Source organism: Pseudophryne corroboree, chromosome 2 (assembly GCF_028390025.1).
Source record: "Pseudophryne corroboree isolate aPseCor3 chromosome 2, aPseCor3.hap2, whole genome shotgun sequence".
NCBI classification, from domain to species: domain Eukaryota; kingdom Metazoa; phylum Chordata; class Amphibia; order Anura; family Myobatrachidae; genus Pseudophryne; species Pseudophryne corroboree.
In genome coordinates this window covers 688,165,393-688,237,481 of record NC_086445.1, presented here as the reverse complement: position 1 = coordinate 688,237,481, position 72,089 = coordinate 688,165,393, and positions in this window count along the sequence as shown.

Sequence of the window (72,089 nt, the reverse complement as noted above, 5' to 3'; positions counted from 1 at the left end):
ATTCACCTTTACAGGATAGGAGGGGACAGAACAAGGTTACAAGGTGGTGTTTAGTATCCAGCTGTAGGGTATTTTAAGGGAAACATTCCGGTGTTGGTTTGAGGAAGATCGCATGATCCTGTGGATAGTTATGTGCAGGAGCAGAATATAGATATAAACTGTATTTACTGTACATTATGTATGCGGCGGGAATCCAGAGGAGACCACCCACAAGAGTAGTGAAAATAGACATCGCCCACCTATTCAAACAGACCTATGACCTCTCCTGTACTGTAAATGACCATCCCTGTGTCCAATAGACAAAGAGATTACAGTATCCATTGTGTTATATTTTGGATGAAGTGAATAAAGAGAGCCTGCAGCAGGCTTAGTCAGACAGAAGGCTCACAACGCGATCTATCAGATGGCGGAGGACCGGACCGGGTAGCGCAAGTGAATCCACTCACGTATGTACATTGACTGTAGCCATTATTCTGTTATATTGTTTTGTATTGTAGTGTATAATTTGTATTGTAAACCCCCTTTCAGAAATAATCCACTGTGGTGTCAGAACCCAGCGGTAAAATCACAATTGGTGTCGTGTCCTCATTGCCCTGCATAAGGTTTAAAGTGTAATAGCATCACACTGCATTGCTGCATAAGGTTAAAAGTGTAATATCATTGCATTGCATTACTGTAAAGGTTTAAAGTGTATTTAAGGTGTGTTTAAGGTATAGCTTTCATTCCTGTAAAGATAGTCAGCTTTATCAATTGGGGGCTCGTCCGGGATATCACGTTCTTAATGATGCACTGTACATTACAAACGCGGCTGTAATTGACCAGCTCCAATGGACGCATTGAGAAGCTGATGAAAATAACTTCCACGTTAATGTAATTTTGTGGTATCAGTAAGCCGCTGGTATGAAATTCAAGGGACAATGCGTTTCTCATAATATTTAAGATGCTAAAATTTATTTTTATTGTTGCAAAACAAGGTTCAAATAAGTCATATTGTGTTTGATTCAGATTGGATTGTTTATCTGTTTAAGTAGGTTTAAAAGTATATTTAAAAGTTGTTGCATAACCTTGATATAGTGTTTTTTTTTAACTCAGGCCTAAAATAACTTCAGGTGCTTGTATGATGTGTGATTTCTTTGTGACAAAGGAAGCCGCATGGTCTGTCCTCCATTTTGGACTAACCACATGGCCTGTCCACCATTTTGTGTAACCCTCATGGATGTGGAAGGGGGAGGAGCACCGGCCATTTTGGGAAGGTCATTTTTTCTAAATGGCTGATTTTCAGTCTGCTCAAGAATAATCAGCTCTCCCTGGTCACATCAATCACCATTTATGAGTTACCAATGCATTTATTTAACCCATGCCATAGTCAATTACAAATACTTTCAGCTGGGCCTAGTGAAAGTTAATAGTAAGATGAATACTTGATGTAAGAACGACACACAGATATAAACAAAGTTTTTTTCCTTTACCTATAGGATTTAGTTAGAATCTGCTTGCTATAAGATAGCCATTGAAATGCAAATTAACCTGTGTAACTGCTTTTTCTTAGCAGTGGAAACCCCCCACCCCCCCAAAAAAACACTTTTACAGACAGCCAAAAGCACATAGCATTCATATGCAAATTAGAAGCACTGAATGGTTAAAAGAGTCTCAGGAGACCAGTGAATGGTATATATATATAATTATTATAATTATGTGTATATTTATATCAGTGTATATTCTGCAAGATAGCTATCCAATCTGAATCATATCATTTAAATTATTGATTATTGCTAGAGTCATTATAGATCTGTGTGAAATAGGATACATTTGTTGCTATATAGGTAAATATATAGGTACATTTGAAATAACAGTATTTTAAGGAAGTAAACGTAAAACACAAACACAGTCTGGCCTAGTTAAAAAGGTTTATACAGAAAGACACTGTGTTGTGTTAAGTGAGCGATTATAGGTAATATCGCTTACATTTATAGAAGTGTGGGATTTGTACTATTGCGGACGTACAGTTTTTGTACACGTGTCTCGGACAAAGTACGGGACTGCGTACGCAACGTAAAGACATATGCACGGTCGCGTGTTTATGCAACGTGCGTAAGGGTACGACCGCTAAGTACAAATTACACAATAGCATTGTTTAGTTTAGGGGCGGGACAGTAGCCACGCTACATTAGCACAAATTGCTCGGTTTTCCAAGATTTAGTTTAAATAAAACCTTTTTTACTGCATTGCCTCTGGTACTAAGGCTGTTTATCTGAATGAAAGATAATTTTCGGTACAGAAAAACCAAAGTGTATTTGAGTGAACAAACGTGAGTGAGCAAACATAATAAAGGTTTTGTGGACCCAGGGAATTCGGGATCCCATCGAGTAGTACACCAAAGGAGTGGAGACTTGGTGGCGTGAGATAGCTGACTCACGCTAATATAGATTGAAGTGCAAAGGAGCAAGGTAGCAGAGTACCGCGGCCCAGGAGGTCAGCGAGGTTTAGAGTACCGCAGCCCAGAGGGTTAGCGAAGGTTTACCCATTTATTTATTTTTGATACGCTTCGGCTGAGGTTTCGCAGCCTGAAAATCGATTCCAGTGGTCGTACGGCGGATAAGTAACAAGTACCTATACGCTGTGCGATTGGACCGCGCGTTCGTGGGTGCAATATTTAGCGCAACGTGATACCCTTTTTACAAGCTTTGCGTAAAATCGCGGTATCATTAGCGCTATATATGGCATACGCAAGCGTGATTTGTGTATAATAAAGGTTTAGGGAGTTGTCGCTGGTCTCTCTCAGGAAATCTCCAACAACTTATATTTACTGGAAAGGGTAAGTTATTCCCAGATACTTCCAGTAAATAGAGGTTACATAGGGCCCTAAGTTAGTACTGGCCAACGTGGGCGGTGAGCGGGTGAAGAGCGCTCAGAGAACTTTCACCGTTGCCTTATATTGAGTATTTTTTTTTTTTTGTGGGATTAGCCGAAAGGACATTACCTGCAAAAATATGGGGGCCAGTTGCTCAAGTAAGGGACGTTCAACTAGGGTTCAGGTTGACATACCGCGGCCCAGGTGGTCAGCGAGGTACATAATGTGTGAGAAGTATGGACCACACACAGAAGTTTTGTGCAATGAATGGGAACGTATGACTGCGGGAGATAGGGAGGCAGTTTTGAACCAGAGGCATTGCAGAATTTAAGGAGTAGGATATGTCTAATAAAATCCAGAAAACAAAGGATTAGACATACAGATTGTTTAAACTTATGGCAGCAAGAGGGCGATATGCAAGGGAAATTAACATATGCAGCAGATTCCAAACCTAGCGGGAATGAGAACACAAACATACCATTGTCGACACAGGTCGAAGGGGAACAGAAGGCTACAGTCAATGATACATCCGTAAATGATAGTAATATGAAAGAGCAATGTATTAACCCTAACTTTTGCAAAATGTATCCTGTTTTGAAGTCTCTCCAAGGTTTTAGGTCACAGGGAGATGAAGGATTCAGCCAAATCGCAGCTCTCCTTCAAGCAGTCATGTTGCAGGAAACTCAGGTGGGACCTGTCCAACCAGGTAGAGCAGTAACAGTATTCCCCTATGAAAGAACTGGTGAGGTCACAGCTACCGGTAAGTATGAGACAGTTCATTGCACAGAAACAACAACACCACACAGTAAACAGATTAGGAACGGAACGGTAGGATTACACCCTGTCTTGGAAATAGTAACTCCCAATGGGGGAACCGATAGTCAGGAAGTAGTCCTCACCAGGAATAATGCAATGTATTGCCCGTGGCCCAGAGATGAGCTGCGATCAATCATTTCAGAATTCCCTGACCCTCGGAAGCATTTAGCCAGATGTCAGAAATTTATCAGAGAGCTGGGTAATGCGTATGAACCGACAAACCAACATTGGCGGACATTTTTGAAAGCATGCCTACCCCCTAATATTGACACCCAAAAATTTAGCACTGATTGTAGGCTAGAGTCGGATAGTCCTATGACTGACAGAAACAATCAGGAAAATATAGAACAAATTAATAGGCAACTAGAGTTGTGTTTCCCCACTGAGTGGAGAAGAATTTTCTCCATAAAACAGAGGGAAAATGAAATGACATCTGAATATTTCCATCGGGCCCTGCAAATAATGGATAGATACATGGGGGTATCAGATACAGGGAACGATACGAATTACAGGAAGGTAGCTGTGTCTGTGCTAATGGACGGACTCGATAAGACAGTAAGGGACAGAGTACAAACATCTTTGCCTAATTGGAGAGGGGTCACAGTAGCTTGCCTTAGAGAGTGCGCAATTGTACACCACAAAAATATTGTTAGGCGTAGAAAACAACAAGAGGAGATGCTGAGGATTGAAAGTATGCAGGCTCTTACACCAAAGTCTCATCAGCCCAAGCCCCAAAACCCTAGTAGTAACAAAAGACCGAGAATATGTTACATTTGTAAAAATAAAGGACATTTTGCTAGAGATTGTAAGAGTAGTACAGCACATAGCCAATATAGACCCCTAGACAGAATAAACAAGCCACGTTATTAAACACATAGACGGGATCAAGGGACATATATTAAGGAATCACGATACAGTATAGAAAAACACAGATTCGGTTAATGGGAAGAACAGAATAAATGCAACTTTACCCTTTTGACAGAACTTACTGAGATTAGGAGGAGGCCTCTAAACTTCTGCTTCTCTCTCTAGCAGAAGTGACCTCTAAGTAATTTAACAGGAGTTTTGTTAGAGATGGTATACATATAGAGTGCTCCCACCCAGGAAGCACAAAATATGTTAAATACCCACGAAGATTAATATGCATTCCACTGTTTTAGATGCATGTCCATCACAGGTAGAGGAAATTATCTCAAGGATACCGGGTTCCCTGTGAACTTAGAATGGACAAGACACTGGATTGATGGCTGGGATAGTCCCAGTAGAGATATAGCACACATTAATTTTTTTTTTAAGGGGAACAGACCGATTAGGGAATCATTCCCCGTAGTGCCCAATCCAGATGTCAAACTTTGTAAAATCTTCTTTGCCTTTACAAACTTACCTGTTAATAAACTCTGTGATTTGTCTTCAAAGTTTCCTCTTCATTTCTTACATTCACTGACAGGATTATAGTTCAAACGCCACATGCCTACTCGGTCTTGCAGAGCTCTGCCTAAATCCAGTATATCTCACTAGCATAGGGACACCAGTATCAGTGTGCCTGGTCATGCACAAAGGGTGGAGAATGGGAATACTGGTGACGGGAGACTGTGCATAGATACCGATATACATGATGGTGTGACAGCCTGATGGTGAACGCAAATCTGACAAATTTTATTTTTGTAATTTCCCCTCTCTTTTCACTTTCCACAGATGGTTTACTTCACACAACTGATAATACACAACAGTTAAACACATTGAAATGCAAGATTTATGTTCCCTACAGAAAGGTCGCTGACCCGGAGAGAACCCGTGACAAAGAGCAGAGTGTAGAGAACATCGTATCACTGGAGTGTCTGTTCCGGGAAGGTTGAGAGGCAGGACTGTTGAGACGGCACCTGAGCGCAGAGAACAACAAGACCAGAGGCGGTTGTCGCACCAGATTTTCTTTTTTTTATTATTTTTTCAATCTCCCACTACCCTCCTTCTCTCCTTCCCTTTCTCCCCCTTCTTGTTTCCCTTCTCTTCCTTTAACAAGATGGACTTACCCCAAGAGACTGCGTTCCGGGTTTTCCTGTTAATCCTGTTGTTGGCCAGGACAGTCTGTTTCAGTGAGGGTCCCAGAGAGGTCGAGAAGGGATCTGGAATGGGTTCTGATGGCGAGGATGGATTTGTAGAATTCCAAGAGCAACACATCACTCGAGCAAAGGCGAGTATCAGAAAACGATCTGGTAGTCAGGGAGCTCGGAGGAACTGTGAAGGGTTATTGGCTGAGGAAAATTGCATTTGTAGGAATTGTGAGAACATAGTCGAGGATGGGTGCATCCAGAGAAGTCAGTCCAGCCTTAATATCAACATGGACCGTCATCCATTGAGTGATTACCACTCACTAGTGGGTAAGGTATTAAACCAGACAGAATGCTGGGTGTGCTCACAAGTACCTCAAGGTCAGAGCAAGTCAGGATTAGTACCGTACCCTTTAGCAATAGATGAGGTACTCGAATTACGGGGTGGGAGACCGGTGGACAAGAAATTTCATATTTCTAGGCCCCCTAGTTTGAAGCTCCACCAGTATCATGTAGATAGATCCTTAGTGTGTTTCAACATTTCCAATTACCGAAAACCAGGAAATTGGGAGGTGACATGGAATAACCAGACCATGGCCTTTTCGCATAGCGCTGATAGGATACCCATAGACTCTGAACTTGTACGCCAAATATCCAACAGTGGAAGGTATTTCCGGTATAGGTATACTCGAGGAAGCAAGACCATGTGGGGTGGAGAAGTATCACCAGGGTTCTGTGCTCATATCATCCAGCCTGATACTTGTACTGAGCAGATGGGAGAACTAGGGATTGGGTTTTTCACTTGGAAAGTTTGTAATATGGTAATGTCATATTCTGTCCCTTATGTTCTCCCCGATGATGCCTATTTCATATGTGGGAGGAAGGCGTATAAGTGGCTTGCCCCGAACTCAGAAGGATTGTGTTATATTGGAAGAGTGTTGCCAGAGGTCATGACCATAACCCATGATAAGATGAAAGAGGTTCACCGCAGTGCTCAGGCTCCTTATACTCATATTCACTATGAACACATCGTCAAGAGACACTTCATAGAGAGGACAGAGCACGTAGCCTCTGATTTGATCCACGAATCCACTGGGATTCAATTCCTTCTCGCATTAGACATCACCCGTACTGCCAGAGGAATTATAAATTATAGGTATATCCATGCGCTAGCGAACTTGATAGATAATATCACTGAGATGTATGACGACACCTTCAGGTATACAGGAAGGGAGTTACAAGCTTACAAGACGGAACTGATCCAGCACAGGATGGTCCTTAATTATATCACAGCCGTGACGGGTGGGTACTGTGTCACTTTGGCAACTCAATATGGTGTGAAGTGCTGCACGTATATTACAAACAGCACTGATGACCCAACCGAGATCATCGATCAAAAGATGGACGATATCTTGCAGTTGAAGTGGGAGTTCCGGAGGAGACACAACCTTACCCTGACGGCTGTGGGTAATGAGCTGACCGGCTGGGTCTCATGGTTGAACCCACAAAATTGGTTCTCAGGATTAGGAGAGTGGGCTCAAAATGTTATTATGAGTGTAGGGAAGTTTCTCCTTTGTATCCTGGGAGTCGTCATAATTATTGGCTTGATATTTAGGTGTGTTTGAATTCTGACGTGGCGCAAGCACGGCACAAATTTGATGAGTCTAAAGAGCGAGGGCATTGTTATAGCAGCAGATTTAATTTACGACCCATCCATAGAGACAGTGTTATGATAAGGATTGCAAATGAATTCCATGGCCTGTTTCTTTCACCCGTTTTTCCTTTGTCTCCCCCTCTGCCCAGATACACCCATCCGGAAAAGACATCAGCCCTACCCAAGAATGTTTATGAAAATGTTATGTGAATGTATTTTAGATATGTGTCTTATCTTTATCTCTACAACCTTCAGTTAATGACACACATAGTCGACAGGTGATACCCACATATACTAGCACTCACATATGTTCCCCCTCCATGTATCATCAACTAAATGTGCACCCCATTTGTTGGAACAAGAAGCCGAAAAGAGCTCGGTAGTGTTTGTTGGCCCACTTACAGACCCTTAATACGGGATGAGAAGGATTTTATGTATACTTCGCAATACCTTTAAACTTATCTAGAACATATACGGCACGATGATACATGCCCCTCAGACGTGGATTCATACATACATGCTTTTTACTATCCCATTAGGTCATACATTTCCCGCCTACAACTCTCCTCCGACCATCCAATCGTCTGTAGATATTGTATTGATATTTTTCTGTTTAGTGATTAGATAGTGGCAGTTATTGGTGACTGCCAAAGTCGAAAAATATTGCAGAACACACAGCACGTATAAACTGCACACACATGCCCACTACGCGTGCACTTGTTCTGCAGTGCGTGCACATATATGCACTTTGCGTATGGTCGCTCCCGCGATCCTGCGCATCGGCGCGTGGTATGGGTATTTACGGCAGAGTTTGTGTACGCATGGAGGGCCACCAGAACACATTACATATTTAATCCAAATAGTGCACAATGTACACATAGCCTCCCTGCACCACATCATAAAATTATAGCTGTTTAAATGGTAACAGAACAAAGGGATTCACCTTTACAGGATAGGAGGGGACAGAACAAGGTTACAAGGTGGTGTTTGGTATCCAGCTGTAGGGTATTTTAAGGGAAACATTCCGGTGTTGGTTTGAGGAAGATCGCATGTTCCTGTGGATAGTTATGTGCAGAAGCAGAATATAGATATAAACTGTATTTACTGTACATTATGTATGCGGCGGGAATCCAGAGGAGACCACCCACAAGAGTAGTGAAAATAGACATCGCCCACCTATTCAAACAGACCTATGACCTCTCCTGTACTGTAAATGACCATCCCTGTGTCCAATGGACAAAGAGATTACAGTATCCATTGTGTTATGTTTTGGATGAAGTGAATAAAGAGAGCCTGCAGCAGGCTTAGTCAGACAGAAGGCTCACAACGCTATCTATCAGATGGCGGAGGACCGGAACGGGTAGCGCAAGCGAATCCACTCACGTATGTACATTGACTGTAGCCATTATTCTGTTATATTGTTTTGTATTGTAGTGTATAATTTGTATTGTAAACCCCCTTTCAGAAATAATCCACTGTGGTGTCGGAACCCAGCGGTAAAATCACAATTGGTGTCGTGTCCTCATTGCCCTGCATAAAGTTTAAAGTAGTGATGAGCGGGTTCGGTTTCTCGGAAACCGAACCCCCCCCGAACTTCACCCTTTTTACACGGGTCCGAGCCATACTCAAATTCTCCCGTATGGCTCGGTTAACCCGAGCACGCCCGAACGTCATCATCCCGCTGTCGGATTCTCGCGAGATTCGGATTCTATATAAGCAGCCGCGCGTCGCCGCCATTTTCACTCGTGCATTGGAAATGTTAGGGAGAGGGCATGGCTGGCGTCCTCTCCGTTATTGTTAAACTTGATTGTGCTTTATTGCTTAATTGTGGGGAGGACTGGGGAGCAGCTGTATAATATAGGAGGAGTACAGTGCAGAGTTTTGCTGATCAGTGACTACCAGTTTTATCCGTTCTCTGCCTGAAAAAAACGCTCCTTATCTGTGCTCAATGTGCTGCATATATCTGTGCTCACACTGCTTAATTGTGGGAACTGGGGAGCAGCTGTATTATATAGCAGGAGTACAGTGCAGAGTTTTGCGGACAGTGACCACCAGTATGCGTTGTCTGCCTGAAAAACACTCCATATCTGTGCTCAGTGTGCTGCTTTATTGTGGGGACTGGGGACCACCAGTATGATATTATATAGGAGGAGTACAGTGCAGAGTTTTGCTGACCAGTGACCACCAGTATATAATATATAGCATTACGGTACAGTAGGCCACTGCTGTACCTACCTCTGTGTCGTCAAGTATACTATCCATCTAAATTCTATACCTGTGGTGCATTTCAGTTGTGCAGTTTGCTGACACAGTGACCACCAGTATATATAGCAGTACGGTACGGAAGGCCACTGCTGTACCTACCTCTGTGTCGTCATTAAGTATACTATCCATCTACATTCTATACCTGTGGTGCATTTTAGTTTTGCAGTTTGCTGACACAGTGACCACCAGTATATATAGCAGTACGGTACGGAAGGCCACTGCTGTACCTACCTCTGTGTAGTCATTAAGTATACTATCCATCTACATTCTATACCTGTGGTGCATTTTAGTTTTGCAGTTTGCTGACACAGTGACCACCAGTATATATAGCAGTACGGTACGGAAGGCCACTGCTGTACCTACCTCTGCGTCATCATAAAGTATACTATCCATCTACATTCTATACCTGTGGTGCATTTTAGTTTTGCAGTTTGCTGACACAGTGACCACCAGTATACTATATATAGCAGTACGGTACGGAAGGCCACTGCTGTACCTACCTCTGTGTCGTCATTAAGTATACTATCCATCTACATTCTATACCTGTGGTGCATTTTAGTTTTGCAGTTTGCTGACACAGTGACCACCAGTATATATAGCAGTACGGTACGGAAGGCCACTGCTGTACCTACCTCTGTGTCGTCATTAAGTATACTATCCATCTACATTCTATACCTGTGGTGCATTTTAGTTTTGCAGTTTGCTGACACAGTGACCACCAGTATATATAGCAGTACGGTACGGAAGGCCACTGCTGTACCTACCTCTGTGTCGTCATTAAGTATACTATCCATCTACATTCTATACCTGTGGTGCATTTTAGTTTTGCAGTTTGCTGACACAGTGACCACCAGTATACTATATATAGCAGTACGGTACGGAAGGCCACTGCTGTACCTACCTCTGTGTCGTCATTAAGTATACTATCCATCTACATTCTATACCTGTGGTGCATTTTAGTTTTGCAGTTTGCTGACACAGTGACCACCAGTATATATAGGAGTGTGGTACGGAAGGCCACTGCTGTACCTACCTCTGTGTCGTCATTAAGTATACTATCCATCTACATTCTATACCTGTGGTGCATTTTAGTTTTGCAGTTTGCTGACACAGTGACCACCAGTATATATAGCAGTACGGTATGGAAGGCAACTGCTGTACCTACCTCTGTGTCGTCATTAAGTATACTATCCATCTACATTCTATACCTGTGGTGCATTTTAGTTTTGCAGTTTGCTGACACAGTGACCACCAGTATACTATATATAGCAGTACGGTATGGAAGGCCACTGCTGTACCTACCTCTGTGTCATCATTAAGTATACTATCCATCTACATTATATACCTGTGGTGCATTTTAGTTTTGCAGTTTGCTGACACAGTGACCACCAGTATATATAGCAGTACGGTACGGAAGGCCACTGCTGTACCTACCTCTGTGTCGTCATTAAGTATACTATCCATCTACATTCTATACCTGTGGTGCATTTTAGTTTTGCAGTTTGCTGACACAGTGACCACCAGTATACTATATATAGCAGTACGGTACGGAAGGCCACTGCTGTACCTACCTCTGTGTCGTCATTAAGTATACTATCCATCTACATTCTATACCTGTGGTGCATTTTAGTTGTGCGCAGTATATATAGTAGTAGGCCATTGCTATTGATACTGGCATATAATTCCACACATTAAAAAATGGAGAACAAAAATGTGGAGGTTAACATAGGGAAAGATCAAGATCCACTTCCACCTCGTGCTGAAGCTGCTGCCACTAGTCATGGCTGAGACAATGAAATGCCATCAACGTCGTCTGCCAAGGCCGATGCCCAATGTCATAGTAGAGAGCATGTAAAATCCAAAAAAACAAAAGTTCAGAAAAATGACCCAAAAATCAAAATTGAAAGCGTCTGATGAGAAGCGTAAACTTGCCAATATGCCATTTACGACACGGAGTGGCAAGGAACGGCTGAGGCCCTGGCCCTATGTTCATGGCTAGTGGTTCAGATTCACATGAGGATGGAAGCACTCATCCTCTCGCTAGAAAAATGAAAAGACTTAAGCTGGCAAAAGCACAGCAAAGAACTGTGCGTTCTTCTAAATCACAAATCCCCAAGGAGAGTCCAATTGTGTCGGTTGCAATGCCTGACCTTCCCAACACTGGACGGGAAGAGCTTGCGCCTTCCACCATTTGCACGCCCCCCTGCAAGTGCTGGAAGGAGCACCTGCAGTCCAGTTCCTGATAGTCAAATTGAAGATGTCACTGTTGAAGTACACCAGGATGAGGATATGGGTGTTGCTGGCGCTGGGGAGGAAATTGACAAGGAGGATTCTGATGGTGAGGTGGTTTGTTTAAGTCAGGCACCCGGGGAGACACCTGTTGTCCGTGGGACGAATATGGCCATTGATATGCCTGGTCAAAATACAAAAAAAATCACCTCTTCGGTGTGGAATTATTTCAACACAAATGCGGACAACAGGTGTCAAGCCGTGTGTTGCCTTTGTCAAGCTGTAATAAGTAGGGGTAAGGACGTTAACCACCTCGGAACATCCTCCCTTATACGTCACCTGCAGCGCATTCATCATAAGTCAGTGACAAGTTCAAAAACTTTGGATGACAGCGGAAGCAGTCCACTGACCACTAAATCCCTTCCTCTTGTAACCAAGCTCCTGCAAACCACACCACCAACTCCCTCAGTGTCAATTTCCTCCTTACCCAGGAAAGCCAATAGTCCTGCAGGCCATGTCACTGGCAAGTCTGACGAGTCCTCTCCTACCTGGGATTCCTCCAACGCATCCTTGAGTGTAACGCCTACTGCTGCTGGCGCTGCTGTTGTTGCTGCTGGGAGTCGATCGTCATCCCAGAGGGTAAGTCAGAAGACCACTTGTACTACTTCCAGTAAGCAATTGACTGTCCAACAGTCCTTTGCGAGGAAGATGAAATATCACAGCAGTCATCCTGCTGCAAAGCAGATAACTCAGGCCTTGGCAGCCTGGGCGGTGAGAAACGTGGTTCCGGTATCCACCGTTAATTCAGAGGCAACTAGAGACTTGATTGAGGTACTGTGTCCCTGGTACCAAATACCATCTAGGTTCCATTTCTCTAGGCAGGCAATACCGAAAATGTACACAGACCTCAGAAAAAGAGTCACCAGTGTCCTAAAAAATGCAGTTGTACCCAATGTCCACTTAACCACGGACATGTGGACAAGTGGAGCAGGGCAGACTCAGGACTATATGACTGTGACAGCCCACTGGGTAGATGTATTGCCGCTCGCAGCAAGAACAGCAGCGGCGGCACCAGTAGCAGCATCTCGCAAATGCCAACTCGTTCCTAGGCAGGCTACGCTTTGTATCACCGCTTTCCAGAAGAGGCACACAGCTGACAACCTCTTACGGAAACTGAGGAAGATCATCGCAGAATGGCTTACCCCAATTGGACTCTCCTGGGGATTTGTGACATCGGACAACGCCAGCAATATTGTGCGTGCATTACATCTGGGCAAATTCCAGCACGTCCCATGTTTTGCACATACATTGAATTTGGTGGTGCAGAATTATTTAAAAAACGACAGGGGCGTGCAAGAGATGCTGTCGGTGGCCCGAAGAATTGCGGGCCACTTTCGGCATTCAGCCACCGCGTACAGAAGACTGGAGCACCACCAAACAATCCTGAACCTGCCCTGCCATCATCTGAAGCAAGAGGTGGTAACGAGGTGGAATTCAACCCTCTATATGCTTCAGAGGATGGAGGAGCAGCAAAAGGCCATTCAAGCCTATACATCTGCCCATGATATAGGCAAAGGAGGGGGAATGCATCTGACTCAAGCGCAGTGGAGAATGATTTCAACGTTGTGCAAGGTTCTGCAACCCTTTGAACTTGCCACACGTGAAGTCAGTTCAGACACTGCCAGCCTGAGTCAGGTCATTCCCCTCATCAGGCTTTTGCAGAAGAAGCTGGAGACATTGAAGGAGGAGCTAAAACAGAGCGATTCCGCTAGGCATGTGGGACTTGTGGATGGAACCCTTAATTCGCTTAACCAGGATTCACGGGTGGTCAATCTGTTGAAATCAGAGCACTACATTTTGGCCACCGTGCTCGATCCTAGATTTAAAACCTACGTTGTGTCTCTCTTTCCGGCAGACACAAGTCTGCAGAGGTTCAAAGACCTGCTGGTGAGAAAATTGTCAAGTCAAGCGGAACGTGACCCATCAACATCTCCTCCTTCACATTCTCCCGCAACTGGGGGTGCGAGGAAAAGGCTAAGAATTCCGAGCCCACCAGCTGGCGGTGATGCAGGGCAGTCTGGAGCGAGTGCTGACATCTGGTCCAGACTGAAGGACCTGCCAACGATTACTGACATGTCGTCTACTGTCACTGCATATGATTCTCTCACCATTGAAAGAATGGTGGAGGATTATATGAGTGACCGCATCCAAGTAGGCACGTCAGACAGTCCGTACGTATACTGGCAGGAAAAAGAGGCAATTTGGAGGCCCTTGCACAAACTGGCTTTATTCTACCTAATTTGCCCTACCTCCAGTGTGTACTCCAAAAGAGTGTTTAGTGCAGCCGCTCACCTTGTCAGCAATCAGCGTACGAGGTTACTTCCAGAAAATGTGGAGAAGATGATGTTCATCAAAATGAATTATAATCAATTCCTCCGTGGAGACATTCACCAGCAATTGCCTCCAGAAAGTACACAGGGATCTGAGATGGTGGATTCCAGTGAGGACGAATTAATAATCTGTGAGGAGGGGGATGTACACAGTGAAAGGGGTGAGGAATCGGAGGATGATGATGAGGAGGACATCTTGCCTCTGTAGAGCCAGTTTGTGCAAGGAGAGATTGATTGCTTCTTTTTTGGTGGGGGCCCAAACCAACCAGTCATTTCAGTCACAGTCGTGTGGCAGACCCTGTCGCTGAAATTATGGGTTCGTTAAAGTGTGCATGTCCTGTTTATACAGCATAAGGGTGGGTGGGAGGGCCCAAGGACAATTCTATCTTGCACCTCTTTTTTCTTTCATTTTTCTTTGCATCATGTGCTGTTTGGGGACAATTATTTTGAAGTGCCATCCTGTCTGACACTGCAGTGCCACTCCTAGATGGGCCAGGTGTTTGTGTCGGCCACTTGTGTCGCTTAGCTTAGTCACACAGCGACCTTGGTGCACCTCTTTTTTTCTTTGCATCATGTGCTGTTTGGGGACTTTTTTTTTGAAGTGCCATCCTGTCTAACACTGCAGTGCCACTCCTAGATGGGCCAGGTGTTTGTGTCGGCCACTTGTGTCGCTTAGCTTAGTCACACAGCGACCTTGGTGCGCCTCTTTTTTTCTTTGCATCATCTGCTGTTTGGGGACTATTTTTTTGAAGTGCCATCCTGCCTGACACTGCAGTGCCACTCCTAGATGGGCCAGGTGTTTGTGTCGGCCACTTGTGTCGCTTAGCTTAGCCATCCAGCGACCTCGGTGCAAATTTTAGGACTAAAAATAATATTGTGAGGTGTGAGGTGTTCAGAATAGACTGGAAATGAGTGGAAATTATGGTTATTGAGGTTAATAATACTATGGGATCAAAATGACCCCCAAATTCTATGATTTAAGCTGTTTTTTAGGGTTTTTTGAAAAAAACACCCGAATCCAAAACACACCCGAATCCGACAAAAAATTTTCGGTGAGGTTTTGCCAAAACGCGTCCGAATCCAAAACACGGCCGCGGAACCGAATCCAAAACCAAAACACAAAACCCTAAAAATGTCCGGTGCACATCACTAGTTTAAAGTGTAATAGCATCACACTGCATTGCTGCATAAGGTTTAAAGTGTAATATCATTGCATTGCATTACTGTAAAGGTTTAAAGTGTATTTAAGGTGTGTTTAAGGTATAGATTTCATTCCTGTAAAGATAGTCAGCTTTATCAGGGTCTGCATGTAATGATGAAACTGTAGTGGGTAAAAAATAGTGCCCAATGTACTTGTCTGGAGTTGAGACTTATAGCTGACTCAATGTAGAGTAATTTATTATGGTCTATGATGACGGTGATTGTATGTTTGGCTCCGGTGGCGTAAGTTTGTCCCAAGTGCCCGGAGGCAAGAAAAATATTGGTGCCCCCCCCCCCTTATGTATATAATTTGCTCCTGCATAGTAAGCCTGCAGATTCTAACTATATGAAGCTACTACAAAACCATTGTAACTAGGTAGATCTATGTAGGGATCAAGCCACACACTACATAGATCTGCTCAGTCCCTCCCAATGCTGATAATTTCTCTGACAATTAATTTGCAAGTGTCATATCCACGATTAGAACCCACAACCTAAAGCATGCACTGAAGCATGCACCTTACTGATGGAGATATCTGCTGTTGCATAGGAAGTATGAGAATTCTAACTGTATGAAGTTACATGTAATTGTCAGAGAAATAACTTCATATAGTTAGAATTCTCATGCTTCCTTTATAGGAGCAAATAGCTTCATCAGTAAGGTGTCTGCTTCCAGTATATCTATAATAAAAAGGGTGTGTTTTGTAAGGTGTAGTGGTTAGTGGGGAAGTCAGCTATGTAAGAGTTACCGGCTGTTGTCAATTAACTTAATTGATTAATGTTGCTGAACACACAGAACAGGAGGAGAGGTGCCCCCCTTCAAAGCAGGAGCCCGGCGGCAGCTGACTCCGTTGCCTCCCAGAGTTCTGCCTCTGATTGGCTCCCTCCAGCCAATGTCTCCAGTCTTCAAAGGCCTATTTAATTGCAAGCAGTTCTCGATCTCCAACATCATAATTAGACACCACAGATGAAAATTTAATAGACATTCGAAGTAAAAAATATTACATACAGAAAACATACAAACTCCACACTGATGAGTCGCTGTGCGTGCGAATACACGCAGCATGCACAGCGATATATGGTAGCATATGCATTCACACAGACAAGCCACAAAGATATATTCAAGACATATTTCATGCCACACATAAATTAAATATGTCAAGCACTAGACATTATAATGTTTTAAATTATATAATGGAGTATAATATCATGTATATGTATTAATGGAACAGAACAAGATAAACATGTCATGCTTGGTGTTAAAATAATCAAATGAATTTGTGGATTAATTTGATACCTGTGGTTAGATTGTAGCACATTGCAATGAGTATGTCATGATCCGTGCCATATATCCTTTCTGCCTCTGGGTGTCACTCTCTGCCTCCTGGTCTGTCTAGCAGTTCCCACTCTGTGACCTGGCAGCATTGATTATCTAGTTATGTGCAGCTGTGGTTTGCACCTGGGAAGCTGCTATTTATTCTCTGTTCACAAGCACTCCTGTGCCAGTTCATCAAGTCTATCTTTGAGGCTGCAATATCTCAGCTCATTGTTAATGGATTACTGAGCAGCTGACCGGCATTCTTCCAGTACTCAGGTAACCTGTATTCCCTCAGCTGGTTGTTAAAGAACTGAGTAGCTGGCCTGCATTCTCCCAGTGCTCAGGTAACCTGTATTCTCTCAGTCCATGGTTAAGGAATTGAGTAGCTGGCCAGCATTCTCCCAGTATTTAGGTAACCTGTATTCCCTCAGCTTGTTGTTAAAGAACTGAGTAGCTGGCCTGCATTCTCCCAGTACTCAGGTAACCTGTATTCTCTCAGATTATGGTTAAGGAACTGAGTAGCTGGCCTGCATTCTCTCAGCACTCAGGTAATCTGTATTCTCTCAGCCTATGGTTAAGGAACTGAGTAGCTGGCCTGCATTCTCCCAGCACTCAGGTAATCTGTATTCTCTCAGCCTATGGTTAAGGAACTGAGTAGCTGGCCTGCATTCTCCCAGCACTCAGGTAATCTGTATTCTCTCAGCCTATGGTTAAGGAACTGAGTAGCTGGCCTACATTCTCCCAGCACTCAGGTAATCTGTATTCTCTCAGCCTATGGTTAAGGAACTGAGTAGCTGGCCTGCATTCTCCCAGCACTCAGGTAATCTGTATTCTCTCAACCTATGGTTAAGGAACTGAGTAGCTGGCCTGCATTCTCCCAGTACTCAGGTAACCTGTATTCTCTCAGCCCATGGTAAAGGAACTGAGTAGCTGGCCTGCATTCTCCCAGTACTCAGGTAACCTGTATTCCCTCAGCTTGTTGTTAAGGAACTGAGTAGCTGGCCTGCATTCTTCCAGTACTCAGGTAACCTGTATTCTGTCAGCCCATTGTTAAGGAACTGAGTAGCTGGCCTGCATTCTCCCAGTACTCAAGTAACCTGTATTTCCTCAGCTTGTTGCTATCCTGTAATTCAGCTACCACAGTGCAATCCAGGCATCCCGTGTATTCACAGTCTCCTGGTATCCTATGTCCCTTCAGTTTTCCTTTTGTGTTCTCTAGTTACTCCTGGTTTATATTTATTATTTACAGTTGTACAGTGTTTAATAAACTTGCATTATACCGTGAACATCAGTCCCTGCTAACATGTTTTCACAATGGGAGATCCAAACGGATTCTGACAGTATGAACTGGCCCAAAACAAACAGCAGGGGAGATAATTGCAGTCTGCCTGAGGGAGTTTTCTCACAGCTCGTTAACCCCTCAGCTCCCAGGACATCACCTTCTTTAGATTTCTTACAACTGGGGATTTTAAAGGGAAAGTTAGACCAGCTACAGACTTTAGTATCCAGTATTCAATGCATTCTACCTGAATTCCTGGGGAGACTGGTGGACCCCAGTAAAATAGCTCCAGAAAGGAGGTTTTCTTCTGACCCATGGACTAGACATGCTAGGGGCACCTCTCCTCCACAGACAAGTGGCAGGTTCCAAAGTTTCCCTCGACCTAGCCTCTCAGAAACAGAACGCCAGTATCGTAGAGACAATAAACTTTGCCTGTATTGTGGGGGTCAAGGACATTTTATTCTAACTTGTCCCATTCGAAAACCAAGAAATGGGGGCAGAGTGCATCTCCAATCTTTAAATACCATCTGTCACAAAACTGGTCTTCCACCTAAAGTTTCCGAGAATGTCGCCCCCAGGAGGGGGTTCTTCAGCGTATCCAGCCCCAGGAGGGGGTTCTTCAGAGTATCTAGCCTCAGGAGGGGGTTCTTCAGAGTGTCCAGCCCCAGGAGGGGGTTCTTCAGAGTGTCCAGCTCCAAGAGGGGGTTCTTCAGAATGTCCAGCCCCAAGAGGGGGTTCAGAACATCCAGCCCCAGTGAGGGGTTCAGAGCGTCCAGCCCCAGTGAGGGGTTCAGAGCGTCCAGCCCCAGTGAGGGGTTCGGCGCGTCCAATCCCAGGAGGGGGTTCTTCAGAGTGTTCAGCCACAGGAGGGGGTTCTTCAGAGTGTCCAGCCCCAGGAAGGGGTTTTGAGTGTCCAGCCCCAGGAAGGGGTTCTGAGTGTCCAGCCCCAGGAAGGGGCTCAGAGTGTCCAACCACAGGAAAGGGTTCCGAGTGTCCAGCCCCAGGAAGGGGTTCCGAGTGTCCAGCCCCAGGAAGGGGTTCCGAGTGTCCAGCCCCAGGAAGGGGTTCAGAGCGTCCAGCCCCAGTGAGGGTTTCAGCGTGTCCAGCCCCAGGAGGGGGTTCTTCAGAGTGTCCAGCCCCAGTGAGGGGTTCAGAGGATCCACAGCCAGAGAGTCTTCAGAGCGCTGCCCAGCCATAGAGTCTTCAAAGCGCTGCCCAGCCAAAGAATCTTCAGAGCGCTGCCCAGCCAGAGAGTCTTCAGAGCGATGCCCAGCCAGAGAGTCTTCAGAGAGCTGCCCAGCCAGAAAGTCTTCAGAGCGCTGCTCAGCCAGAGAGTCTTTAGAGCGCTGCCCAGCCCCGTGAAGAGGGGGCTCTTGCCTCAGCCCAGCCCCGTGAAGAGGGGGCTCTTGCCTCAGCCCAGCCCCGTGAAGAGGGGGCTCTTGCCTCAGCCCAGCCCCGTGAAGAGGGGTCTCTTGTCTCAGCTCAGCCCCGTGAAGAGGGGGCTCTTGCCTCTGCCCAGCCCCATGAAGAGGGGGCTCTTGCCTCAGCCCAGCCCCGTGAAGAGGGGGCTCTTGCCTCAGCCCAGCCCCGGGAAGAGGGGGCTCTTTCCTCAGCCCAGCCCCATGAAGAGGGGGCTCTTTCCTCAGCCCAGCCCCGTGAAGTGGGGGTGTCTGCCTTAGTTCAGCCCCAGGAGGGGGCTCTGAGCATTATGCCAATCTCAGAAGAGGAATCTAGCACCCTTGCTTTTCACAACACAAGCCATATATCTAGGCACGTAGGCACTGCTGTAGTCCTGGGTTCCAATCCTACTACTAACTTGTTGGCTCATGATTTGGGTACAGCCCAGTCCCCCAGGACTTCCAGGAAGGACCAAATCCAAAAAGTGCCATCCAAATCTCTAGTCAAAGTTCGGTTAGGTTCATCAGATATTTCTGACCAGTCTCCTGAAAGTCTGTCCCCTCCTCAGTGTCCTGATGATCCATCTCCAGTGTTTCCAGAAAATCAAACTTCCACTTCACAGAATTCATCCAACGCTCCATCTTTGGATTACTTTGATGGAGATTTAACGTAATACTTCGCACTAGTTAATCAATATCTTTCCATGATGGAGACAGATTCTTCCCTCGGAATTACTCCATCCAACATAGTTAAAATTTTTATTCCTGACCTTCAGAGGAGAAGCCTTGGCATGGGTTAGTCCACTAATTGAAACCAATGACCCAGTTCTTCTCAATCTTGTGGCCTTCAGTGAAGTGGTAATAAAGAAATTCAATTCATGGTCTTACCAGTCTTCAGTCCCAATTGAGGTTCCTGCCCAGCCGGGGTCATCTAAGGTTCCTATCTATCTTGGTTCATCTGAGAATCCTGTTGCTAACTTAGAGACTCCAGCAATCAGCTTACCTGTTGGTTTTCTTCAGCTTCAGTCTACTGTCCCTACTGGGAAATCCACAAAGAGGAGAAAGAAGAAGAAATAATTTGTGGAGCGTCTGGAATCCGCCCTTGAGGAGGGGGTACTGCCATGATCCATGCCATATATCCTTTCTGCCTCTAGGTGTCACTCTCTGCCTCCTGGTCTGTCTAGCAGTTCCCACTCTGTGACCTGGCAGCATTGATTATCTAGTTATGTGCAGCTGTGGTTTGCACCTGGGAAGCTGCTATTTATTCTCTGTTCACAAGCACTCCTGTGCCAGTTCATCAAGTCTATCTTTGAGGCTGTAATATCTCAGCTCATTGTTAATGGATTACTGAGCAGCTGACCGGCATTCTTCCAGTAATCAGGTAACCTGTATTCCCTCAGCTTGTTGTTAAAGAACCGAGTAGCTGGCCTGCATTCTCCCAGTGCTCTGGTAACCTGTATTCTCTCAGTCCATGGTTAAGGAACTGAGTAGCTGGCCAGCATTCTCCCAGTACTCAGGTAACCTGTTTTCCCTCAGCTTGTTGTTAAAGAACTGAGTAGCTGGCCTGCATTCTCCCAGTACTCAGGTAATCTGTATTCTCTCAGCCTATGGTTAAAGAACTGAGTAGCTGGCCTGCATTCTCCCAGCACTCAGGTAATCTGTATTCTCTCAGCCTATGGTTAAAGAACTGAGTAGCTGGCCTGCATTCTCCCAGTGCTCAGGTAACCTGTATTCCCTCAGCTTGTTGTTAAAGAACTGAGTAGCTGGCCTGTATTCTCCCAGTACTCAGGTAACCTGTATTCTCTCAGCCTATGGATAAAGAACTGAGTAGCTGGCCTGCATTCTACAAGTGCTCAGGATACCTGTATTCCCTCAGCTTGTTAAAGAACTGAGTAGCTGGCCTGCATTCTCCCAGTACTCAGGTAACCTGTATTCTCTCAGCCTATGGTTAAAGAACTGAGTAGCTGGCCTGCATTCTCCCAGTACTCAGGTAACCTGTATTCTTTCAGCCTATGGTTAAGGAACTGAGTAGCTGGCCTGCATTCTCCCAGCACTCAGGTAATCTGTATTCTCTCATCCTATGGTTAAGGAACTGAGTAGCTGGCCTGCATTCTCCTAGCACTCAGGTAATCTGTATTCTCTCAGCCTATGGTTAAGGAACTGAGTAGCTGGCCTGCATTCTCCCAGCACTCAGGTAATTTGTATTCTCTCAGCCTATGGTTAAAGAACTGAGTAGCTGGCCTGCATTCTCCCAGTGCTCAGGTAACCTGTATTTCCTCAGCTTGTTAAAGAACTGAGTAGCTGGCCTGCATTCTCCCAGTACTCAGGTAACCTGTATTCTCTCAGCCCATGGTTAAGGAACTGAGTAGCTGGCCTGCATTCTCCCAGTACTCAGGTAACCTGTATTCTTTCAGCCTATGGTTAAGGAACTGAGTAGCTGGCCTGCATTCTCCCAGTACTCAGGTAACCTGTATTCTCTCAGCCCATGGTTAGGGAACTGAGTAGCTGCCCTGCATTCTCCCAGTACTCAGGTAACCTGTATTCCCTCAGCTTGTTGTTAAGGAACTGAGTAGCTGGCCTGCATTCTTCCAGTACTCAGGTAACCTGTATTCTCTCAGCCCATTGTTAAGGAACTGAGTAGCTGGCCTGCATTCTCCCAGTACTCAGGTAACCTGTATTTCCTCAGCTTGTTGCTATCCTGTGATTCAGCTACCACAGTGCAATCCTGGCATCCCGTCTATTCACAGTCTCCTGGTATCCTATGTCCCTTCAGTTTTCCTTTTGTGTTCTCTAGTTACTCCTGGTTTATATTTATTATTTACAGTTGTACAGTGTTTAAAAGACTTGCATTATACCATGAACATCAGTCCCTGCTAACATGTTTTCACAATGGGAGATCCAAACGGATTCTGACAGTATGAACTGGCCCAAAACAAACAGCAGGGGAGATAATTGCAGTCTGCCTGAGGGAGTTTTCTCACAGCTCGTTAACCCCTCAGCTCCCAGGACATCACCTTCTTTAGATTTCTTACAACTGGGGATTTTAAAGGGAAAGTTAGACCAGCTACAGACTTTAGTATCCAGTATTCAATGCATTCTACCTGAATTCCTGGGGAGACTGGTGGACCCCAGTAAAATAGCTCCAGAAAGGAGGTTTTCTTCTGACCCATGGACTAGGCATGCTAGGGGCACCTCTCCTCCACAGACAAGTGGCAGGTTCCAAAGTTTCCCTCGACCTAGCCTCTCAGAAACAGAACGCCAGTATCGTAGAGACAATAAACTTTGCCTGTATTGTGGGGGTCAAGGACATTTTATTCTAACTTGTCCCATTCGAAAACCAAGAAATGGGGGCAGAGTGCATCTCCAATCTTTAAATACCATCTGTCACAAAACTGGTCTTCCACCTAAAGTTTCCGAGCCTGTCGCCCCAGGAGGGGGTTCTTCAGAGTATCCAGCCCCAGGAGGGGGTTCTTCAGAGTATCTAGCCCCAGGAGGGGGTTCTTCAGAGTGTCCAGCCCCAGGAGGGGGTTCTTCAGAGTGTCCAGTCCCAGGAAGGGGTTTTCAGTGTCCAGCCCCAGGAAGGGGTTCTGAGTGTCCAGCTCCAGGAAGGGGCTCAGAGTGTCCAGCCCCAGGAAGGGGTTCCGAGTGTCCAGCCCCAGGAAGGGGATCCGAGTGTCCAGCCCCAGGAAGGGGTTCTGAGTGTCCAGCCCCAGGAAGGGGTTCTGAGTGTCCAGCCCCAGGAAGGGGTTCAGAGCGTCCAGCCCCAGTGAGGGTTTCAGCATGTCCAGCCCCAGGAGGGGGTTATTCAGAGTGTCCAGCCCCAGTGAGGGGTTCAGAGGATCCACAGCCAGAGAGTCTTCAGAGCGCTGCCCAGCCAGAGAGTCTTCAAAGCGCTGCCCAGCCAAAGAGTCTTCAGAGCGCTGCCCAGCCAGAGAGTCTTCAGAGCGCTGCCCAGCCAGAGAGTCTTCAGAGCGTTGCTCAGCCAGAGAGTCTTCAGAGCGCTGCCCAGCCCCGTGAAGAGGGGGCTCTTGCCTCAGCCCAGCCCCGTGAAGAGGGGGCTCTTGCCTCAGCCCAGCCCCGTGAAGAGGGGGCTCTTGCCTCAGCCCAGCCCCGTGAAGAGGGGGCTCTTATCTCAGCTCAGCCCCGTGAAGAGGGGGCTCTTGCCTCAGCCCAGCCCCGTGAAGAGGGGGCTCTTGCCTCAGCCCAGCCCTGTGAAGAGGGGGCTCTTGCCTCAGCCCAGCCCCATGAAGAGGGGGCTCTTTCCTCAGCCCAGCCCTGTGAAGAGGGGGCTCTTTACTCTGCCCAGCCCGGTGAAGAGGGGGCTCTTTCCTCAGCCCAGCCCCGTGAAGAGATTTGGGTACAGCCCAGTCCCCCAGGACTTCCAGGAAGAACCAAATCCAAAAAGTGCCATCCAAGTCTCTAGTCAAAGTTCGGTTAGGATCATCAGATATTTCTGACCAGTCTCCTGAAAGTCTGTCCCCTCCTCAGTGTCCTGATGATCCATCTCCAGTGTTTCCAGAAAATCAAACTTCCACTTCACAGAATTCATCTAACGCTCCATCTTTGGATTACTTTGATGGAGATTTAACGCAATACTTCGCACTAGTTAATCGATATCTTTCCATGATGGAGACAGATCCTTACCTCGGAATTACTCCATCCAACATAGTTAAATTTTTATTCCTGACCTTCAGAGGAGAAGCCTTGGCATGGGTTAGTCCACTAATTGAAACCAATGACCCAGTTCTTCTCAATCTTGCGGCCTTCAGTGAAGTGGTAATTAAGAAATTCAATTCATGGTCTTACCAGTCTTCAGTCCCAATTGCGGTTCCTGCCCAGCCGGGGTCATCTAAGGTTCCTATCTATCTTGGTTCATCTGAGAATCCTGTTGCTAACTTAGAGACTCCAGCAATCAGCTTACCTGTTGGTTTTCTTCAGCTTCAGTCTACTGTCCCTACTGGGAAATCCACAAAGAGGAGAAAGAAGAAGAAATAATTCGTGGAGCGTCTGGAATCCGCCCTTGAGGAGGGGGGTACTGTCATGATCCATGCCATATATCCTTTCTGCCTCTAGGTGTCACTCTCTGCCTCCTGGTCTGTCTAGCAGTTCCCACTCTGTGACCTGGCAGCATTGATTATCTAGTTATGTGCAGCTGTGGTTTGCACCTGGGAAGCTGCTATTTATTCTCTGTTCACAAGCACTCCTGTGCCAGTTCATCAAGTCTATCTTTGAGGCTGCAATATCTCAGCTCATTGTTAATGGATTACTGAGCAGCTGACCGGCATTCTTCCAGTACTCAGGTAACCTGTATTCCCTCAGCTTGTTGTTAAAGAACTGAGTAGCTGGCCTGCATTCTCCCAGTGCTCAGGTAACCTGTATTCTCTCAGTCCATGGTTAAGGAACTGAGTAGCTGGCCTGCATTCTCCCAGCACTCAGGTAATCTGTATTCTCTCAGCCTATGGTTAAGGAACTGAGTAGCTGGCCTGCATTCTCCCAGTGCTCAGGTAACCTGTATTCCCTCAGCTTGTTGTTAATGATCTGAGTAGCTAGCCTGCATTCTCCCAGTACTCATGTAACCTGTATTCTCTCAGCCTATGGTTAAAGAACTGAGTAGCTGGCCTGCATTCTCCCAGTGCTCAGGTAACCTGTATTCCCTCAGCTTGTTAAAGAACTGAGTAGCTGGCCTGCATTCTTCCAGTGCTCAGGTAACCTGTATTCCCTCAGCTTGTTGTTAATGATCTGAGTAGCTGGCCTGCATTCTCCCAGTACTCAGGCAACCTGTATTCTCTCAGCCTATGGTTAAAGAACTGAGTAGCTGGCCTGCATTCTCCCAGTACTCAGGTAACCTGTATTCTCTCAGCCTATGGTTAAGGAACTGAGTAGCTGGCCTGCATTCTCCCAGCACTCAGGTAATCTGTATTCTCTCAGCCTATGGTTAATGAACTGAGTAGCTGGCCTGCATTCTCCCAGCACTCAGGTAATCTGTATTCTCCCAGCCCATGGTTAAGGAACTGAGTAGCTGGCCTGCATTCTCCCAGTACTCAGGTAACCTGTATTCCCTCAGCTTGTTGTTAAGGAACTGAGTAGCTGGCCTGCTTTCTCCCAGTACTCAGGTAACCTGTATTTCCTCAGTTTGTTGCTATCCTGTGATTCAGCTACCACAGTGCAATCCTTGCATCCCGTGTATTCACAGTCTCCTGGTATCCTATGTCCCTTCAGTTTTCCTTTTGTGTTCTCTAGTTACTCCTTGTTTTATATTTATTATTTACAGTTGTACAGTGTTTAATAAACTTGCATTATACCGTGAACATCAGTCCCTACTAACATGTTTTCACAATGGGAGATCCAAACGGATTCTGACAGAGTAGTTATGATTGAATGTATGAATGTGAAGCCACAATTTTCTAATGATAACAAAGGAAAGCAGATGGACAGGAAACCGGTGCCCAACCCCTATGATGTCATCTTCAAGGCTGAACGTTGCTTGCATATGAACTGACCAATAACACTTTATGAATGAGAATTTTCCCTCCCCTGGACCAATAGCAGAAGACTCAGTCCCAGACCTATACTACCCCAATATACACAGTGTATAGCATTGCAGACACACAAGAAGTTCTGTTTGCTGGTTGCTGTTCGAGATGCTGTTTTTTTGCTGTTCTGTGTAGCTGCTGTTGAGGCAGATCCAAAGATGGAGAAAGTGTGCATTGAGGGACTTGGTAACATATATATGCTGGCTGTGTCTGTAACTGTATGGATTCTTTTGTAACCATCTGCTTCTTGTGTAATTGTAACCATGTAACCATATATATACTTTACATTTGATATATTGTATACATATCCTTTTAATATCAAATATATACATCACTGAGCGCTGTAACTCATACAATGTGTGCGAGTGCTTGTTTTCTCTTAAGGGATGTAGTGTTTGCGATGTACAGCGCACTTTTATCGTATATGGTAATAAGGATGCGCCTTGCGTCCGCTGCATATATTAACGTTGGCATTATAAATATTTATTAGAAATAATTTTAAATTCACAACAGTAAAGAACATGGGTTACACTTGTTGTCCTGTGGATCCTTCTGGGAGAGAATTGATCAAACCCCTGCTTTAGAGTCATCTACCTCAATAATGAATGGCAGATCAAGAATGGGATGGCGAAGCACTGGAGCAGAGACAAAAGATTGTTTTGAAGCATGAAATGCTTGTACAGCTTATGGGGACCAGTTAAGTGTATCTGCTCCCTTCTTGGCTAAGGCAGTGATTGGCACTGCCAAGTTGGAGAAGGAATAACCTTCATTAATAATTCACAAACCCTAAGAATCTCTGTATGGCTTTCAAATTGGTGGACTGAACCCAATCGAGAATGGCTTGAAGTTTACTCGGATCCATGAAGAAGCCTTTAGAAGTAATGACATATTCCAAGAAGGACACTTTCTCAACTTCAAATTCACACTTATCAAGTTTAGCAAATAAGGTGCTCCCAAAGATATTGCAAGACTTATTTGACATGAATGTGATGAATCTTGATGGACTGGGAATAAATCAATATATCATTTACAGTAAATAGACAACCACAAATTTTCCAAGGAATTCTCGTAGAAAATCACTGATCAGATCCTGAAAGATGGCAAGTGCACTGGAAAGATCAACGGGCATGACCAGATAATCACTGGGGTAAATGTACTAAAGGTTCTAAAAATGAAAAGTGGTGAGGTTTCCCATAGCAACCAATCAGATTTTGTCTATAATTTCTCTATTGCATCATAGAAAATGATAGACAGAATCTGATTGCTTGCTATGGGCAACATCACCACTTTTAGAACTTTTAGTAAATTTACCCCATAAAGTCCGGATTGGTGTTAAATGCCGTCTTTCACTCATCCCCCTCTATGATGCAGATTAAATTCAAAGCACCTTGGAAATAAAATTTAGAAAAGATTGTGTCCTCTCTGATATAATCGAACAGAACTGATATGAAAGGTAATGATTAGGTGTTTTTAACTGTGAATTTATTTAGGCCCATAAAGTCACTGCAGGGCCGAAGACGCCAATCTTTTTTAGAAATAAAGAAAACCCCTACACCTACAGTACAGGGGATTTAGTGGGTCTAAGAAAGCCTTTATTGATATTCTCCTTTTACGTACTCTTCCATAGCTTTCTGGAATGGATATGGTGCATCGCCTTCCTTAAGGCCAGAGACTGGGAACCTTCGGCCCCCAAGCTATTGTTGAGCTACACATTCCAGCATGCCATGCAACAGTTTTAGCATGGCCAAATAGCAAAACTGTAGCAAGGCATGCTGGTATGTGTAGTTCAACAACAGCTGGAGGGCCAAAGGTTCCCCACTCCTGCTTTAGGCAGTTCGGCTCCAGGAATTACTTTAATGGCACATTTGTATTCACTATAGGAAGGCAAGATATCAACTAAATAGCAACTAAACTTATCATCCACTCACTGGTCATCTCACGACTCGACTACTGCAATGTTCTCCTCACTGGCCTTGCTTGCTCCCATCTTGCTCCCCTCCAATCTGTCCTGAACTCCGCAGCTAGGCATATCTTCCTCTCCCGCCGCTCCACATCTGCCACTCCCCTTCGACGAAATTTACACTGGCTCCCATTCCCCTACAGAATCCTCCTCACCCTCACATACTGTACAAGGACATCTGTAATTCCACTGCTCCCTACATCTCCAACCTCCTCTCCGTTCATACTCCCTCCTAACCAAAGACTGTCGCCTCTCCACCGCCCTGGTCACTGCTTCCCATGCTCGAGTTCAAGACTATGCCCGTGCTGCACCCCTTCAGTGGAATGCACTCCCCCGCTCCATTAGACTCTCCCCAACCTTGCAAAGCTTCAAACGGGCACTAATAACTCACCTATTTATCAAAGCATACCCTCTCGACGCATAACCTAGTCCTGAGGCTGCTCCTCCATCCCCCTGCCTCATGCCTTGAACATATCAGCTTTGCTTACATACTGCCATCAGGCTACCTCCCGCTTGCTTGCACCTCATGTCATCCGTCTGTCGACCCTTCCCACTAGATTGTTATCTCTTCAGAGCAGGGCCCACTTTCCTCTTGTTATCTAAGCCCTCTTCTCAACACATTTCACTCGCAGCTCTCCCCTACTCAGTGACCATCTTTACCCGCTTTTTCTTCTTCTGGTAAAGGCTCATCTCCATCTATGGCCACCAGCCCCTAGTAGTACGATGATCACTCCCTCACTACTTACTGTACATCTTAGCTGTATTATGTCTTCAGAATTGTGGTGCTCTTTGTTACCTGTACTCTATTTCTGTTATTTATTTACTGTAATGCTAAGTTTTGTCTCCCTGTACTGTCTTTTGTACGGCGCTGCAAAACACTTGTGACACCTTATAAATAAAATGTAATAATAATAATAATAATAATAATAATAATAATCTTACTTATGGAGAATACATCAGGAAATTTGTGATATTGATGGGGAAGACCTTCGGGAACCTGTTGAAGAATCCGGACTGGCAGAGTCAGACAGCTGGCTGCACAATTGGGTCCCCAGCTAACTATCTAACCATTATCACAATCAATCATGGGGTTATGGTGTTTAAGTCAGGGATGGTCTAGAATGAGTGGAACCATGGGACAATGAACCAAGAAGAAAACCAGACTTTGAGTGAAAGGTCTAATACTTGATTTTGCCATCCAAGAAAGGATTTCTATTGAGTCGGCAAACCGTAACTGCTGGAACCAACTCAACATAGGGAATATCAATGGATTTGGCAAAATCTATGTCAAAGAAGTTACCGGCAGCTCCACTATCGAGGAAGGCGGACACATTGATAACCTGCTGATTTAAGAAGATCCGGAATCAAAACAGAGTTGTTGGAAGAGACTAATTGTACGCATAGATGGACCCATTTCTCACCCACTAAGCTTTGACTTTTCCCAGCTTGGTAGGTCAAATGCAATGGCTAACGACATGAGCATCTCCAGGGAATCTGGTACTGGATAATGAACTAAGTAATCCTTAATTTGCCTACTCAGGCCTATCCGAAATTGACTGCGCAGAGCTGAGTCATTCCATCCGCTGTTGACAGACCAACATCTGAATTCTGTGCAATACTCCTCTGCCAAGCTGCAGCCTTGCTTAAGGTTACATAGTTGTGACTCTGCAGAGGTGACCTGGTCAGGGTCATCATAAAGGAGACCCAATGTCTCGAAAAAGACCTCTATGGACTGCAAAGTAACATGGTTTGGTCTTTACCCGAAGCCCCAAGTTTAAGGGTCCCCCTGTATTAGGGAAGTAACGATTCTCACTCTTTGGGATTCTGAACCCGAAGAATGAGATCTTCGTCTAAAATATAATTTGCAACTTTCCATGAAGTTCTGAAATACTTCTGGTCACCAGAGAAGCTACCAGGAAGGTGGATTATAGGCTCATTTGCAGTTCTCAGTGCAGGTGGAGCCGACCTAAGAGCTTCTTCTTGTGCCGTTAATCGCACAAGACCCCCCCAGCCCCTTTATTGTCTACCTCTCATAGCACTCCTTCCCTTCAATAATCAACTAAGAGCACCCCCCCCTTCAGCACCCCCACCCTCTTTCCACTTCACTGAACCCTTACTTCATTAATCGGTAAACGTTCAAGATCCCGGCTGATGGGATCCCAGCAGTCGAAATACTGATGCTGAAATCCCAGCAACAGTCAAAACACCAATGCCAGAATACTGACCAGGTCAGCATCCCGACGACAGAATCCCGACAGCTGGGATCCCAAAGGTAAGTATAGTCAGGAGGGTTAAGATTTGGGTGGGGGGGAGGTTGGGTTAGGCTGTGTGGGGGGTTAGGGTTAGACACCACCAGGGGGGTTAGGTTTAGACACTAAGGGGGGTTAGGGTTAGACACTAAGGGAGGAGGTTCGGATTAGGCTGTGGTAAGGGAGCGTTAGGGTTAGGGGGTAAGTAGAATACTTACCTCACCCCTGTCGGGAACGTGGCCATCGGGATGCTGGCTATGGTATTTGGACTGCCGGCATCCCGTCTGCTGGGACCGCATTCCATTTCCCTTTACTCACCTCACAGCACTCTCTTTCCCCTCATCTCTTTAATAAACACCTGACAGCACACATCGCTCAGCGCCAGCAAAATTACCTTATTAGATGCCTCCTTGTCCTAGGCTCCTTTGAATCTTTCATTCCGCCCAGCCTTCTTTCTAGGATGGGCCCTCCCAGGCTCTGCCATTCTTGGGAATGTAATAAAGAGAAATTCTGCAGGCTGTCGGGAATTGTAGTTTAAAACGTATACATGTTTCATGCTATTTACAGAGTGCAAATCACAGAGATAGACTACAACTCCCAGCAGCTCCCATGGTACTGAGCGATTTGCATCCAAGCTGTAATAGCAGCTTTGCTGTACTAGAAGCCTGGCTGTCATGGTGTTATTGGTGTTGAGCTATAACTATACAGTATATAAAAACAAGAGGTGAAAATGGGCCCTTCCGGGACTAGGGGCCCTGAAGCTTAAGATTAATTAGTTTCATAGTAGATTTGCCTCTACAAACCCTATCCCTAACCCTCCTCCTGGTGCATAATGCAAACCCTCCCCACTGCCTAACCCTAACCAGAATGTCAACATTTCCTATGGCGACATTTCACATATTGACACTGTGAACGTGTTGACAGTTTGAGGATGTTGACCTGGTGCCTGTCAACTGTTTCAACCATATCGACATTCAGATGTCAACATTGTGGTGTCAATATTATGAACGTCGACATGGTTACTGACGACCATTCAACTGGATACCAATGTTATTACAAAGCATAAATATATACGGTAGTCAAATAAATATAATTAAAAACAAATGACATTAGCAGAGCCATAACTAGACATTTTGGTGCCCTGTGCCAGAAAGACAAATGGTGCCCCCATACTGAAAATAGAGACAGTGGGGTAAATTTACTAAGGTGGGAGATTTTTAGAACTGGTGATGTTGCCCATGGCAACCAATCAGATTCTACTTACCATTTATCTAGCTGCTTCTAGCAGATAATAGATATAATCTGATTGGTTGCTAAGGGCAACATCACTAGTTCTAAAAATCTCCCACCTTAGTAAATTTCCCCCAGTGCGTGCAGCAAAAATATAGGGGCATGGCTACATGGGAAAGGGGCATTATCACAAAATTATACCAATGCATATTACAATACCAAACAGCAGTCTCCATTATTCAAACTATGCAACACAGACACAGTAGCCGCCTTTTACACATTACTCCAAGGAGCATCCTCTTTTACACATTACGCCAGGTAGAGCTCCTTTTACACATTATGCCAGGTAAAGCCCCCTTTTACAAGTAAGTGTGTGTGTGATTCTATATTTACGTGTGGTCCTGAGCAGCAGCCTTCACCCGCCCAAATGCTGCAGCTCTGTGGACTCGGAAGGTGAAGTCGGGACTCAGGAGCTCCAGAGTATAGACTGGACAGACACCACTACTTTGGCGGTGGCAGCGAGGCCATGCATTTGCTGCCGGCTGTCCTGAGCCCACAGTGTATATGCACTGTGTGCCAGGCACCGCCAGCACTTCACTAGTTATGACCCTGGACATCAGTACTTAACTAACATGTCTTCCTCCTCTGCTGAGCCATAGGAGTCTGCTACAGGTTGAGTATCCCATATCCAAATATTCCGAAATACGGAATATTCCGAAATACGGAATTTTTTGAGTGAGACTGAGATAGTGAATCCTTTGTTTTCTGATGGCTCAATGTACACACACAGTTTGTTTAATACACAAAGTAATGAAAAATATTTAATTAAATGACCTTCAGCCTGTGTGTATAAGGTGTATATGAAACATAAATTAATTGTGTAAATAAATGTACACACACTTTGTTTAATACCCAAAGTTATTAAAAATATTGGCTAAAATGACCTACAGACTGTGTGTATAAGGTGTATATGAAACATAAATGCATTCTGTGCTTACACTAGGGTCCCATCACCATGATATCTCATTATGGTATGCAATTATTCCAAAATACGGAAAAATCCCATATCCAAAATACCTCTGGTCCCAAGCATTTTGGATAAGGGATACTCAACCTGTATATGCATTTTACCTGCTCTCCTCAAAACACAGAACAAGCAAATCAATTTACTTCACACCTTGTAATGGATGCAGAAGGGGTGTGTGAAAGTAGAACCCATCAAAACCCACAGTATCTTTATTGCAGCTTGTGATTGGTCCTTCATCTCAGTCTTCACCCTCCCAGTGAATTATATTAACGATATATGTACTGTATATATTTATGTATAATTATCCATAGAAAGGAATGAGGCCAAGGCTTACCTTTATCCTGTCACAATCTGTGATGATGTCGCTGACTATGCGCGTGGTCTCACTGTGCTAATGTTTGTTCACATCGTGTATTGAGATAAAAAGGCGACCTCAAAGCAACAATGGGCTTAGTTGCAAGTCAACACAAGTTATGGCCTGGATTTTTATCACACTAGGCAGCAACTGTTTGAGACTGTGTGATATGACAACAGTATAAAACACACACATACTGTAAGTTGCAAAAGCCAGGTGCCTGGGTAGAGAGCAGGTCGGTGTAATAGGTAGGCATAGTTGGGTAGAAACAGGCTTGATTGGTAATAAGTGATATAAAAAGCAACAGACAGCAGCCACAAGGATCATCATTAGCAAGCTAAGTAATACCCCTTTTGCACCAATACCCCACTTCAATAACCTGGGTCCAACCTGAACATAGTTTCAAGCTGTGTCACAGTGGCTTCAAACCCTTGCAGGCTGAACCTGGGTTAGTGGCAGGTCTTCATTCTTCTGGTGCTTGGAAATGACATCATCCCCAAGTGCTGATGAGCCGGTGTCCCTATGCTTTTGCATTGAGCCGGGTCAGATGACCAAAGTCACACGTTTACGCCACACCATTATCAGGATGCATGCCGGGTTAAACCCTGGTAGCCACCAGAGTCAGATTACCAGTTAACATGACCTGGATTATTTTTCTCAGACCCTTACCCACCAACCTAGGTTACCCCGGCAATAACCCAGGTTATAAGTTTGATGGAACAGGGGCATTGTTAGGAACCAGAGGGGTCATTCCGAGTTGTTCGCTCGCTAGCTGCTTTTAGCAGCATTGCACACGCTAGGCCGCCGCCCTCTGGGAGTGTATCTTCGCTTAGCAGAATAGCGAACAAAAGATTAGCAGAATTGCGAATAAATAATTCTTAGCAGTTTCTGAGTAGCTCGAGACTTACTCCTACACTGCGATCAGCTCAGCCCGTTTCGTTCCTGGTTTGATGTCACAAAGACGCCCTGCGTTCGGCCAGCCACTCCCCCATTTCTCCAGACACTCCCGCGTTTTATCTTGGCACGCCTGCGTTTTTCCGTACACTCCCAGAAAATGGTCAGTTTCCGCCCAGAAACACCCACTTCCTGTCAATCACACTGCGATCACTTCAACGATGAAAATTCTTCGTTCGGACGTGAGTAAATCTACTAAGTTTTGTGCTAAAATACTTAGTGCATGCGCACTGCGTACCATGCGCATGCACATTTTTGCCTTAATCGCTCCGTTGCGATAATCGTCAACGAGCAAACAACTTGGAATGACCCCCCAGGTCTAACCCAAATTGCTGTATACATGAAAATAAATAGCAGCATTCTCAGGAAACGTATCAGAACTGTAATAGAGTAGAAAGGTTCTGGTTTTATTTTATGGACAGGACACAATCATATGCAGTGCATGGAGAATTTCAGCAAGACTATCACAGATAACCTTGATCGATATTCAATGTAATAAGCAAGTTCAAAAGCCTGTAGCACACTAGGAACATCCAGACACATAAACATCCAGACACATACCTCCCAACATGACCCATTCCAGGAGGCAATAAATGCTCTCTTCCTGGACTTCCGTCTTAATTTATAATTACCATCATGCATGTTGAAACACCTTCCTTACCAATGAACTAGTTCATCTAATTTGATGCCAATCATGTCACTCCTGGAATAGGTCATACTGCAAGTTATGTAGACATGTTTCCAAACATGAAACTCTGAGCAGACATGATTCCAAACTTGAAACTGTGAGCAGACATGAAAATCTTTTAGCAATGCTTCAAGACAAGAGCTCATCAGACTTCAGAATTTCTCAATACACAACAAACTGTCCTCAAAATAGTTCAGAATAAACAGGATACATCAGAATATCACATAATATAACCAGCAGCCAGCAGTCAGTGAAGCTTAATTGTCCCACATGGCTCCCATGATTCACATAAACAGTTGATCACTCAAAGGCCCTACACACTGCGCGATCTGCCGCCGAGCTGCCCGACGGCGGATACGGCCGACAGGAGACCCGGCGGCGGAGGGGTAGTGACGGGTGGAGTGAAGTTTCGAGGTCGTACATATTGGCCTGCATGCACAATAGAGATGAGCGGGTTCGGTTTCTCTGAATCCGAACCCGCCAGAACTTCATGGTTTTTTTCACGGGTCCGAGCAGACTCGGATCTTCCCGCCTTGCTCGGTTAACCCGAGCGCGCCCGAACGTCATCATGACGCTGTCGGATTCTCGCGAGACTCGGATTCTATATAAGGAGCCGCGCGTCGCCGCCATTTTCACACGTGCATTGAGATTGATAGGGAGAGGACGTGGCTGGCGTCCTCTCCATTTAGATTATAAGAGACTGAGAGAGATTTACTGGAGCTGACTAGGAGGAGTACTGTTACTGTAGAAGTGTAGAGACTGAGTGGAGAGAGTTTACTAGTGAGGACAGTGCAGTTTACTTTATAATCCGTTCTCTGCCTGAAAAAAGCGATACACAGCACACAGTGACTCAGTCACATACCATATCTGTGTGCACTGCTCAGGCTCAGGCCAGTGTGCTGCATCATCTATTATCTATATATAATATTATATATATCTGTCTGACTGCTCAGCTCACACAGCTTATAATTGTGGGGGAGACTGGGGAGCACTACTGCAGTGCCAGTTATAGGTTATAGCAGGAGCCAGGAGTACATAATATATTATATAGTGAGTGACCACCAGACACACAGTGCAGTTTATTTAATATATCCGTTCTCTGCCTGAAAAAAGCGATACACACAGTGACTCAGTCAGTCACATACCATATCTGTGTGCACTGTGCAGTGCACTGCTCAGGCTCAGGCCAGTGTGCTGCATCATCTATATATATTATATATCTGTCTGACTGCTCAGCTCACACAGCTTATAATTGTGGGGGAGACTGGGGAGCACTACTGCAGTGCCAGTTATAGGTTATAGCAGGAGCCAGGAGTACATATTATATTAAAATTAAACAGTGCACACTTTTGCTGCAGGAGTGCCACTGCCAGTGTGACTGACCAGTGACCTGACCACACTGACCACCAGTATAGTTAGTAGTATACTTATATTGTGATTGCCTGAAAAAGTTAAACACTCGTCGTGTGACTTCACTTGTGTGTTTTTTTTTTTTTATTCTATAAAAATAAAACTCATTCTGCTGACAGACAGTGTCCAGCAGGTCCGTCATTATATAATATATAATATATACCTGTCTGGCTGCAGTAGTGATATATATAGATTTTTTATATCATTTATCATCCAGTCGCAGCAGACACAGTACGGTAGTTCACGGCTGTGGCTACCTCTGTGTCTCTGCACTCGGCAGGCAGTCCGTCCATAATTGTAATACCACCTAACCGTGGATTTTTTTCATTCTTCTTTATACATACATAGTTACATAGACATCTTCTCTTTATCAACCAGTCTATATTAGCTGCAGACACAGTACAGTACGGTAGTTAACGGCTGTGGCTACCTCTGTGTCTGCACTCGGCAGGCAGTCCGTCCATAATTGTATACCACCTAACCGTGGTTTTTTTTCATTCTTCTTTATACATACATAGTTACATAGACATCTTCTCTTTATCAACCAGTCTATATTAGCTGCAGACACAGTACAGTACGGTAGTTCACGGCTGTGGCTACCTCTGTGTCTGCACTCGGCAGGCAGTCCGTCCATAATTGTATACCACCTAACCGTGGATTTTTTTCATTCTTCTTTATACATACATAGTTACATAGACATCTTCTCTTTATCAACCAGTCTATATTAGCTGCAGACACAGTACAGTACGGTAGTTCACGGCTGTGGCTACCTCTGTGTCTGCACTCGGCAGGCAGTCCGTCCATAACTGTATACCACCTAACCGTGGATTTTTTTCATTCTTCTTTATACATACATAGTTACATAGACATCTTCTCTTTATCAACCAGTCTATATTAGCTGCAGACACAGTACAGTACGGTAGTTCACGGCTGTGGCTACCTCTGTGTCTGCACTCGGCAGGCAGTCCGTCCATAATTGTATACCACCTAACCGTGGATTTTTTTCATTCTTCTTTATACATACATAGTTACATAGACATCTTCTCTTTATCAACCAGTCTATATTAGCAGCAGACACAGTACAGTGCGGTAGTTCACAGCTGTGGCTACCTCTGTGTCGGCACTCGGCAGCCCGTCCATAATTGTATATACCACCTAACCGTGGTTTTTTTTTCTTTCTTTATAGTCATACTAGTTACGAGTATACTATCTCTTTATCAACCAGTCTATATTAGCAGCAGACACAGTACAGTGTGGTAGTTCACGGCTGTGGCTACCTCTGTGTCGGCACTCGGCAGCCCGTCCATAATTGTATATACCACCTAACCGTGGTTTTTTTTTCTTTCTTTATACATACATACTAGTTACGAGTATACTATCTCTTTATCAACCAGTCTATATATTAGCAGCAGACACAGTACAGTGCGGTAGTTCACGGCTGTGGCTACCTCTGTGTCGGCACTCGGCAGCCCGTCCATAATTGTATATACCACCTAACCGTGGTTTTTTTTTCTTTCTTTATACATACATACTAGTTACGAGTATACTATCTCTTTATCAACCAGTCTATATTAGCAGCAGACACAGTACAGTGCGGTAGTTCACGGCTGTGGCTACCTCTGTGTCGGCACTCGGCAGTCCGTCCATAATTGTATACTAGTATCCAATCCATCCATCTCCATTGTTTACCTGAGGTGCCTTTTAGTTGTGCCTATTAAAATATGGAGAACAAAAATGTTGAGGTTCCAAAATTAGGGAAAGATCAAGATCCACTTCCACCTCGTGCTGAAGCTGCTGCCACTAGTTATGGCCGAGACGATGAAATGCCAGCAACGTCGTCTGCCAAGGCCGATGCCCAATGTCATAGTACAGAGCATGTCAAATCCAAAACACCAAATATCAGTAAAAAAAGGACTCCAAAACCTAAAATAAAATTGTCGGAGGAGAAGCGTAAACTTGCCAATATGCCATTTACCACACGGAGTGGCAAGGAACGGCTGAGGCCCTGGCCTATGTTCATGGCTAGTGGTTCAGCTTCACATGAGGATGGAAGCACTCAGCCTCTCGCTAGAAAAATGAAAAGACTAAAGCTGGCAAAAGCAGTAGCACCGCAAAGAACTGTGCGTTCTTCGAAATCCCAAATCCACAAGGAGAGTCCGACTCCAATTGTGTCGGTTGCGATGCCTGACCTTCCCAACACTGGACGTGAAGAGCATGCGCCTTCCACCATTTGCACGCCCCCTGCAAGTGATGGAAGGAGCACCCGCAGTCCAGTTCCTGATAGTCAGATTGAAGATGTCAGTGTTGAAGTACACCAGGATGAGGAGGATATGGGTGTTGCTGGCGCTGGGGAGGAAATTGACCAGGAGGATTCTGATGGTGAGGTGGTTTGTTTAAGTCAGGCACCCGGGGAGACACCTGTTGTCCGTGGTAGGAATATGGCCGTTGACATGCCTGGTGAAAATACCAAAAAAATCAGCTCTTCGGTGTGGAAGTATTTCACCAGAAATGCGGACAACAGGTGTCAAGCCGTGTGTTCCCTTTGTCAAGCTGTAATAAGTAGGGGTAAGGACGTTAACCACCTCGGAACATCCTCCCTTATACGTCACCTGCAGCGCATTCATAATAAGTCAGTGACAAGTTCAAAAACTTGGGCCGACAGCGGAAGCAGTCCACTGACCAGTAAATCCCTTCCTCTTGTAACCAAGCTCACGCAAACCACCCCACCAACTCCCTCAGTGTCAATTTCCTCCTTCCCCAGGAATGCCAATAGTCCTGCAGGCCATGTCACTGGCAATTCTGACGAGTCCTCTCCTGCCTGGGATTCCTCCGATGCATCCTTGCGTGTAACGCCTACTGCTGCTGGCGCTGCTGTTGTTGCTGCTGGGAGTCGATGGTCATCCCAGAGGGGAAGTCGTAAGACCACTTTTACTACTTCCACCAAGCAATTGACTGTCCAACAGTCCTTTGCGAGGAAGATGAAATATCACAGCAGTCATCCTACTGCAAAGCGGATAACTGAGGCCTTGACATCCTGGGTGGTGAGAAACGTGGTTCCGGTATCCATCATTACTGCAGAGCCAACTAGAGACTTGTTGGAGGTACTGTGTCCCCGGTACCAAATACCATCTAGGTTCCATTTCTCTAGGCAGGCGATACCGAAAATGTACACAGACCTCAGAAAAAGAGTCACCAGTGTCCTAAAAAATGCAGCTGTACCCAATGTCCACTTAACCACGGACATGTGGACAAGTGGAGCAGGGCAGGGTCAGGACTATATGACTGTGACAGCCCACTGGGTAGATGTATGGACTCCCGCCGCAAGAACAGCAGCGGCGGCACCAGTAGCAGCATCTCGCAAACGCCAACTCTTTCCTAGGCAGGCTACGCTTTGTATCACCGGTTTCCAGAATACGCACACAGCTGAAAACCTCTTACGGCAACTGAGGAAGATCATCGCGGAATGGCTTACCCCAATTGGACTCTCCTGTGGATTTGTGGCATCGGACAACGCCAGCAATATTGTGTGTGCATTAAATCTGGGCCAATTCCAGCACGTCCCATGTTTTGCACATACCTTGAATTTGGTGGTGCAGAATTTTTTAAAAAACGACAGGGGCGTGCAAGAGATGCTGTCGGTGGCCAGAAGAATTGCGGGACACTTTCGGCGTACAGGCACCACGTACAGAAAACTGGAGCACCACCAAAAACTACTGAACCTGCCCTGCCATCATCTGAAGCAAGAAGTGGTAACGAGGTGGAATTCAACCCTGTATATGCTTCAGAGGTTGGAGGAGCAGCAAAAGGCCATTCAAGCCTATACAATTGAGCACGATATAGGAGGTGGGATGCACCTGTCTCAAGCGCAGTGGAGAATGATTTCAACGTTGTGCAAGGTTCTGATGCCCTTTGAACTTGCCACACGTGAAGTCAGTTCAGACACTGCCAGCCTGAGTCAGGTCATTCCCCTCATCAGGCTTTTGCAGAAGAAGCTGGAGACATTGAAGGAGGAGCTAACACGGAGCGATTCCGCTAGGCATGTGGGACTTGTGGATGGAGCCCTTAATTCGCTTAACAAGGATTCACGGGTGGTCAATCTGTTGAAATCAGAGCACTACATTTTGGCCACCGTGCTCGATCCTAGATTTAAAGCCTACCTTGGATCTCTCTTTCCGGCAGACACAAGTCTGCTGGGGTTCAAACACCTGCTGGTGAGTAAATTGTCAAGTCAAGCGGAACGCGACCTGTCAACAACATCTCCTCCTTCACATTCTCCCGCAACTGGGGGTGCGAGGAAAAGGCTCAGAATTCCGAGCCCACCCGCTGGCGGTGATGCAGGGCAGTCTGGAGCGACTGCTGATGCTGACATCTGGTCCGGACTGAAGGACCTGACAACGATTACGGACATGTCGTCTACTGTCACTGCATATGATTCTCTCACCATTGAAAGAATGGTGGAGGATTATATGAGTGACCGCATCCAAGTAGGCACGTCACACAGTCCGTACTTATACTGGCAGGAAAAAGAGGCAATTTGGAGGCCCTTGCACAAACTGGCTTTATTCTACCTAAGTTGCCCTCCCACAAGTGTGTACTTCGAAAGAGTGTTTAGTGCCGCCGCTCACCTTGTCAGCAATCGGCGTACGAGGTTACATCCAGAAAATGTGGAGAAGATGATGTTCATTAAAATGAATTATAATCAATTCCTCCGTGGAGACATTGACCAGCAGCAATTGCCTCCACAAAGTACACAGGGAGCTGAGATGGTGGATTCCAGTGGGGACGAATTGATAATCTGTGAGGAGGGGGATGTACACGGTGATATATCGGAGGATGATGATGAGGTGGACATCTTGCCTCTGTAGAGCCAGTTTGTGCAAGGAGAGATTAATTGCTTCTTTTTTGGTGGGGGTCCAAACCAACCCGTCATATCAGTCACAGTCGTGTGGCAGACCCTGTCACTGAAATGATGGGTTGGTTAAAGTGTGCATGTCCTGTTTATACAACATAAGGGTGGGTGGGAGGGCCCAAGGACAATTCCATCTTGCACCTCTTTTTTCTTTTCTTTTTCTTTGCGTCATGTGCTGTTTGGGGAGGGTTTTTTGGAAGGGACATCCTGCGTGACACTGCAGTGCCACTCCTAGATGGGCCCGGTGTTTGTGTCGGCCACTAGGGTCGCTTATCTTACTCACACAGTCAGCTACCTCATTGCGCCTCTTTTTTTCTTTGCGTCATGTGCTGTTTGGGGAGGGTTTTTTGGAAGGGACATCCTGCGTGACACTGCAGTGCCACTCCTAGATGGGCCCGGTGTTTGTGTCGGCCACTAGGGTCGCTTATCTTACTCACACAGCTACCTCATTGCGCCTCTTTTTTTCTTTGCGTCATGTGCTGTTTGGGGAGGGTTTTTTGGAAGGGACATCCTGCGTGACACTGCAGTGCCACTCCTAGATGGGCCCGGTGTTTGTGTCGGCCACTAGGGTCGCTAATCTTACTCACACAGCTACCTCATTGCGCCTCTTTTTTTCTTTGCGTCATGTGCTGTTTGGGGAGGGTTTTTTGGAAGGGCCATCCTGCGTGACACTGCAGTGCCACTCCTAGATGGGCCCGGTGTTTGTGTCGGCCACTAGGGTCGCTTATCTTACTCACACAGCGACCTCGGTGCAAATTTTAGGACTAAAAATAATATTGTGAGGTGTGAGGTATTCAGAATAGACTGAAAATGAGTGGAAATTATGGTTTTTGAGGTTAATAATACTTTGGGATCAAAATGACCGCCAAATTCTATGATTTAAGCTGTTTTTTAGGTTTTTTGGAAAAAAACACCCGAATCCAAAACACACCCGAATCCGACAAAAAAAATTCGGTGAGGTTTTGCCAAAACGCGGTCGAACCCAAAACACGGCCGCGGAACCGAACCCAAAACCAAAACACAAAACCCGAAAAATTTCCGGCGCTCATCTCTAATGCACAAGCGACGGGGCGCCAGCGATGAACGAGCGTGGTGCCGCGCATCGTTCATCGCTGGTGCCTCCACACTGAGAGATATGAATGGTATCTCATTCATTAATGAACGAGATCGTTCATATCTTTCACTAATATCGCCCAGTGTGTAGGGCCTATTAGAGCTGCAAGTAACTATGTTAATAGGATACACTGAACACAGGGGCTACACATAATGTAGAATCCTGATTAAGGGGCTAATTCAGTAAGGATTGCAAATTCTGCTAATTAGCAGAATTTGCAATCCTTTGGATGGCATGCTGGGGGCCACCCATCGCAGGGCAAGGCCGCCCAGCATGCTGACCGCCGCCTCCCCAACTTGATGAAGCAGAAATTACGATCGCATCGCTATTTCTGCTTTGTCGCAGGAATTAGGGATGCCTCCTGCCGACGCCCACATGAGACGCCATGTTCCCTATGTTCTCGATCGCGGCAGCTGCTTATGACATCACACAGCCGCTGCCTCCCGTTTGGCCGGCTCTGGCCCTGCAATGCTCCGTCTCCGCCCTGGAAACCGAGCGTTGAGGTGAGGCAGAGCCTTTCTTATCATACTAACATATAAGCCAGAATTTTGAAAAACTGCATTTTCAGAGGTTTTACCATTGATGTATCCCGCCCAATGGCATGGATCCTATCACTGATATGATAATTGACCGTAAATGTATTCTATTTTGATCTAATTCAGATCTGATCGCAGCAGTAAATTTGTTAGCTAATGGGCAAAACCATGTGCACTGCATGGGATGCAGATATAGCATGTGCAGAGAGAGTTAGATTTGGGTGGGGTGTGTTCAAACTGAAATCTAAATTGTAGGGGGTAATTCCAAGTTGATCGCAACTGCAGGGGAGGCAGATATAACATGTGCAGAGAGAGTTAGATTTGGGTGGGTTATTTTGTTTCTGTGCAGGGTAAATACTGGCTGCTTTATTTTTACACTGCAGTTTAGATTGCAGATTTAACTCACCACACCCAAATCTATCTCTCTCTGCACATGTTATATCTGCCTCCCCTGCAGTGCCCAACTGCTAACAAAATTCCTGCTGCGATCAACTTGGAATTACCCCTGTAGTGTACAAATTAAGCATCCAGTATTTACCCTGCACAGAAACAAAATAACCCACCCAAATCTAACTCTCTCTGCACATGTTTTATCTGCCACACCTGCAGTGCACATGGTTTTGCCCATTAGCTAACAAATTTGCTGCTGCGATCAGATCTGAATTAGGCCAATTGTTGGCAGATGGAGACCCATCTAAACCTAATTCAGTATCTGAGAGTCATATACCAATCAATATGTCAAAGTAAGCACTAAACATGCGCTTAAGTAGCGCAATACATATAGATGACAGTATGAGCACAATGGAGGAAATTTACTAAGGTACCGTTTGGATTCGAGTTGCATTTTCATACAAAAATAAAACTCGGAAATTTACTAAACACAAATCTCGGCAGTGTTGGGCCAATTCGTATTGAGATACACTGCCGTCCACACAAATACCAAACACTAGACTATCGGTCAAACATGGTTGTTTGTTCACATACACCTCCTACAATATGGGAATATACTAAGAATTCATATTCTCAATCACTGATGATAATAGCCGTACACTGCCGGGAAAGCATGGAATTCGACAAACAGAACTTTCAAAGGGTGTAGTATGAGTGGCTGGCGGCCGGGATACCGGGGGCCAGCATAACGGCGCCGGGATCCTGACCGCCAGCATACCGACAGCTGGGCTCACTGTGCTCGCCATGCTGCGGCCACGGCGGTGCGCTATGCTATTTATTCTCCCTCCATGGTGGTGCGATTTATTCTCCCTACAGGGGGGTTGTGGACCCCCAAGAGGGAGAATATGTGTTGGCATGGCGGCGGTCGGGATCCCGGCGCCAGTATACTGGTTGCCAGGATCCCGGCCGGCGGCATACTGAAGACCACTCCCTTCAAACAGACTTGCTTCTGACAGGTGTGTTTGGAGAATCATGCACGGATCAGTGAGATCTGTGTATGCTTCTCAATTTTTAAATATTGTAAAGAGTTAAAAATAAAAAATAAATGCATGTGGTCCGCCCTCCTGAACATAACCAGCCCCAGGCTCTTTGAGCTGGTCCTGGTTGTTAAAATACCAGGGAAAAATGCATAATGGGTTCCCAGTATTTTAAAAACCAGCACCAGGCTCTTGGACTGGTCCTGGTTCCAAAAATATGGGGAAAAAAAGGACATAGGCATCCCACATATTTTTTAAACTAGCCCCGGGCTCCATTTGTCAAGGAGATAATGCCATAGCTGGGGGACACATTTATACTGGTCCCTGTGGCCGTAGCATTACGACCCCAACTAGTCACCCATGGCTGGGATTCCCTGGGGGAGTCAGAACCCCCCCAATAAAGGGGTCCCCCCTCCAGGGACCCAAGGGCCAGGGATGAAGTCTTGGGCTATGGCCGCCACATCTGGTGACTTTATAGCTTTAGTGTAAAAAAGAGAAAAACATTTTGTCTTTTGTTGTGATGCTACAAGTCACAGCAAGCCTCCCCTGCATGCTGATACTTGGAGAACCACAAGTACCAGCATGTAGAGCATTAAAGGGCCCGCTGGTATCTGTAGTTCCACAGTAAACGGAAAAAAAAAAAAAAACAGTACACACACACTGTGAAAGTACAATTTTATTTAAACATACATGCACACTTACTTACACCCCCTTGAATCCATGAGATACCTGTAAATAAATATATACTTACCTAATCCGGTGTAGATCGCTCCTCTTCGTTCCATGTAGGCATCCAGAGGTTAAAAAAAAAACCTTATTAAACCCGGTCCACGCAAATTAATGGATCCCCTTTCCCCGAATGCCAGCCAATCAGGGAGCACCACATCATAGCGCTCTCCTGATTGGCTGTGCGCTCTCATCCTGCCAATCAAGTAGAGCGCATAGGCAGTAATAGGGAATGAAATCCCCATTATTGTGGGTAAACTCAATTAACCTTGCGATCTACCGCAGACTGCAGGTTCCCACCGTAGACGATGATGGGGATTTCATTCCTCATTACTGCCTATGCACTCTACTTGATTGACAGGCTGGGGCTAACCCTGGGTTGGCTCATTCATATGCTGGGCTCTCGTCGGCAGATGAAAGGCAAGGGAGGCATTGGCGTTGACGCTTTTAAATTCTTTAGCAAATGGATTTAAGGTTTTTGTGTGTTTGCTGCATGCCATTTAAAGTCCTGTCTGGAGGTACACTTGAACATTATCAGATATATACATCTGATTAATAGCTTGCAGCACAGCTCACGGGGCCAGGCTTGGTGTGTTTATGATGAGGAATTTCGTTGTAAGCATGACGGAGGGCTGGTTATGCCATTTGGGTCCAAAGGAGTGGACAAGAAGTCTCCTGGTAAATTTAGGCTCATTCAGCATCTATCTTATCCATCAGGGTCATCAGTGAATGATGCTATATCTCATGAATTTTGCTTGGTGGTGTATTAATCCTTTGATAATGCTCTTGATATGGTGAAGGGTTATGGTCCTGGTGCCCTCATGACTAAGATTGATGCTGAGTCGGCTTTTATGCTACTGTTCTTGCATCCAGATTCATTCCGGTGCATGTGTTTTCGCATTGGGAGGGAATATTTTATAGACAAGTGACTGTCTATGCAATGCTCGTTGCTTCACTGGTGCATGGAATCTTCTTGCAGTGTCATGGGACAGCACACTATATTGATGATTTTCTTTGAGTAGGCCCAGCTGATTCTGATCACTGCGCTTTTTCGTTGTTTTCCTTGCAAAGTTTTTCACTTTGGAGTGCCTGTTGCGCGTGACTATATGGAGGGGCCCCTCACTTGCTTATTGCTTCTGAGGATCGAGATTGATACCGTAGCAGAATCTTGTAGGCTTCCTCAGAACAGTGTCGAAGTTGCCTGACACTATTGCCATGTATGCTGTGGTTCGAAAGATTATGCTTTGCCAAGTCCAGTCACTCTTGGGTCTGTCGAACTTTGCCTGCAGGGTTATCCCCATGGCCAGGGTTTTTGTCAGAAACTGGAAAGGGGCGACGGCTGGTGCATCCAAGCCGCACCATTTTCTATGCTTCACATCTAAAATTAAGTGAGACCTGGCCGCTTGGGCTTCTGTTTTGGAGGATTTTTAATGGTGTTTGGATTTAGTTGGCTCCAGTCATCGACAATTTCCGATTGCAGCTCCTCTCTGATGCAGCTGGGTCTGCGGGGTTTGGTTGCTACCTCGATGGATCCTGGTGTGCAGCTCCTTGGCCTGAGGAATAGATGTGTTTAGGTCTCAACAGGACTTTATTGCTACTTGAACTTTTCCCAATCATAGTGGAATTGGAGGTTTGGGGTGGAATCACAGTATCAGTGCCGTAACTAGGCATTTTAGCGCTGTGTGCAAGAAACGATAGTGGCGCCCCCCCCCCCCCAATGTAAGATAGGGGCAGTGCGCGTCGTAGGCGCGCAAAAAATTTATAGGGGCGTGGCTTAATGGGGAAGGGGCGTGGCCACAAAATAATAGCAATTCATACTACGGTGCACAGTAGTCTACATTATTCAAATTACGCTGCACAGTAGCGCCCCTTTTATACATTACAATAGACAGCGTCCCCCTTTTTACACATTACAGCAACCAGTCCCCCTTTTTACACATTGCGGCAGCTAGTCCCCCTTTTTACACATTGCGGCATCCAGGCCCCCTTTTTACACATTGCGGCATCCAGGCCCCCTTTTTACACATTGCGGCAGCCAGTCCACCTTTTTACACATTGCGGCAGACGGGACCCCATTTTACACATTGCGGCAGCCGGGACCCCATTTTACACATTGCGGCAGACGAGACCCCATTTTACACATTGCGGCAGCCGGGACCCCATTTTACACATTGCGGCAGACGAGACCCCATTTTACACATTGCGGCAGACGAGACCCCATTTTACACATTGCGGCAGACGGTGAGAGAGAGAGAGAGAGAGAGAGAGAGAGAGAGAGAGAGGGGGGGGATATACTTACCTTCTCCCCGCTGACAGGCTCCTCGTGCAGCTTCCTCTCGGTGCAGGCTGTGTGAGGTGAGAAGGAGGAGGAGGGAGGGGGAGCAGTGAGCCGCAGCAGCGCTATTTGATTGGTAGTAAGCGCCGCTGCAGCATCCCCCTCTCCTCCTGTATTGGTTGCCTGGCGCTGCTGTGGATGCTGGGGAACCACATCCCAGCATCCTTAGCAGCGCCGGGCAGCCAATACAGGAGGAGAGGGGGATGCTGCAGCGGCGCTTACTACCAATCAAATAGCGCTGCTGCGGCTCACTGCTCCCCCTCCTTCCTCCTCCTTCTCTCCGCTGCCCGGCGCTGGTCCTCTTCTCCCTACGCAGCGGGGCGCACGGCGCAGACTTCGGCGGCATGTAATGAGTCAATTTGACTCATTACATGCCGCTGGCCGTTGCGCCCTCAGGGCAACTGCGCTGTGTGCCAAGCCCCCTTGGCACACACGTAGTTACGGCCCTGCACAGTATAATGCTGAGGTGTGACAACCTTGGTGTTGTGCATGTGATAAATCAACAGCGAGCTAAATCTTTGTTGGTTTTGTGAGTGCTGGCAGAGTTAGGGGCACATTTATCAATATCAGCAATTTAAGTGCGGTTAGTAGGTGTTATTAACACTGAAACTCGCACTGCGATATACCATTCTATCGCAGGAATGTATTATAATTCAGGTGCCGGGACAGAGCTTGCATTACAGTCCTGTCCCAGCGAATCCCTTCCGCCTCTGTAACACATGTATATCTCATTTGCGGTATACAGTCTGCTACTGCGCATGCCCCATTGTAGAACGACGGCCATGCAAAGCTTCGGATGGAGAGGAGAGACGGCATTTCCCGGAGCTGCTTAGCCCTATACTCAAGGCTGGATGCTGCCGCTGCCTGTGGAGTGTGGACGCTGAATAGTAATAAAAACTATTAGCAATAAACACTTCATTACCCTGTGAATTATAGCACTGATGACTTCTGCCTGAGTAAACAAACTCGGAGCAGGGTGATTGATGCTGGTGCCGCTGCCTGTGTAAAACACACACACCCACACACACACACACACACACACACACACACACACGCACACACACACACACACACATGGATATTATTATATTAATATTATTTATTATTATTATTATTATTATTAAATTTTATTTATAGGGCACCACAAGTGTTTCGCAGCGCCGTACAAAGGACAGTACAGGGAGACAAAACTTAGCATTACAGTAAATAAATAACAAAAATAGAGTACAGGTAACAAAGAGCACCACAATTCTCAAAACATAATACAGCTTAGATGTAAGTAGCGAGGGAGTAATCACCGTACTACTTGGGGCTAGCGGCCATAGATAGAGATGAGCCTTTACCAGCAGGAGAAAAAGTGGGTAAAGATGGTTACTGAGTAGGAGAGAGCTGCGAGTGAAATGTGTCGAGAAGAGTGCTTTGACAACAAGAGGAAAGAGGGCCCTGCTCTGAAGAGCTAACAATCTAGTGGGGAGGGGCGACAGACAGATGACATGAGGTGCAAGCAAGCAGGAGGAAGCCTGATGGCAGCATGTAAGCAGAGATGTTGAAGGCATGGGGCAGGGGGATGGAGAAGCAGCCTAAGGACTAGGTTATGCATCAGAGGGGTATGCTTTGATGAATAGGTGGGTTTTCAGTGCCCATTTGAAGCTTTGCAAGGTCAGGGAGAGTCTAATGGAGCGGGGGAGCAAATTCCACTGAAGGGGTGCAGCACAGTCAAAATCTTGAACTCGTGCATGGGAAACAGTGACTAGGGCAGAGGAGAGGCGACGGTCATTGGCCGACTGTAGTGGGCGGGAGGAAGTATGAAGGGAGAGGAGGTTGGAGATTTAGGGAGCAGTGGAATTAGAGAAGACCTTGTATGTGGGGTGCAAAGGAGAGGGAGGAGTCAAAAGTGATGCCCAGGCAGCAGAGTTGGGGAAAGGGGGAGATGATTGTGTTGTCAACAGTAATAGAGATATTTGTAGGGAGTGTTGCTCTGGCTGGGGGAAAGATAATGAGATCAGTTTTGTCCATGTTGAGCTTCAGAGAGCACTCAGGCATCCAGGAGGAGATGGCACAGAGGCAGATGGAAACCTGAGAGAGGACAGAGAGGGACAGATCAGGAGATGAGAGGTCGCGTTGTGTGTCATCAGCATAGAGGTGGTATTGAAGGCTAAAGGAGTTAATGAGCGCACCCAGGAAAGAGGTGTACAGGGAGAACAGAAGGGGGCCTACGACAGAACCCTGAGGGACACCAACAGGAAGAATGGAAGGGTGTGAGATGGTGCCGGAGGCAGACACAGAGAAGGAGTGGTTAGTGAGGTAAGAGGTAAACCAGTCAAGGACGGTGCTAGAGAGGTCAACATTTTGGAGTGTGCGGAGGAAGAGAGGATGATCCACGGTGTCAAAGGCAGCAGAGAGGTCCAGAAGGATGAGCAGAGAGAAGTGGCCCTTGGATCTGGCCGAAACCAGGTCATTGGTGACTTTCACCAGGGCAGTCTCGTGTAGTGGAATGGAGTGGGCAAAAGCCAGACTGTAGTGGATCAAGGATGGAGTTGTCAGGGAGGTAGCTTGTGAGATGGCTGTAGACAACGGATAACGGGATTGCACACTCATTGTCTTGGTTTCAGTGGTCTAGATTTTGGTCTTTGGCTCCTGAAGGTGATACTAGCAATGTGCTCTGCCCCACTTATGTCTGGCAGATCATTGAGCTAGCATGGAGGGCTTAGCAGAAAGATCTATCACACAGCACCCTCAGGGTTTATTGCTACGCTTGGGAAGAGTGGGAAGTTTTTCCCATAGTCGCAGACATGGAGCTAAGAGGAGGCATTAGTTGATGCTTTTATTTGTCATCTTTATTTCTCCAGCCTTTCCAGATTGGTAGTTGTAAGAAATTTACCAGGTATTTAGTTTTTCTTTAAGTTGAGAAATTTCCCTGACCTTACAATGAGCTCCTGACAAGAGATGTGCCATAAAAGTCGCACTTCTTCCATCTCTACTCACGGCCGTGTTGAATGTGGTGGATACGGTCTTCGAGGTGTCATTGTTGCAATTGGCTTTTGGGATGGCTTTTCATGGAGTCTTCCGAATTTTGGAGTTGGTGGCCTCCTCCACATGGGTGGATGCTGCTTTGCTTCAGTCGCATGTCCTAGTGGGGGAGAGGTCATTGCTATTCAGAATCAAATGCTCCTAGACCGATCAGCTGGGATGGGGCTGGTGGATTTCATTGGTTTCTTCACAGGACTTGAAAATTTGTCCAGTTGCTCTGGCCAAGCAATATCTAGATGTCAGGCCTGATGCAGCATTTGCCTGGTTGTTACACAATGATGTTTTATCTTTGACCAAGTATCAATTTAGCTGAGTCTTGAAGCGCTGTGTTTCTCATATCGGTCTCTCCCTTCAGGATTTTGGTACACATTCCTTCCGGATCAGGGCCGCCACCTCTGTCGCTTCCACAGGATTTTCGATCGCCGAGATCATGGCCATGGGTCGATGGAAATCAGCTAGTTACAAGAGATATATTAGGCCTTCTTGTTAAATGTTATAACACTATAAATTGGAGGGTTCTGCACACTGAGTGTCTTTATTCTATAGCTAGCCGGGGTGTGCTGCTCGTTCTGATGGGTGTTCCAACCCACCTTTACGTAAATGGAGAAGCTTAGTGGATATACCACAATAGAACTGCGCTCAACCCCTAAGGTGTGTGTGTTTAGCTAACGAATGCACATCAGATGTAATAAAGGTTTGGTCCGGTCACGTGACCGGGTCTTTTCGACGTGGGAAAGAGTCTTCCTGATGAAGTCTTTGAATCTGTAGTGGTTCTTTCTATGTAGTTCCTCCAACGCGTTTCAACCTTTCGGTTTTCCTCTGGGAGTGCTTGAAGTGTCTAGATTGACATGATTTATATGTTTCTGAGGGGGCCATACCAGTTCTGATTGGATGAAGGTGTCACACACCAGAGGCGGCGTTCGCCGCGCTTACCCCTGCGTGTCTGCTGGTCGGTGTTGCGGCCTCTGCCTTCGGTGGGCCGTGGGCTCCGACGTCTGGCTGGCGCGGCTCCCGGTGATTCTCCGGGGCATGGGCGCCGCCATGACACCCGGCTTCACGTGGACGGGGGGCGGGTGACGTCATCAGACTGCTCCGCCAATCCAGCGGTGGCGGGAAATTCAAAGTCAGACGCCGGACGGAGCCTCAGTGCCTGAGTATCGTCTTTCCCTGACGTAGATGCCAGCGCTCTTGTTCCCGGCAAGGATTTCTGCAGTTGTACTCCAGTGTCTCCGGCATTTCCAGTCTGCCAGTCCGCTGCACCGGTTCCAGTGTACTCAGCGGCCGGTATATCTCTCTGTGATCCAGTCACCAGTGCTCCTAGGAATCAGCGTGGCTGCGGGTCTAAATCACCGTTCTCAAGTTCTACAACTTAACAGCGTCTAAAACCCCTGCACTTCAGTTCCTCACATCATCAGCGTCTCAGTCACCGTTCTCAAGTTCTACAACTTAACAGCGTCTAAAACCCCTGCACTTCAGTTCCTCACATCATCAGCGTCTCAGTCACCGTTCTCAAGTTCTACAACTTAACAGCGTCTAAAACCCCTGCACTTCAGTTCCTCACATCATCAGCGTCTCAGTCACCGTTCCCAAGTTCTACAAATTAAACAGCGTCTAAAACCCCTGCACTTCAGTTCCTCACATCATTAGCGTCCCAGTCACCGTTCTCAAGTTCTACAAATTAACAGCGTCTAAAACCCCTGCACTTCAGTTCTTCACATCATCAGCGTCTCTGTCACCGCTTACAAGTTCTTTTTCCATCTGTGCCTTTATCATCATCATTTATAAGTTATCAGTGACTTTTAAACATCACCCACAGTTTCTCCAGTTACCAGCATCTCAAATCCTGCTCATAAAACCCTTCAGTGGGTCTGGACATTTCCCTCATTTACCCCTTTCGTCATTTGACTTTAAGTTGTTTTCCCTACAATAAAACTCTTCAATATTTCATCAAACTCCATTGTCAGCGTCCTGTATGAGGAAATCCTACATTAGGCCTCCCCTTTTCCGGCTCAGTTGTGGTTCCTCTTCCCAACCATCGGAAGAGTCCCCAAGTTCACAACACCCTCAGTCTAGGCCAGTGACAGTATACTCAGGCCACATGGACCCGGGGAATCGGAACCCAGAGGCAAGCACCATGCAGGACCTGGTTTCCCAAGTTCAGAGTCAGGAAGCAGCACAGAATCAGGTGATGCATTATCTCCAGGAGTTATCTGGCCGGCTGGATCAAATCCAGACTTCGCTGGCTTCAGTGGTCCCAGCTCCAGTTCCAGTATCCGCACCAGTGGTTGGATCTGGCAACGTTCCCTCCTTGTCTGGAACCAGGTCACTCCTTCAGCTTCCCACTCCTCCTCGTTATAACGGGAATCCGAAAAATTGCCGTGGATTCCTCAATCAGTGTGAGGTACACTTTGAACTCCTCTCACATAACTTCCCTACTGATCGGTCTAAAGTTGCATACATTATCTCTTTGCTTGAGGGTTCAGCGTTGGAGTGGGTGTCACCGTTGTGGGAGCGATCAGATCCGTTAGTCTCTAGTTATACCAACTTCATTACATCATTCCGAAGGATCTTTGATGAGCCTGGCCGGACGACTGCTGCCTCAGCTGACTTGCTCCGAGTTCGACAAGGCTCTCGTACAGTGGGACAGTATGTAATTCACTTTCAAACTATAGCTTCTGAACTGAGCTGGAATAATGATGCCCTTCGGGCTGCTTTTTGGAACGGGCTCTCGGATCGTTTAAAAGACGAATTGATTACTAGAGATCTGCCAGATTCCTTGGAACAGTTGGTTTCACTCTGTGTAAAGGTGGATCTTCGTATGCAGGAACGAGGTGGTGAACGTAGTCGGTCAGTCCGGTTGAGACTCTGATCTCTTCCTTCTAAGCAAACAGTTAATTCCAGTCCAGACGAACCCATGCAGATTAATCGGTCTCGGCTGTCCCCAGAAGAGCGTCAGCGTCGGCGTGAGGGTAGACTTTGCCTCTACTGTGGAGCCGCGGATCATTTCCTCAAGTCTTGCAAGTCCCATCCAGGAAACGGGCAGTCCTAGCTTGTTTTGGAGAAGTCAAGCTAGGGGTTGTTTCTCAATCTTCTCCGGCAGCGGACTGTCTGCTTTCTGTATCTCTGTTTTCTGAGTCTGAAGTCAAAACCGTTAAGGCACTGTTGGACTCAGGAGCTGTGGGGAATTTTATTTCCCTTTCCTGCGCCCAGTATCTGGGCTTGAAGTTACAGTCGGTCGTACGACCTATTACGATAACTGCTATTAATGGTACCCAAATTCCTAATGCTCTGATTACAAGTCATACAACGCCAATCAAGCTGCAAGTGGGAGCTTTGCACCAAGAACATCTGGAGTTCCTTGTGATTCAGGAGATGTCTCATGACCTCGTCCTTGGTCTTCCCTGGCTCAAGCTTCATAACCCTCATGTCGACTGGAGGTCGACACAGATAATTTCTTGGAGTCTATTCTGTCACTCGAATTGTCTTACTCCTGTCTACCCGCTTCGTGCATCGTCCAAGTCGGATGTATAGCAGATTCCAGAGGCTTATCGGGAGTTTACAGATGTTTTTTCGGAACAGGCGGCCGATAAGTTACCACCGCATAGACCTTGGGACTGTCCTATTGAGCTTATTCCGGGGAAAATGCCACCTCGAGGTCGTACCTATCCTTTGTCAGTACCTGAGACTCAAGCCATGTCAGAATATATCAAGTCTAATCTGCAGAAGGGATTCATCCGCCCCTTTACTTCCCCAGCGGGAGCGGGCTTCTTCTTTGTGAAGAAAAAAGATGGAGGTCTGAGGCCATGTATCGATTATCGTGGTCTAAATGAAGTCACCATTAAGAATAAGTATCCCCTGCCGCTCATCACGAAGCTTTTCGATAGAAATCGCGGAGCTCGAGTCTTCACTAAGCTCGATTTAAGGGGAGCTTATAACTTGATACGTATCCGACAAGGGGACGAATGGAAGACGGCCTTCAATACTAGGGACGGGCATTATGAGTACCTGGTAATGCCTTTTGGCCTCAGCAATGCCCCCGCCGTTTTTCAGGGATTCATTAATGAAGTCTTTCGGGACATGTTATACCTAAATATGGTGGTATATTTGGATGATATCCTGATATTTTCGAAGAATCTCACTGAGCACAGAATACAAGTTAAGGAGGTACTCCTTCGGTTGCGAGAAAACCATCTTTACAGCAAGATTTCCAAATGCACCTTTGAGGTCCCCTCTATTTAATTTCTGGGCTACATTATTTCAGGCACGGAGTTGCGTATAGATCCGGAGAAACTTTCTGCTATTCGGGACTGGACTCAGCCTCTTTCCTTAAAAGCAGTACAACGGTTTCTAGGGTTCGCAAATTACTACCGGAAGTTCATAAGGGGTTTCTCTACTATTGTGGCGCCTATTACTGCCCTAACCAAGAAGGGGGCTGACCCAAGCCATTGGTCCTCTGAAGCTGTAGCAGCGTTCGCCCAGTTGAAGGCAGCCTTTATGACCGCTCCAGTGCTTCAGCAACCAGACTTTCTAAAACCATTCTTTCTGGAGGTTGATGCTTCTACGGTAGGCATAGGTGCCGTACTTTCGCAATACGCTTCAGATGGGAAGTTAAATCCATGTGGTTTCCATTCTCGCAAATTCTCCCCTGCTGAATTAAATTACACCATTGGAGACAAAGAACTGTTGGCAATAAAATCTGCCTTAGAAGAATGGAGATATCTTTTGGAAGGGGCTAAACATCTAATTACGATTTTCACGGATCACAAGAATTTACTGTATCTTAAGATGGCCCAGTGCTTGAATCCCCGTCAAGCAAGATGGGCGCTCTTCTTTGCTCGATTTTCGTTTGTCATTAAGTATCGGGCTGGAACTCTTAACACCAAGGCGGATGCCCTATCCCGTTCCTTAATGGCTTCGGATGAGGAGAATTCCGTTGAAAAGGCGTTGATCCTCAGTCCTGTCTCTATTTCTGCGGCTCCCACTGCGTTGGGTCCTCCTCCTGGAAGAATGTCTGTGCCAGCTAAATTTCGACCAGGATTGTTGCAGTGGGCTCACATTTCCAAGTTTTCTGGCCATCCGGGAGTTCAAAAGATGTGGGAATTTCTACGAAGATCTTACTGATGGGACACTATGAAGAGGGACGTTCAAGAATATGTCAATTCGTGTCCTCAATGTGCTCAGCACAAAATTCTTCGTCTACCTCCTGCGGGGTTGTTGCACCCATTGTCCATTCCTAAGAGGCCTAGGACTCATATCTCTATGGATTTTGTTACTGAACTGCCTCTCTCTAAGGGTCATAACACCGTCTGGGTGATTATCGACCGATTCTCTAAGATGGCACATTTTGTTCCGTTGACCGGATTACCATCAGCTTCTAAGTTGGCTTTGTTATTCATTTGGGAACACTTCCGTCTGCACGGGTTACCTCTGGAAATAGTCTCGGATTGAGGGGTACAGTTTACGGCAAGATTCTGGAGAGCCCTCTGCACGGCTCTACAAATAAAACTCAAGTTTTCATCTGCTTACCATCCACAGACCAATGGGCAAACTGAACGCGTCAATCAAGATCTAGAGACTTTTCTCCGTGTTTACCTCTCCCCCTCACAAGACAATTGGGTGGAGTTGTTGCCTTGGGCCGAGTTTGCCCATAATCATCTATATCACTCCTCGACTGGTGAGTCTCCATTTTTCAATAATTACGGATTTCATCCCCAAATTCCAGAATTACCCATTTGTCCTCCAGAAGAAGTTCCTGCTGCAGCCTCTACCCTCCGGCATTTTAGTCAAATCTGGAGTCGAGTCCATGCCAATCTCAAGAGAGTTTCCGCTCGCTATAAGTTCTTTGCGGATAGGAAGCGACGGGCAGCTCCTCAATACAAGGTTGGTGACAGGGTTTGGCTCTCTACCCGCAATCTTCGTTTAAAGGTGCCCACTATGAAGTTCGCTCCAAGGTTCATTGGTCCTTATCCCGTGTTACAAGTTTTGAATCCGGTTGCCTGCAAATTGGGATTGCCTTCCCATCTCCGGATAACAAATTCCTTCCATGTCTCTCTTCTTCGCCCACTTGTTTTGAACCGGTTTCACTCCAAGTCCCCAAGGCCAACCCCTGCAGAGGCTGAAGAGGGTACGGACTTTGAGATCAAAGCTATACTTGATTCTCGCTATCGTCACAAGAATCTGCAGTATTTGGTGGAATGGAAAGGTTTTGGCCCAGAGGAAAGGAGCTGGGTCAAAGCTACTGAGGTTACGGCTCCCCGACTGGTGCGGATGTTCCATTCCAGACATCCAACGAAACCTGGAAAGTGTCCAGGGGCCACTCCTGGAGGAGGGGGTACTGTCACACACCAGAGGCGGTGTTTGCCGCGCTTACCCCTGCGTGTCTGCTGGTCGGTGTTGCGGCCTCTGCCTTTGGTGGGCCGCGGGCTCCGGCGTCTGGCTGGCACGGCTCCCGGCGATTCTCCGGGGCATGGGCACCGCCATGACACCCGGCTTCACGTGGACGGGGGGCGGGTGACGTCATCAGACTGCTCCGACAATCCAGCGGTGGCGGGGAATTCAAAGTCAGACGCCGGACGGAGCCTCGGTGCCTGAGTATCGTCTTTCCCTGACGTAGATGCCAGCGCTCTTGTTCCCGGCAAGGATCTCTGCAGTTGTACTCCAGTGTCTCCGGCATTTCCAGTCTGCCAGTCCGCTGCACCGGTTCCAGTGTACTCAGCGGCCGGTATATCTCTCTGTGATCCAGTCACCAGTGCTCCTAGGAATCAGCGTGGCTGCGGGTCTAAATCACCGTTCTCAAGTTCTATAATTAACAGCGTCTCAGTCACCGTTCTCAAGTTCTACAACTTAACAGCGTCTAAAACCCCTGCACTTCAGTTCCTCACATCATCAGCATCTCAGTCACCGTTCTCAAGTTCTACAACTTAACAGCGTCTAAAACCCCTGCACTTCAGTTCCTCACATCATCAGCGTCTCAGTCACCGTTCCCAAGTTCTAGAAGCTAACAGCATCTAAAACCCCTGCACTTCAGTTCCTCACATCATCAGCGTCTCTGTCACCGTTCTCAAGTTCTACAAATTAAACAGCGTCTAAAACCCCTGCACTTCAGTTCCTCACATCATCAGCGTCTCAGTCACCGTTCTCAAGTTCTACAAATTAACAGCGTCTAAAACCCCTGCACTTCAGTTCTTCACATCATCAGCGTCTCTGTCACCGCTTACAAGTTCTTTTTCCATCTGTGCCTTTATCATCATTTATAAGTTATCAGTGACTTTTAAACATCACCCACAGTTTCTCCAGTTACCAGCATCTAAAATCCTGCTCATAAAACCCTTCAGTGGGTCTGGACATTTCCCTCATTTACCCCTTTCGTCATTTGACTTTAAGTTGTTTTGCCTACAATAAAACTCTTCAATATTTCATCAAACTCCATTGTCAGCGTCCTGTATGAGGAAATCCTATATTAGGCCTCCCCTTTTCCGGCTCAGTTGTGGTTCCTCTTCCCAACCATCGGAAGAGTCCCCGAGTTCACAACACCCTCAGTCTAGGCCAGTGACAGAAGGATTGTATCACTGATTGGGCCTCTGACCTGTCTATCAAACTAGACCTGTTCTGATTTGTATGTTTCTGAGTGGGCCATACCAGTTCTGATTGGATGAAGGATTGTATCATTGATTGGGCCTCTGACCTGTCTATCAAACCAGACCTGTTCTGATTTGTATGTTTCTGAGGGGGCCATACCAGTTCTGATTGGATGAAGGATTGTATCACTGATTGGGCCTCTGACCTGTCTGTCAAACCAGACCTGTTCTGATTGGATGAAGGATTGTATCACTGATTTGGCCTCTGACCTGTCTATCAAAGTCAGTGTGTTATTTCTCTAAAGTGGTAGGGTCCTATTTCCAAAATTGGGGTATGATGTGACGTAGCTGATCTAGTATAATGTTTAGGAGAGATATACAAATAATACAGATATCTTATTTATGTATTTGTTAAATCCATGTTTGTAATGCCTCTGCATCATTATATATTAGAAATAAGTACCCTATATTAATATTTGTAGTTCTCCTGCTGATGGTGTCTAAAATGAGGAAAAGAGGGGTGTACAGTATTCGGATGATGTTGTGCTACTGTTGTAGTATCGGACCTTATTGTCTTTAAGATTATTTGCAGATGACCGACCTGATCTCATTGTCAATATTGAGACCCCTAGGGGCTAGGGTCCCCATATTGACAATCATGCTCAATTCTTCCTTGTTGATTTTGTGAATGAAGTCCCCTCCTCTCCAGTTTCTTTTCACCTCTTTTAGCCCCGTGAATTTGAGCAATGTGGGATCTGAATGATGGTAGTCCCTAAAGTGTAAAGATAACGGGTGTTCTTCCGTCCCCTTCCTGATGTTCCGTGCATGCTTGGCTATTCTTGCTTTTAATGGTCTTATCGTCCTTCCTATATAGTGTTTTACGCACGGGCACTGTAATATGTATATGATGCCCTGGGTGTGGCATGTTAGCCTGTCCCTAATCCTAAATTCATAGTCACTGCTCACAGATCTCATGTTGCATGTGGGTGCAGTGCTTTTTGCGCCCATGGTTTTACATCCTATACAAGTTCCACAGTGGAAAAAAACTCCTTTCTTGTGCGTCCCATCTATTGTGGTTTGTGTTTTGTTAGTTGGTGGTATACAGCTGTGTACTAATTTTTGTTTTATATCGGGGGCTTTTCTGTATACCACCTTTGGCTTTGGTGGTAAGATTTTGGCTAAGGTGTCATCTTGTAGTAATATGGGCCAGTGTTTCTCAAGAATCTTTTTTACCTTGTTCGCTTGTTGTGAGAACTGTGTAATGAATAGAGGTTCTTCAGTGCTTGTTGCCTGTTCTAGTTTCTTGTTGTATTCTAGAAGTGGTGCTCTATCGTTTTCTCTCACTGTGGTGAAAGCCTTTTGAATTAACTCTGGGTGGTATTTCTTTTCTCTGAATCTATTGCTTAGGGTGTTCCCTTGTGTGTCATAGTCACTGATTCTGGAGCAGTTCCTCCTTAATCTCTTGAACTGGCCCATTGGTATACCTTTGAGCCAGGTGGGATGGTGCCCACTGGATGCCAAGATAAAGCTGTTGACATCCACAGTCTTATTGAATGTGTTGGTGTATATGGCACCTTCATGTATAAATATATTGAGGTCTAAGAATTCTACTGTCTTGTTGGTATAGTTGGTGGTGAATTTCAAATGCCGATTATTCTGGTTGAGGTTGGAAATTAAGTTTCTGAGTGATTCCTCACTTCCCTGCCAAATGAAGAATATATCATCTATGTACCTGGTCCATAGGACGAGACTTGCGCCAAGCTCCGGGTCTGACCAGATGGTATCGTCTTCCCATTTGCTCATAAAGAGATTTGCGTAACTTGGCGTAAATCTCATCCCCATTGCGGCCCCCGTGGTTTGGAGATAGAATTGGTTGTCAAACCATGCATAGTTGTGTGTCAATATATATTTGATGCCCTCCAGGATGAAATCTCTTTGTTCTATAGTCATATCTGGATCGGTTTCTAAAAAATGTTTTGTACTGCAGATTCCTTGTGAGTGGTCTATTATGGAACATAGAGAGGTGACGTTGCTGGTGACTAACCAACAGTCGTCACTCCATGTAATGGATTGTAATTTCTGTAGAATGTCTGTAGTGTCTTTGAGCTGCGATTTCTGTGATTTAACATATGGCTGTAAGAAAATGTCAATGTACTGGGATAAGTTTGAACTTATGGAACCTATGTCTGATATAATGGGCCTCCCTGGGGGCTTCGTCGGATGTTTGTGTATTTTGGGTAAGTAGTAAAATACGGGTATTATGGGGTGTAGTGTATTGAGATATGTGTGTTCTTGGATTGATAGGATACCTGTGTCCAGACCTGTTTTCAGAAGGGTCTGTAGTTGCTGTTGAAAGGACTTGGTGGGGTCTCCTTTCATTTTCTGATATGTTGTAGTATCATTCAGGATTCTGTTGACCTCTGCCATGTAGTCGTGTTTGTTGAGTAACACTATCCCCCCTCCCTTATCAGCTGGCTTGATGATCAGGTCAGTGTTCTTGCATAGAACACCTCTGTCGGTTACACAGGATTTTCGATCGCCGAGATCATGGCCATGGGTCGATGGAAATCATCTAGTTACAAGAGATATATTAGGCCTTCCTGTTAAATGTTATGGCTGTTGATTTGCAGTTATTGCATTTTTCTTCTGTGCTGTTCATTTTGTTACCATCTAGTTTCTCATCTTTCACTTTTCTACCCTACCCGGGGATTAGTTACTCTTGCTAGTGGCAGTCTGGCGGGTTTTGACCTTTTTTGCCTAAACTGACAGGTAATTGGGCATATTAATTTCAATTCAGCAGTACCTCAGCAGGTTTCAGGTTGTTATTATTATTATTATTATTATTATTATTATTATTACAATTTATTTATAATGTGCCACAAGTGTTTTGCAGCACCATACATAAAACACACATTAGAACAATACAGGGTACACAGAACTTAACATCATAGAAAACTAAAACAGAGCACAGATCAGACAATTAGCACCACAGTTCTCAGTACACAATACAGCTGAGATGTCAGGAAGCAAAGGAGTTATCGGCATACTACTGGGGGAGGGCAGCCATTAGAAGAGATGAACAGTCATGAGCAGGAGGAAATGCAGGTATAGACAATCACTGAGTAGTAGATAGCTGTAATTGAAGTGCAAGAGAAGAGGGCTGTGGGAACAGATGGGAAGAGGACCCTGCTCTAAGCAGCTTATAATATAGGGGGAGAGGGAGACGGGCAGGTGACATGAGGTACAAGCAAGCGGAAGGTGGCCTGGTGTCAGGAAGTAAGCGAGGCAGAGATGGCCAAGGCGTGAGGATGGGAGAGCAGTCTCAACATTAGGTTATATAGAGTTTAAACTAGAGATGAGCGGGTTCGGTTCTATGAGAACCGAACCCACCGAACATCCCGACCCGAGCCCTGATCCGAGTCAAGCTTGGGACTTCCCGCTAGACTCGCAAACACGAACGAGGAATAACATCATGATCCCGCTGTCGGATTCTCACGGGTTTTGTATTCCAAATAAGGAGCCGCGCGTCGTCGCCATTTTCACTCCAGTCCTGTAGAGTGTAGCGAGAGGACGTGTCTCTCTCCTCAGTGTCTGTCTGCGCGGGAAAGTGGTGTGGTGACATGCTCTTATGTGTCATTCCAGTGCTGTCTTGCGCTGCATCAGTCCATTGGTGGTGTCTTGTGCTGCATCAGTCCAGTCACAGTGGTGTGTCCTGTGCTGCCATAAGTCCAGTGCTACTGTATAAGTCCAGTGCAGTGGTTCTGTGTTGTGCTGCATCAGTCCAGTGGTGGTGTTCTGTGCTGCAATAAGTCCAGTGCTGCTGCTGTATAAGTCCAGTGCAGTAGTGCTGTGTTGTGCTGTATTAGTCCAGTGGTGGTGTCATGTGCTGCCATAAGTCCAGTGGTGGTGTCCTGTGCTGCCATAAGTCCAGTGCTGCTGCTGTATAAGTCCAGTGCAGTGGTGCTGTGTTGTGCTGCATCAGTCCAGTGGTGGTGTCCTGTGCTGCATCAGTCCAGTGGTGGTGTCCTGTGTTGCCATAAGTCCAGTGGTGGTGTCCTGTGCTGCCATAAGTCCAGTGCTGCTGCTGCTGCAGAGGTCCAGTACAGTGGTGGTGTCCTGTGCTGCCATAAGTCCAGTGTTGGTGTCCTGTGCTGTCATAAGTCCAGTGCTGCTCCCATATAAGTTCAGGGGTAATGCCGTATAAGTCCAGTGCTACTGCCTTATAAGTCCAGTGGTGCTGTCCTGTGCTGTATATTATTTACTCCAAATAAAGGGGTTATTAATATTTAATCCAGATAATTTTTACAGGGTTTGCCCTGTGTGGTTTAGGGGTATGCTCTTCTGTGCCGCATATTGTTATATAACTCCGTCCAAATAAAAGGGTTATTATTATCCAAATTATTTTTACACGCTTTGCCGCGTGTGTGTGGTTTAGGGGTACACTCTTCTGTGCCGCATATTGTTATATAACTCCGTCCAAATAAAAGAGTTATTATTATCCAAATTATTTTTACAGGCTTTGCCGTTTGTGTGTGGTTTAGGAGTACACTGTTCTGTGCCACTAATGTAGGTGTATTCAGTGGTCGAAGTGGGGCGGTATACGGCGGTATGGCATACCGCCACTTCTTCCACTGACCCGGAAGTTTTTTTTTTAAATTTATTAAATGAAAGAGTGTGCAGCAGGAGGCGAGGCAAGTGGCCATCCTGCTGCACATGGTGCTCCAGTCCCTGCACGGCTGCTGTGTAGAGCGCTGGACTAGCTCACAGCTGCCCAGTCGCTCACCACCGCCAGCCACTCACCGCCGCCAGCCGCCCACCGCTCACCACCGCCAGCCGCTCACCCGCTCACCGCTGCCAGCCGCCCGGCACTCAACGCCGCCCACCGCTCACACCTGCTCACCTGCTCACAACCGCCCATAACAAATGGCGGTCAGAGGGACCTCACTGCACCAAAGGCCTCCTTATCTCCGCCGCTGCCCATGGGTGGCTCCTCTGACCACAGTCAGGTAATGTTCCCCTGCTTCCCTGCTGTCACTCTCTCTCCCTGTTGTTACTCTCCCTGAACCTGACCCTGCTGTCACTCTCTCTCCCTGTCCCTGTTGTCACTCTCTCTCTCCCTGCTGTCACTCTCTGTCCCTGCTGTCACTCTCTCTCTCCCTGCTGTCACTCTCTCTCCCTGTCATTACTCTCCCTGTCCCTGCTGTCACTCTCTCTCCTTGTCCCTGCTGTCACTCTGGCTGTCCCTGCTGTCACTCTGTCTGTCCCTGTCCCTGAATTTCAGCTCATTCAATGTGCTATAATGTGAATTTCGGCTTATTCTGTATGCTATAATGTGAATTTTGGCTCGTACCGTGTGCTATAATGTGAATTTCGGCTCATTCAGTGTGCTATAATGTGAATTTTGGCTCATTTTGTGTGCTATAATGTGAATTTCGGCTCATTCAATGTGCTATAATGTGAATTTCGTCTTATTCAGTGTGCTATAATGTGAATTTCGGCTCGTACCGTGTGCTATAATATGAATTTCGGCTCATTCAGTGTGCTATAATGTGAATTTCGGCTCATTCAGTGTGCTATAATGTGAATTTCGGCTCATTCAGTGTGCTATAATGTGAATTTCAGCTCATTCAGTGTGTTATAATGTGAATTTCAGCTTATTCAGTGTGCTATAATGTGAATTGCGGCTCGTACTGTGTGCTATAATGTGAATTTTGGCTCGTACCGTGTGCTATAATGTGAATTTCGGCTTGTACCATGTGCTATAAGGTGAAAGGGGCACCAGTACTAAATAGTATAAGGGGTTCTACTACACTGGACATGCCCCCTTTGAGTGGCCATGCCCCCAGGCGCGCACATAATTGCATCCTTGACTTTTCCATACCCCCACTTCAAAATTTCCACTTCGACCACTGTGTGTATTACATCTGGGCTAATTCCAGCACATCCCATGTTTTGCACAAACAATTAATTTGGTGGTGCAGAATGTTTTGAGAAATGACAGGGGCATGCAGGAGATGCTGTCGGTGGCCCGAAAAATTGCGGGCCACTTTCGACATTGTCACTGCGTGCCACTCCTAGATGGGCCAGGTGTTTTTGCCACACACTTGTGTCACTTACCTTAGTCATACAGCAACCTCGGTGCACCTCTTTTTCTTCTTTGCATGATGTGCTGTTTGGGGACTAGTTTTTTTTAAGTGCCATCCTGTCTGACAATGCAGTGCCACTCCTAGATGGACCAGGTGTTTGTGCCGCACACTTGTGTCGCTTAGCTTAGTCATCCAGCAGCCTTGGTGCAACCTTTTGACCTAAAAACAATATTGTGAGGTGTGAGGTGTTCAGAATAGACTGGAAATGAGTGGAAATTAATGTTATTGAGGTTAATAATACCGTAGGATCAAAATTACCCCAAATTCTGTGATTTTAACTGTTTTTGTGGTTTTTTCAAAAATCATCCAGATCCAAAACCAAAACCAAAAAGGGTGGTTTTGGCAAAACCAATCCAGATCCAAAACATGAGCGAGGATACAGATCCAAAACCCAAACACGAAAAGTGCCCACTGCACATCGTTTTAACTATGGTCGAGTTATTACTTGTGTTACCCTTGCTTTCCCATCCACCCAAACATCCCCCCTTCCCCCACCATTCCTACCCATCTGGTTCCTAATTTACCCTCCTCTGTCTTTAGGTTGCTTAGAATTGGCACTGAAGGTTGTTTTAAGTTGGCTAATTGCCATTAAATAAAGATAAAAAAATGTTTTCTTATGGCAGATCCTCCATAGCTTTATATTGTCAAATTATTGCTAATTTTAATAATTGTTTTTGTTTCTTTTTCCCTCTTTGTAGGTGTTAAGTTTGACTCCCTTAAGGTGTGGATCATTTGTCACTCATGTGTTTTGAGCACCTAGGTTTATGGCTTCCAGTGGTGCTCCTTCCTTTTGATGGTTGGATTGTGTTTCGGTGGATTGGTGTACGTGGTATGTTGGACAATTGTTTAATTTGAAAACAGGAGTTTTGTTTTTTTCATTATCACAAGCAAAGGCCGAGACTGGTTGTAACCAGATTTATCCATGTGATGACCAGAACTGTTTAATGAGAGAATAACAACATAATAACATTCCAGTACTGTGTACCTAGGTCATAAAATCCACAATAATCATTCATTTAAAGAGACAACTCAGTTATTTGAAAATGACATCCTCTGCAATTTAACTTTTGTTACCACATGCAATATGTGTGCACTACTGTTTTTAAAAAATTTAAAAATTATGTTTAGGATTCATTGGTATTTTAGAGCATTCTTGATTCGAGTAAACATTAACACATCAATTAAGTAACATAAATTTTAGCTAATAACAAATAACAATAAAACAACTTACTGTAATAAAATGTTTCTTGTACTTCATGGCACATTTATTAATAGAAGATCAAGGAGATATACCTACAGGCATCATACTGTTAAGTGGTAATGCGGTTTGCATCCTGGCGCACTGAATGCCAGCGTTCAGGTGACCGATGCCGGAATACCGACATGACCCCTGTTGGCATTTTAAAAGTAGAGATGCCGTGGTCGGTCATGTGACCACCACCATTCTGACCGCCAAGATATCGTATCACACCCGTTAAGTGTGCTTGATATATGTTCCAGTTAAAGATTAAGATATTCTAGACTTTAAGCTACAGTGAAGCAGTGTATATGTATCTGTATGTGGATTCCAAGATTGCTATCTACTTGTCATACAGGAAGTGTTTGTGTTACAAGAGAGCTTAGGTTATACAGGAAGTGACTATGCAGCCACTATTCAGTAGGTAGCGTCTAGGTACCCTTCGTGGCAGAGCCGGCCCTAACCAATATGATGCCCTAGGCAAGATTTTGGCTGGTGCCCCCTAGCTCCGCCACTAGTTCCGCCTCTGAACCTGAACCCCTTTCCCAGCACCATCACCTCTCACCCATAACAGTCTTCATTTTGGTGCTCCAACCCCCTATATTTTAAATAGGAACAGTGCGCACATTTGGTGCACAGCTCGAAAAGCGGTATGTTCTTACTGGGAAGGGGCATGGCCACACAATAGTACCCTTGAATCAAATTACGCCATACGGTAGTGCAACTTTATTCACATTATATCATATGATAGTGTCCCTTATTCCATTTTACCTTATATATACGATACTCCTCACAGAAGTGCCCCTTATTCACATTACCTCACACTGAATTGCTCCTTATTTACATTACACCATGCCACACCATATTGCTCTTTATTCACATTAGACCACACAGTAGTGCCCTTTCTATACATGATGCCACAGAGTAGAGCACCTTATACACATAATACCACACATTGGGGGTCATTCCGAGTTGTTCGCTCTGTATTTTTTTCTCGCAACGGAGCGATTAGTCACTAATGCGCATGCGCAATGTCCGCAGTGCGACTGCGCCAAGTAAATTTGCTATGCAGTTAGGTATTTTACTCACGGCATTACAAGGTTTTTTCTTCGTTCTGGTGATCGTAATGTGATTGACAGGAAGTGGGTGTTTCTGGGCGGAAACAGGCCGTTTTATGGGTGTGTGTGAAAAAACGCTACCGTTTCTGGGAAAAACGTGGGAGTGGCTGGAGAAACGGAGGAGTGTCTGGACGAACGCTGGGTGTGTTTGTGACGGCAAACCAGGAACGAAACTGACTGAACTGATCGCAGATGCCGAGTAAGTCTGGAGCTACTCAGAAACTGCTAAGAAGTGTCTATTCGCAGCTCTGCCAATCTTTCGTTAGCAATTTTGATAAGCTAAGATTCACTCCCAGTAGGCGGCGGCTTAGCGTGTGCAAAGCTGCTAAAAGCAGCTTGCGAGCGAACAACTCGGAATGAGGGCAATTATTAATGCCCTTATACACATAAAGACATACATAATGCACCTTATACATATGCTGCACATTATTAATGCCCTTATACACATAATGACACACATAGTGCCCTTACACATACAGTATGCCACACATTATTAATTCCCTTATACACATAATGATAGACATAGTGCTCGTACACATATGCTGCACATTATTAATGCCCTTATACACAGAATGACACACATAGGGGTATATTTACTACGCTCCCGATTTTGACCGATTTTGAGTTTTTTCTTCAAAGTGTCATCTCGGGAATTTACTAAACTAAAATCTCGGCAGTGATGAGGGCATTTGTATTTTTTTTGAAGGCAAAGGAAAAAAATACGAATGAACACACCATCGGTCAAACACGCCTGTTATTTTATACAACTCGGTAATTCGTATTCACAATCACTGTCGGCAATAGCCAAACACTGCCGTGAAAAAGTACAAATCGTAAAAAAAAGCAGTTTTCAAATAGACCTGCTTTTTTTACCGCAGTGAGAGCCGTGCATGTTTATCAGTGGTAGGGGTGTGAAAGAGTTAAAAATTACAAAAACATTTGCGTGGGGTCCCCCTCCTAAGCATAACCAGCCTCAGGCTCTATGAGCCGGTCCTGGTTGTAAAAATACGGGGGGAAAATTGACTGGGGTTCCCCCAAATTTAAACAACCAGCACCGGGCTCTGCGCCTGGTCCTGGTGCAAAAAATACAGGGGACAAAAGACGTAGGGGTCCCCTGTATTTTTAACACCAGCACCGGGCTCCACTAGTCAGAGAGATAATGCCACAGCCGGACACTTTAATATTCCTCCCTGCAGCCCTAGCATTAAATCACCAACTATTCACCCCTGGCCGGGGTACCCTGGAGGAGTGAGGAGGCTTGCAGAGACTTGTAGTTCTGCTACAAAAAACAATATTCTTTTTTTACACAAAAGGCTATCAGCCTCCCATCCACCGCCCACGGATGGGGGGGGGGGGGGGGGGGGGGGGGGGGGGACAGACTCGGGCTTCACCCCTGGTCCTTAGGTGACTGGAGGGAGGGACCCCTTGATTTAAGGGGTCTCCACTCCTCCAGGGTACCCCGGCCAGGGGTGACTAGCTGGTGATTTAATGCCAGGGCCGCAGGGACCAATATAAAAGTGTCCCCTGGCTGTGGCATTATCTCTCTGACTAGTGGAGCCCGGTGCTGGTGTTAAAAATACAGGGGACCACTACGTCTTTTGTCCCCCATATTTTTTGCACCAGGACCAGGCGCAGAGCCCGGTGCTGGTTATGCTTAGGAGGGGGGACCCCACGCATATTTTTTCGTAATTTTTAACACTTTATAGACTTCTTTTAAGGTACACAATGAAGCCCTGCATGGATCACACTGACAAATCTTAGTAAATATACCCCATAGTGTCCTTACACATATGCTGCACATTATTAATGCATTTATACACATGACACACACATTGTCCCCTGACGCACTATTGCACAACCAACCCACCCACACACAGCACTCACATGGCCACTAACACTATGACCTCTGCCTCTGCTTGTATACAGATGTGTCCTCATACATCTTGCCTCAATACACCATGCAGCAGGAGATGCCTGGTGTGAGTCAGCTGGCAGCTCTGCTAAAGTCGGGCGCCTTTCTTGCCTAAAATGCATCTTATTTGCATTGCTATGTGGCTAGGATGCACGATCATGATAAAATGATATATAGCATGCTTATATTCTGTGTGTAATTGTGGCTGTAGCTGCATATGAAATGCTACGTTACAGTGATTTCCAGGAATACACTGTAACACAGCATTTCGTATGCAGATACAGCCGCAGTCACACACAAAATATAGCATGTCGCATATCATTTTAATCAGCAGAAGCTGCTTATGCCCCTTGGCATTCCAATTGCCCTAGGCATTTGTCTATGCCTAGGGCCGGCTCTGCTTTGGGGAGAGGACCTTTCCCATAAGCCCCTGGGACCATGTCACTAACTACCGAGCCTGAAGCGTGGCGAGCAAAGTGATGATGCATAGATAAAACAAAATAAGGTTTTGCAGCTGGTGCACTCAGGAGCCAATCACAGACTGGAATGTTATCAAAGAGCTAATGGTCTCACAATACAATAATCATTATTGCAAAGCTTTCACAGTAGACATCCCAAGAAAGTCAGCATGGAGGAGCCGCTGTTACTGAGGAAACTATTAAGGGGCATTTTTTTTCGAAGTGGGGCAAATGTTTGCAAAACTTTCTAGATTCTTCACTGATACAGTTTTTATCTCTTTATATAAACAGAGGCCTGCCAAGACTGCACATCTCCTGAAACATAAGCATTTTCTATCTTTTAAAAAAAAAAATTTTTTCCGCTACTGACATTATTTTTTAACTTTGTGCCATGTTTTATTGATTGTCTAGGAATCTCTGTTTTTTAGTGCTATTCATTTATTCCATGCTGACATAGCAATTTTTTGGACTATATAATTGCATTTCTGCTTAAATAAATAAATTTTATACTTTTATTTTACTTATCAGTCCTCATTTTAGAGAAATAAGACACCAATGGTCACTTTTATGTCCGTATCTCTTCTTTTATCAGTACTGTGCAAAAGTTTTAGGCAGGTGTGGAAAAAATGCAGCAAACTAAGTATTATTTCAAATATAGAAGTGTTAATATTTAATTCTTTATAAATTAACAAAATGCAAAGTGAATGAACAGAAGAACTCAGCAGGGAGGTTGTTCTAAACATTTTGGAGTACTAACCACAGGTCTTCTGTGGATGTAGGCTTGCTTAAATCCTTCTGTCTCTTCATGCAATCCCAGGCAGACTCGATGGGGTAAATTTACTAAGGTGGGAGATTTTTAGAACTGGTGATGTTGCCCATAGCAACCAATCAGATTATATCTATTATCTGCTAGAAGCAGCTAGATAAATGGTAAGTAGAATCTGATTGGTTGCCATAGGCAACATCACCAGTTCTAAAAATCTCCCACCTTAGTAAATTTACCCAGATGTCATACCCTCCAACATTTTACACAGAAAAATCGGTACAAATCCGAAAAAGGGGCGTGGCCGCGTGTAAAGGGGGCGTGGCCACGCCCCTTTTCCTATACTTTCAATGGAAGTTTGGAGAGGCAAAAATCGGTACAGACCATGAAAAAAAGGTACTGTACCTATTAAAAAGGTACAGTTGGAGGGTATGAGATGTTGAGATCAGGGCTCTCATAGCACACATATCACTCTTTGTTGTCATGGGTAAAAGGGACGATTTATCTGCGTTGCAAAAAGGGATGAGTATTGGCTTTCAGGTCAAGGGTGACTATTTCTGAAATAGCGCAGTTTGTGAACTGCTTGCGTGCTGTTGTGTTGAAGGTGTATCGCTACTGGACAAACAGCACCATTGCAAATAACCATTGTGGGAACTGCGGAGCACCACATGCCAACGATGTGAGAGCTGAACGTTGGCTATGTGTCACGATCCGGGTAATTCATCACCATTTCTTACCTTCCAAGTGTCTCCTGAGACTGGCCCAGCGCTCCAACCCTGGATTCCACCTGCGCTGTCTGCGTGCAGCACGCTGTGTAACATGGCCTCAGTCTCTCACATGCTAAAGTTCAAACAGACTTTCCCTCCAGATTCAAACATGGGCGCAGCCATGTTTGGATTCATCACATGTTGCTTTACAGCCTATCAGCTGCACTCTGGACTCTGCCTGATTACCCAGCAGCTGCACTCTGGACTCTGCCTAATTATCCAGCCAATCCCTGCTCACCAGCTGGGATAAATATCCAGCTCCAGGGATGGATAATGGTCAGTGCTTTGGTTGTCAAACCTTGTACATATGTCTCTCCTGCCTGTGGAATCTACAGTTCGAGTCTCCAGGTATTCCAGCTCCTGTGTTCAACTCCTGTGATTCAGCTCCACTTAGAGACCCGCACCGGTTATCAGCTTGCTGTGTAGCCTGACTTCCGTTGTTCCAGCTCTGCTGCTTGGTTATCTGCTGTGATACCTACATCGGCTTTCAGCTTCCAGCGTTGGACACTGTTCCGCTTCCAGCTTCTAGCAGTGTTTGGTATCTCTCCATTCCCGTTGTTTGCAGCTCTCCAGCTCCATTGGTGTTCCGCCATGGATCTCCAGCTCCATCAGTGTTCCGCCATCGATCTCCAGCTCCATCGGTGTTCCGCCATCGATCTCCAGCTCCATCGGTGTTCCGCCATCGATCTCCAGCTCCATCGGTGTTCCGTCATCGATCCCTAGCTCCATCGGTGTTCCGCCATCGATCTCCAGCTTCATCGATATTCATCACCATCAATACTCATCACCATTGGTACTCACCATCGGACTCTAACATCATCGGTGAGTTCTGCTACACCTTCCCGTCTGGTCCAGTTCCATCCGGCATCCCCGGCAGTTCTTCTGTGTTCTTCTCAACCTCTGTGCATCTATCTCGACTACAGTGGTTAGTTGTGGCCAACAGACATTACATCTCCGGGTCTTGCAGTGACTTTATTACCAACCAATTTTTTCTAGTGACTTTATTACCAACTCATTCTATATTGCCACAATATCCTTCTACCACTGTGCTAAAGGAACTGTGCTGTTGTTTTCATTGCACAATCTACTGTTGAATTACCTGAACTGCCTCGGTGTATCAGAACTGTGTGTTTAATAAACACACTTTATTTTACCACGTTGTCTTCGTCAAGCCTTCGGGCTTCAGTGCCAAATCCTCTGCATGTCTAAGAACCCTAGCCAACCATCCCGGTTCACTTACACTCCAGCCCCTACAACTGAGGCCTCCCCAGGTCAGCCTCAGCCCTCAGTTGTGACTGTATGCACTGACCATATCGATCTGGCCGGAGACCAGGCCCAAGCGACCAGCCCGATGCAAGAGCTTGCAGCCCGCCTTGAACATCAGGAGGCTGCACAGGGCCACGTGATTCGCTGTCTCCAGGACCTCTCTTCCCGGCTGGATGGGATACAAATAACCCTCCGTGGTTCAGGGGCGTCCAGTGTGCCGACTGCAGTACCTTCGGTGGTAACCCCACCCACCATTCCCATTTCTGCTTCTCGTCTCCATTTGCCAACACCTGCCAAGTTCGATGGTTCCCCAAAAGCCTGTCGGGGTTTCATAAATCAGTGTGAGATACACTTTGAGTTACAGCCTGGCAATTTCCCAACCGACCGCACCAAGGTTGCTTACATCATCTCCCTCCTCAGTGGCTCCACCCTAGATTGCACATCACCTCTATGGCAGAAGTCTGATGCCCTGCTCTGCTCCTATGCAGACTTCGTGGCAACCTTCAGGCACATCTTCAATGAACCGGGTCGTGTGACATCTGCCTCCACTGATCTTCTCCAGCTTCATCAGGGGACATGGACAGTCGGTCAATATCTGGATTAATTCCAGATCCTAGCGTCTGAACTTTCTTGGAACAACGACGCTCTCTATGCAGCCTTCTGGCACGGGTTATCCGAATGGATTAAGGATGAGCTAGCTACCAGAGACTTACCTCCAAAGTTAGATGAGCTCATATCCCTTTACACCAAAGTTGATCTCCGATTCCGCGAAAGGGCGGTTGAGCGAGGAAGGTCTACGCTTCCTAAGATCTCTGCCGTTGATCCTCCTTGTCAACCATCTCTGCCAAAAGATGAGCCCATGCAGATCAACCGCTCTTGTCTGTCGCCTGCAGAGCGTAGAAGACGTCTGTCCGA